This window comes from Mus caroli, unplaced genomic scaffold (assembly GCF_978045245.1).
Source record: "Mus caroli unplaced genomic scaffold, Mus_caroli_1 scaffold_13, whole genome shotgun sequence".
Taxonomy (NCBI): Eukaryota; Metazoa; Chordata; class Mammalia; order Rodentia; family Muridae; genus Mus; species Mus caroli.
In genome coordinates this window covers 32,289,803-32,361,891 of record NW_028227268.1, presented here as the reverse complement: position 1 = coordinate 32,361,891, position 72,089 = coordinate 32,289,803, and the positions used below count along the sequence as shown (strand labels likewise).

The following is a 72,089-nucleotide window of genomic DNA, read 5'->3' as shown; positions in this document are numbered from 1 at the left end:
AACCTTCAATGCAGTCTTTAACTCTCCTCAAATTTGCTAGTGGGCATATTTCACGTCTCCTGAAATCTGCTTGCTCTGGGAGAGCTGCAGAGAACTGGGCAGGATCCATTGTCTTCCTTCTCCCCGTTACAACCACCACCAAATTGTCCCATTGAGATTCCTGAGGGATTCCCACCAACTTCCAGGGAAAACATACACCCCTAAATATCCATAGTACAGGATATGTCTTCATCCTTATTTCTAGGGAACAAACAATAGGTGGGTCATTGAAAGAAGACCCTTTGGAGCTATCTTGGGGAAAGCTGTTGACTAAAGTTGCATGCAAGTCTTTTAGCTGTAATCCACACAGTTCTGCTCATGAAAAGCCACAGCACTGAAAACAGTACTGAAAGCTCTTGTTATCTATAATCATCTTGAGTGCAAGGAGTCTCCTTTCTACAAGGAAGGTCTCTGCGGTATATTCCCAGGGTTCATCCCTGTCTTAGTCAGGGTTTCTATTCCTGCACAACCATCATGACCAAGAAACAAGTTGGGAAGGAAAGGATTTATTCGGCTTACACTTCCATACTGCTGTTCATCACCAAAGGAAGTCAGGACTGGAACTCAAGCAGGTCAGAAAGCAAGAGCTGATGCAGGGGCCATGGAGGGATATTCTTTACTGGCTTGCCTCCCCTGGCTTGCTCAGCCTACTCTCTTATAGAACCCAAGACTACCAGCCCAGGGATGGTCCCACCCACAAGGGGCCTTTCCCCCTTGATCACTAATTGAGAAAATGCCTTACAGTTGGATCTCATGGAGGCATTTCCTCAACTGAAGCTCCTTTCTCTGTGATAACTCCAGCTGTGTCAAGTTGACACAAAAATAGCCAGTACAATTGACCCCTTGTCAACTTGACACACAAACACATCACTAGTAAGCCTCAACCCTTACATTCTTATTCATCCCCAAGATCTAAATAACTTTAAAAGTCCCACAGTCTTTACATATTCTTAAAATTTCAATCTCTTTAAACTATCCATCTCTTTTAAAATCCAAAGTCTTTTTACAATTAAAAGTCTCTTAACTGTGGGCTCCACTAAAAGTTTCTTCCTTCAAGAGGGAAAATATCAGGGCACAGTCACAATCAAAGCAAAAATCAATCTCCAACCTTCCAACATCTGGGATCCAACTCACGATCTTCTGGGCTCCTCCAAGGGCTTGGGTCACTTCTCCAGCCATGCCCTTTGTAGCACACACGTCGTCCTCTGGGCTCCAGATGCCTGTACTCCACTGCTGCTGCTGCTCTTGGTGGTCATCTCATGGTACTGGCATCTCCAAAACACTGCATGACCCCTTCAGTCCTGGGCCTTCAATTACAACTGAGGCTGCACCTTCACCAATGGCCTTCCATGGCCTCTCACAGTGCCGAACCTCAGCTGCTCTGCATGACCCCTTCATGCCTTCAAAACCAGTACCACCTGGGTGACCCTTACACATTACCAAGTCCCGCTGCAGAAGGAGTACAACCTTGCCTATCTCTGGAACACAGCCTCTCTGTGCTTTCAGAAAACACTTCCCAGAAGATGTCACCTCAACGATGCTGGTCTCTTCTTAATCACCGCTAATTTCCCAGCTCCAGCTAACCAGCATCAATAGTCCCAGTAATGCAAAGTTTTTGCTTTAGTAGTTCTGGTATCTTGTTAATCACAGCAGATTCTTCAGTCCCAGCTAACCAGAACTACAAAATCTTCACAATAAAAACAGCAATGGCCCTGAAGAGAGTTTTTAATTTTCCCTCTGAAATTTCACAAACCAGGCCTCCATCTTCTGCACTGTTCTCAGCATTATCTTCCAAGCTCCTACACAACATCTGACAGAACTCTTAACAACGAATGGATCTTCAAGCCCAAAGTTCCAAAGTCCTTCCACAGTCCTCCCCAAAACATGGTCAGGTTGTCACAGGAATACCCCACTCTGCTGGTACCAATTTGTCTTAGTCAGGGTTTCTATTCCTGCACAACCATCATGACCAAGAAACAAGTTGGGAAGGAAAGGATTTATTCGGCTTACACTTCCATACTGCTGTTCATCACCAAAGGAAGTCAGGACTGGAACTCAAGCAGGTCAGAAAGCAAGAGCTGATGCAGGGGCCATGGAGGGATATTCTTTACTGGCTTGCCTCCCCTGGCTTGCTCAGCCTACTCTCTTATAGAACCCAAGACTACCAGCCCAGGGATGGTCCCACCCACAAGGGGCCTTTCCCCCTTGATCACTAATTGAGAAAATGCCTTACAGTTGGATCTCATGGAGGCATTTCCTCAACTGAAGCTCCTTTCTCTGTGATAACTCCAGCTGTGTCAAGTTGACACAAAAATAGCCAGTACAATCCCATCACTGCATTAAACACTCTTGAACGTCCCTAACAGAATGTCCCAGAGGCCCAGTGCTCTCTGGAAGTCTTCATAAGCTATTCTAAGGCACAGGAGTCTAGAAGCATCATACCCATCCCATGCCTTCTCACATCAACACTGCAACAAACTTGGAGACTCTTTGATGGATATCCAAACAACACTGGGCTCCTCAAAGCTTTCAGCCTGGAAAGCATCAGTTTGCCATGCCTGTGACCCTCTGTCCAAAACCCATTAAGAGATAATCAGTCACTGGTCTCAGTCATTCTGACCCTGATGACGTAGATGTTATTGCTCTTCTCTGCAAAACACTTTTAACTTCCCAGAAAAGGTTTTCAAGTCCTTTATTTCCTTAGATCCACCTTGCAAGTCTATGCGCAGGCAGAACAACGCTGCTATCCCTACTTTCACAGAGAGAGGGGGGGAGAGGGAGGGAGAGAGAGAGAATTGAGATCACGGCCAGCTTCAGCTCTCACTGTTTGGAGCTAACTATTGGCAAGACTTGGATTAGAAACGAGGCCTTGCTACATTCTCTGCTAGCTCATTACCTCCCTTTCACTGTGTGAGCTTTTATCTCATGGTGCTAGTGTGCACAGTGCGTGTTTTCTTGCTACAAGTGCTCCTAGCAATATTTTTAAAGGGTTCCTGGGGCCAGGGAAGTTGCTGAGCAAATACAAGTGCTTGTCACCAAGCCTGATGACCTGAGTTCAATTTCCCAGACCCATATGGTGAAAGGAGAGAACAGCCACCCACAAGTTTCCCTATCATCTCCACACGTACACTGTGGCATGTGAGTACACACACACACACATACACATACACAGAGAAAGACACACACACACATACAGAGACACACACATGTGAATCAGGTATCAAACAAATGAATAAAATTTTAAAAATACTTTTTTGTTGTTACTGATATAAAAAAAAATCCAAAATCAATGTATACCCAAAACTTTGTAATCTTTAGTTTATAACATTTATTTTAAAAGTATTTTATCACTGGGGGAGTGAAGCTGTTAGAGTTTTAGTGTATCCCGCAATACCCTAAAAAGATAAATAAGTTATTTTTATTTTAGTAATGAACCCTACATTCTGCTACACTCTGACTTCCTTTCCTCAGTCACAACCTTCAGCAAGTCCACAGCCATTGAACCTAAACTTCCTAGAGGCAACCACTGGTCGGCCGAGGATTAAGTGTCTCCAGACCTAATGACAACCATCACAAGGACTGGCTTCACTAAGTCAAGTGCCATAAGTGGATAACGAGGTTCCCTAAGCCAGGTCAACGCTTCACTCTTTGGGGCTCTCCTGGGCACAGAGCTGTATCATATGTCCTGGCAATGGACGCCCATTGAATACGAAAGCTTGCCATCGTTCTAATCACAGCAGATTCATATGGAGTGTGAAGATCTAGGCATGAACTGGGAGAGGGAAAGAAAGCAGGCATTCTCATTCATACCCACTGTGTCTCCCTGCAGGGACATTTCAGGGGAAAAAAAAACAAAAACTCTACACATTTCCCAATGTCTCCAGCCCATATATAACCACAAGCATTGAGAGACCTCTTAACAATCCTTTGTTTACAGCAGCACCAAGTCAGAAGACCAGTTTTTCAGCATTCTCGTCAAAATTATAAGTACCATATTGTCAGTGCCCTGAGCCTTGAAATACAGACAAATGAGGTTCAATCTCTGTCTTTGAAGAATGGTTTTAAACATGGAACCTCGAGGAGAAAGATATCACAATAGGAAGAGAAACTGTCAATCAAGCTTTGCCCTCCAAGGTTGCTACCTGATAAATCATGGCAGGTTTTTTTTTTTTTCTCCTTTTCCCCCTCCCCCTTCTCACTGCCTCAGTTTGCTTGCTTAAGGAAGCTAGCTGTTAATGAACAGATGCTAAATGTAAAAGGGCAAGTATGAACTGGGGTTCTTGGGGGGGAAAGCTGCCTTTGGAGCTGGAGCACGTGTTGGGAAATAGCAAGGACAGCTGAGAGAACAGCACCCTGAGGACAAAGACTCCTGATGGTCCCTGGGAAATTGTCTGCATGCCAACTCGCTCCACAGCTTCCTCTAGTAAAATCCACTCTGCAAAACATGCCCTGTGTGACTGGAGCTTTTGTAAATATAGAGAAGAGACCTGTACTTCCTGTGGGGACTGGGATGGTTTGGGACTGAGGCTGGGTGGGACAGGAGATGATGACAACCCACAAACCAGGGATGCAGTAACCCCCTCCCCCCACCAGCCCAGCCCAGCCCAGTGGGACTTTAGTTTACAGAAACACCCTAGGCAGGGATGTGTGGTCTGGATTTACAAGCATTAAACTGGAAGTTCACAGAGGGCTCTCAAATTCATGAGGGACATGTGCCCTTGGCATCTGTGCTCCTCTTTTAAAAGTAAGAAGTTTATAGTGTGCTGATATGTGTTGGAGGACAGTATTATAGGGTTGAACAAAGAAACTAAAGCAATGAGAAGGGATCAGAATTCAAAGGGGCTTCACAAAAGCAAGCACGTTTAAGTAGTCCTAGAAAAAGCCTAGTAACAGCAGAGTAGGGAGGAGGGTGTCCCAGGTGGAATGGGAACAGCTTATTCCAGGGTTTCTCCACAGCAACATGTGGGACAGTAGACCATGCCTTGAAACTTGGTAAGGTAGAGCGGGTCTGAGACCCCGGCACCCATGTACCACATCCACCTGAGATGATAGGCACCTCCCTGCTTCCTGCCAGATTCCTGGCCTTGAAAGCGTGCCACACTTCCCACATAAAGAAACGTGGACCTGTAGCCCCAGGACAGAGTTCTCCATGCTAATGAGGTACCTAGAGGCCCTGAGGGTTTAGCCAATAAGTTTCCATTCCCAGACTTTCCTCCCTGCAAAAGGTATTTAATCTCTAGCCCACCATGAGGAGTTGGCAAGCATCCATCTTCCACAATGAACAACCATGAAACAGTTAGGAATCAAAGACTGTCTCTTTCATTGAGAACCACTCTGGGGAGCATGGAGAAGGCCGTTGCTTACAGAGCCATAGCCTAAATCTCCCATAGAAGGCCTCTAAGGACAATCACTGATGAGCTAAGCTGGAGCTCCCATTTCCCCTGGCCCCAGGCTTGACACTCTCCTCATCCTGTGTACCCCCCCACACACACACACACAGCTCCCAACCCCTTGCAACTCAGCAGGAATGTCCAGGAGTTTGGGAGCCCCTGGACCCCTGACACTTCGTTCCCTACTTCTCTGTGCAGTTTTCTAGCAGTGAATAGATTTCCAGGAGCCGGGGATTATCAGCTTTGGCTTTCCACATCTTAGACAGCGTCTTTCTACTCCATGATCTGTGTCTTGGCACGTCCCTGAAGCCCAGCACTCGAAGGCAAAGGCACTGGGGAAACACAGCCAAGCACTACCCGAGTTTCACCTCACAAGTGAAGGAGAGCCCCACACCCCAGCAGCAGGGCTGAATGCAGACCACCAGCATGATCAATAATTATCACATGACTTGTTCTGTGCATTCTGGGATGTAGATTAGCATCTCTGCCCTCTACTTGCTAAAGATCAGTAGCAACATCCTACTCCAACCCTATCAAAGATGATCCCAAACACTGCCAAATGCCCGCCTGAAAGACAATGCAAAGGACAGAGTTGAAGGATGTCATTCCTTGAAGCGGATGCTCATGCTCTAAAGATATCAGTAGTGAAAGACCACATTGGCAAGAAGGCTGTGCTGATAGCCAGCTATGCTCTGGTCATTCTATTGACATCCTGTGGTATGGCCTGGCAGTGAAGATGGGAACTCTATGCACAAATGCCATTGTCCAATCTAAGCTTTTAAAAAAATAAGTGGGAGCGTGTGGGCAGTGACTTAGAGATACACACCAAGCCCAGGTCAGAGCACTCCATAGAGGTCTTACGAGACAATAAATACATCCATTCTTCTCCCTTGTCACTCGGGTCTGCAGATAGTCTGTGACTCTTACCCTAAAGACTTCCTCTTACCCTGGGCCAACATGCCTGGCCTTGACCCTGAAGCAGTCAGTGACTGGCTTGTTCCTCCGAAGGCTAGGAACACCTGTGACCTTACCCCCTTATTTTAGTAACAATTCTTGAAGCAGCCAGAGGCATACACCCAGAAGCCCTTTCGACTGTTTGTTGTGTTGTTGCTAGTGGAGCCTGAGATCTAAAAGGGGTTTCCAGGGCGCGTTGATTAGTTATCTGCCGTCTGGGGAGCCAGGGACACAGTGTGCGTAGGGGTTGTTCAGTGTACGAGCCTGGTTGAAACTGGTAGTTATTTAAAGACGCGGACAGTAGTGTCAATGTCCCTTTGACATTTTTTTAAAAGATACTTTAAGGGGCCAGGAGTAAAGGCTAGCTGATTCTTCCACTTAGCCTTGCTAATTTGGGATTTGAGCTGCAATTACAAACAGCTGTTGTAACATCTCCAGATTTCCTAGGCAAAAAAAAAAAAAAAAAAAAAAAAGGTGATTTGTGAAATCTTCAAAGGCCTCCTCAAGATTATGGTAACTGAGTTTCCTTATTTGTCAAAATGGAAGTTTTAGGATGAGTTTGGAGATGAGACACTATGGGTTGTAGGCTCAAGCTCTACTACATTTGGGCAAAATAAATGTCCTGTAATTATGAAGCGTATGTGTGCCCAATAAATATGTGTTGGCTACCTACTGGGGTCCCAGCTATGAGAGCTTACTAAAAACGTAGTGCTAATAAAAATTTACAAAAATAAGTAAATATGGTATGCCCAGAAATCCACATAATTTACACCTTACAGAATTAGCTTCTCATGGGCACATCCTCTATGCAAGCATGGCTAGGCTAGGTATAAAATATAGCAAGAACACTTTCCTTGTTCTAGATGAATTAACAACCTGGTTTGATAAACCAAAACCAAAACACACACATACACACCACACACACCCAAACACGCAACACCACAACACACACACTCACACACACACCCTAAACAATAAACACCTACTATATAATAATTATACTTCATCTGTTTCATAGCATGATAAATAGATAAATCAGAATAGAAATTTTTATAATCTCCCTTGGAATCAAGAAAGGCTTCTGAGAACTTGATTGAGTCATTAAAATCCAACTTTATATACCACTATTCGCTAGTCCAGTGCCTTTTATGTGGTGGATATAAAAGCTAATTAAGTAATGTGTAAATTATGTGGATTTCTTGACACACCATATTTACTTATTTTTGTAAACTTTTATTAGCACTACGTTTTTAGTAAGCTCTCATAGCTGGGACCCCAGTAGGTATGACTGTTAAATCAAGACCCATTTTTTCCCCATCAAGCTCAGAGTACAGTTGAATCACTGAGATATGGGTATAATCTATGACCACTGCGGTAATCCTTAGAGCAGTTTGTCATTTTTGACATTATTGTTTTCCTTAGTTGTCTGTCTTTCAGCAAAAGGGCTGGAAAGCAAACAAACATGAAACTCCTTAAACTTCTGGAAATGTTGAGATAGGACTCAACTATCTAAGTACTTGTCCCCTTTGGCTGCGAGTCCATTGAGTTCCCACGATCCTTTTCAACAAACTTCTGCTCAAGGGATAAGAAGACATTTCACATCCTAGCTCGTACTGTGCAGGAAGCTCAGATGACTCGAGAGCATGTTGGCCAGAGATTTAGGAAGGAATAGGCATTTATTTCTTCTAACAGTAGGCTGAGTTGCTCTTTGTTTGCTTTTTGATTCATTTCTTCCCTCTATCTCACAGAGAGAGGATCACGGCTTGGTGGTGGAAGGCTGGCTGCTTAGCAGATGCCATTCAGCACACGCGCACTGAGCTCCACAGTGTGCTATTTGAGAACAGTGGTAAGAGCTGAATTTCATCCTCAGTGAGTTTCAGAGCTATTACATTTATCGATTAATGTATTCACTTACTTATTTTATGTGGGCTCATGCAATGGCATCACATGGGGAGGTCAGAGAAAAACTTGTGGAAGTCTGTTCTCTCCTTCTAGCATCTGGGTCCTAAGGAACGGACTCAGGGCTTCAGACTTGAAGACATCTGCCTTTGGCAAGAGTCATATTGCTAGGCCATTCGTAGAAACTAGGAAAACCACATACATGTCATTTCTGGCAGAATTTGATACACTTTATAATTATGAAAGTTCCTTTAAAATCCTAGATAGGGACGAGAAGAGAAAAGAAAAGAAGCCGAGTGGATCAGAATACACTTTCTCCGTTCTCTACTGTTGCAGGACCAACCACCCCAAGACTGCTGACTTAAAGCAATAGCCATTACCAACTGCATGGTTTCTGTAAGTCAGAAGTCCAGGCCTAGGGCCCAGGAGGATAGCATCACCAATAAAGAGCTTGCTTTGAAAACACAAGAATCAGAGTTTGGTCTTCAGAACTTGTGGGGGATAGGGGTGGGATCTCACATCTACTTCCTTCTCGCAGATTATAATACACATTTGTAATTGCATCTTTAGGGAGGCAGAGACAGGCAGATGCTTAGGATTCTCTGGCTACCCAGCTTCTTAGCTAGCTTGGTTAGTTCCCAACCAGTCCTGAGAGAGAAAATAGAAGCCCTTCTCAGTCATGACTAGCTTTTGCCAGGTAATGGTTGCAGGGCTGGGGAGTAATCTGTCTTTAGTGGTATCAATACTGATAAACTGCCCATGCTCCAGGAAATATACTGCATATACCTACACATGCCCATTCAAGTAGCCCTAATTAAACTCAGTGACACACACACAAGCATAGCATAGCATTGCATAGCATAGCATAGCATAGCATAGCACAGCACAGCATGACATAGCTAGGTTCCTGAGCTCTGACTTCTCTCAGCTCTTAAAGACTGTTCTTTGGTTCTAGAAGCCACTCTCATGACCTTGCTACTTGGCCTCTCTCGTCAAAGTCTGTGACTTGTCTTCAAAGTCACGTAATAATAATAATAGAAGCAACAAAGTGAATCCTGTATTAAATTCCCTATTTCCACAAGACTAGAGTTTTTGAAGGAGTCTTCTGCCAGATAAACTGTATGTGTTGAGGATGGCAGAGCTGGAGCCGTGGACCTACCCAAGCTCCTTAGAGTCCAGAAGACAGTGAGTAACCTAGTTAGTATACAGCCTTACTCCATGGTTCCTGCCTCCAGGTTCCGGCCCTGACTTCCCTTAATGATGGATTGTGACCTTGGAAACACATGCTGAAATCAACTCTTTCCTCCCACAAGATGGTTTTGGTCAGAGTGGTTTAGCCCAGCACCTGATGAGTTGCCAAGCTTTCTCCTACCCACTTCATGTCACACAGAACATTAAAAATGCTGTCACATATTTAATATCTAGGGCCATTGTTAGCATTCAGTCTAAACTCCACCTCACAATTACCTGGCAACAGCCAGGTAGGCCTGACCCACAATAAAAGGGGCTACTTTCCCCCTCTTCCCTCTCTTACTCTTCTCTCTCTCTCTCTCTCTCTCTCTCTCTCTCTCTCTCTCTCTCTCTCTCTCTCGTGTCTTGCTCCTCTTCTCTCCACGTGGTCATGGCCAGCCTTACTTCTCTACTCTCTTCCTCTCTCTGCCTTTTTCTACCTCTACTACACTCTTAACTCCCCTCCCTATGCCCTAAATAAACTATTCTATACTATACCGTTGTGTGGCTGGTCCCTAAGGAGGAAGGGATGCCTCAGCATGGGCCCACTGAGGCACCCTCTTCCCCAACATCTCACCACACGCCCACAGAACATTTCTTATACCTCTTTATCTTTTTATAAACATCAGTCGTTAAATGAGTCAGCTCACAAGTGAAGTCTATTGACTAGAGCTCTCCCTTCCTGAACCAGCTTTAGGCCCTCATTAGTACATCCACACACCACTAGCCTATTTCACATACAGATTTGGAGACTTTTCTTGACTTAATCAGCTACTGAGTATCATAAGGTGTTCAGCTAATAACTATTTTCTGAATGTTCATTTCACACCCAAAGCTGAGCCTCATCATTAGGAAAACAGGCGAAGAAAACACCATTATCACTGAAAAAGCGTCACACTTCAGATCCCTAGGGCTCTCTGGCTGGCCAGGCTAGCATACTTGGCTAATTCAAAGCCAAGTGAATCTCCATTGTTAGGATAGAGAAGCATGGCCCACCACACATCCCTAACTTAGCAAAATCTTATTTATAGTGTTTATTTGACATACTGGTGGAGGAAATTGGAAGGGCAGCAGGTACAGATGTGGAGAAACTAGGATCAACAATTTTACCATGAAGAAATTGCAACAAGAGATTACGCACCCAGGCTACACACCTGCCAGCCAGCCTGATTTCCTTAACTGCAATGCATGCGATTAAAATCCCACTGTAGGCTCTGCTTCCAATTGCCCCATATCACCCATGACTCTATTGTGTTAACTTATCCTCCCTAGTAATTACCATTGTGTTTAGTAATCAACAGTACTGATTTACGCAAGCTACTTTCAAGTCAATCACTCTAGCACTTGAAAACAATAGCTTTGAATAGAGTTATTTCCTGGGAGAATGTTAAATGTTTCCGAGTTCAGATAGCCAAGGAAAGGCGGTTCCCTGCATGCAAGGAAAGAGAATGAAATGCCTTCTGGCAGCTGGACCAAGATAAAGTGTTCAGACAAGTCCTGTAGTGGGTTGGGAGTGAATGGGAGTAACTTGTTGTTTCCTGCCTAAAAGTGTACTGTTGGATACATTCAGCTTCTTTATAAAGCATGCCTTTAATTGCTGATATAAATCCTGATAGAGCCCCTCAAGGGATCAGACATAACTTTTAGCCATTCTGTCTGCAAACAATAGCAGGGGCTGTGAAGGAAAGGTAGCTGGTGCGAATGACTTCGAGGGGAATTTGCTGGGGTCTGATTTATTGGCTAAGTTTCACGCTGCTCAGCTACCTACTCAGGAGTCTAGTTTCTAATCTCGGGTCTTTGATTTGCAAGGTCAGACTCTAAAGTCTCACGTAGCAGACTTCAGGCTGACCCTGAAGCCTGTGTGTCACACAGTGATAGACGGTGTGTGATTTCCTAGCATAATTTAACAGGAAGTGGAAACCTGCCCTTGCTTAGGGAAAACCATGTGTTGAGTGCTTTTCGTTCTCTAAATGGATATGTAAAGAAGAAAGCCTTTAAGTCAACACAAGTAGCTTCTGAAGACTTTCCCAAACCTGGTTGAGCCAAAAAGTGAGACACTTCTTGCCCTTGGCTCAAGAAGAAGGACTCTTACAAGGTGGTTCTTGGGAACGTAGCCCAGGAAAAGGCTCAAGTGAGAATCAAATGGGAGATCTAGACACTGATTTAAACCGTGACCTGAGCAACAAGGAGTTTGGGTTTGTGAAGAAAGTGACTGGGAGCCACAAGAGTCCTTCCAAGACCTTCCCACCTTTTCTTACCCTAGACTTTCCTCCTAGAATTCCAGCAAGGGTCCCCATCAGCTCCTCCACATGTGCCTGAGAGAATCTCCATATGTGTTTGATCGTGTCCACTCACAGACATTTTTTAAAAAGATTTATTTCATATACATTAATATTAATTTAATATACATACATATATACATAATATAATAATACATAATATCTATTTACTATACATATTTAATATATAAGTACACTGTCACTGTCTTGAGACCCACCAGAAGAGGACATCAGATCCTTACAGATGGTTGTGAGCCTCCATGTGATTGTTGGGAATTGAACTCACATTCTCTAGGAAGAGCAGTCAGTGTTCTTAACCATTTGAGCTATCTCTCCATCCACCACCATCCCCCCTTTACAGACATTTTAACATGACTATATCTTTCTTCAACAGGAGTAATTAAATAAGATACTGAAAATTTTTATCCTGTGAAGTCTAGTTTACCTTTAAGTCCACCTAACCTGGTGTAGTTGAAATATCTTCTATTGAAAATCCTTTTCCCTAATGGTTTAATCCTTGAAAAATAAATAAAACATCAGAAAAGCAAACCAATTGTTCAAGTTAGCTTTTTATCAACTTACCACAGAGTCATCTAGAAAGAGAATGTGTGCTGAGATCATGTCTTCAACAGATTGGCCTGTGGGTCATTTTCTTATCCAATGACTAGTGTGGAAGGGCCCAGCCTACTGTGGATTGTGTCACCCCTAGGTGACAGCCTTGGGCTGTAAAAGAAAGCAGGTTGAGTGTAATACCCAAAATTAATCTATAAGCCCCACCTGCCCCAGGAACCAGGTAACTTCCTAGAATGCTGGGAGTTGTTGTTCTCAGAAAAAAACAAAGCCTCATGGGAAAGTATAATGGCCTGTAGGTTTGTCCTTATAAATTCCTGCAACATGAGGCTCAAGGGTATTCTCAACTGGGAAATTCCAGGGAGTGGTCCTGACCAAAGTCCATCCCTTGGTCAGTACTTAATATTCCCAAATTTGGCCCAAAATGGTGGAGTCAGTTTTTCTAGCAATTCTCTGGATTAACACTAAGCGAGCCACTAAGAGCAAGCCAGCAAGTAGCATTTGTCCATTGCCTCTGCTTCAGTAGGAACTGAAGGACCTTCCTCACAAATGAGATTAGTGTTTTTCAGGAAAACAAAGCAAGAAAACAAAAACAACAACAACAAAAAAAAAGCAAGCAAACAAAAGAACTTGAGAAAGCTTACTCATCCCTGCCTCAAAAGAACACAGCTAAAAGGTACCATCATTGAGAAGGTCCTTGAGTTCTTGCCCTGACTTCTCTCAGTGATGGGCTGTGGTTTGCCATATCTATCCACACAAACCCTTTCCTCCCCAGGGTTGCTTTTAGTTGCAATGTTTATTACAGCAATGGAAAACAAGCTAGTCCCCCAGTGTTAAAGAAGAAGGGTATGAGGGAAAGTGACTTCAAGCTGCGTTTTGGAGACCATGCCTCTTGACTTCTCTTAGACTCATGAAGTTGCCTTTCATTCAAACAGGAGGCTTAGTAAGCTCATGCCACCTTTTGTCCATTCCAGAGAAACACCTGTTTATAAATAGAGCATAATCATATTTAACTAGATTTTCTTGAAGAAATATAGTAAACTCTGTTTAAAAAACAAACAAACAAACCAAGCAAACAAAACACCTCGGTAACTTCTCTCCTGTGGAATCTGTGATACAAAGTCTAATGAGAGAATTTCTAGTGACTGGGAGCCATGATTCAAATTGGGCCATGATTAAAATATATTACAAAATACTACCCTATGGAAGGGTAGGTAGAGGTACTTTGATAATTCCATAGGTAATCCTCAACCAGGACTCATTCTGACTGATAGACATATTCAAAGTCATCTAGCTGGGACTTTCAACTAATGCTGTAGGCCTTGTTACAGTCAACATTTGTGGCCCTCCAGCATTGATGTGCTGAAGTCCCAACTCCCAAGATGATCGGGCTTCTGGAAGTTAGTAGGTCACAAGGGATCCTTCCTCACAAATGAGATTAGTGTTTTTCAAGAAAACAAAATGAAAAAGCAAGCAAACAAAAGAACTTGAGAAAGCTTGCTCATCCCTGCCTCAAAAGGACACAGCTGAAAGGTACCATCATTGAGAAGGTCTAGTTCCTCAGTCTCCCGGCACCTTGATCTTGAACTCTCCACCTCTGCCACTATGCTCACTAACCGCTGTTGCTTACAATATTCAGTCTAAGGGATTTTGCTGTAAGGTCACACATTCAGACGAATGCAGACACCCAAGTCTGAAGCTTCTATTATCTTAAAAGGGAATGCTGTTTTCTCCTCTATCTCCCTGAGAAGGCAAGCAACAAATAATGATGTTTCTATTTTCCATTTGTTACTTATTTTAACCAAAGTAGAACTGGGTCCCTTTGACTTAAAAATTAAAAATAGACTGAAGAGATATTCTTCATTTAGCTCAAAGGGAAAAAAAAGGAAAAGAAAAACATGGATTTGGCATGACAGCTGCAGGGGCTTTGGAGCCACAAAATATTATTAAAGGGTTGAGAGTGGGGGGCTTTGGAGAACTATCACAGAGCGAGTCTACAGAACAAGGCATCTTCAGGTCCTGTGGACTTATACAGAAACCCTTATAGATTGCTAGCAACCACCTAGGTACTTTCCATTATAGTGATTCTGGTTGAGAACAGGCAGGCAACTTATATGACAGGAGACCCAACTGATCTTTGAATGGGCATTAAAATCAATAGAGCCCACTCCCAGTCTCTTAAGCACCACATCTCAGAAGAGAAGGGAATATAGGAAGACAGAGACAAAGACCAGCTGGAGGGGACATCCTTTCAAGCATGCACCTGTCTTTGGGCTTTTCAGAAGCATTCCCAACTCGAGTCCAAGCCTGTTCTAAATTTCCAGATAGTTCTTGAAGAACAGAAATCAGCCTACTGGGAGAAAGTAGAAGGGTGTTGTTGTTGTTGTTGTTGTTGTTGTTGTTGTTGTTGTGTTATCTCTTATCTTAAGGATACATAGGGACATGTCCAAATGGGCAATTATATCCCTGCTGCTTTGCATGGTGGGATCAGCAGATTCGCCCCCTTACTGTGTTGAATTGGCATTTGTCTGTGGTGGCAGTGTGCTTTTGTTCTTTGCAACCACTTCACTCCTAGACTCTCTGCTTTGCTTCCAGGATGCCCTGCTGCCTGTGCTGATACAGCATCGGTATCCTTGCTGCTGCCACTAGAAGGAACGAAGAGATGCTCCCAACCACCTCGACATAGTGCCAGGATGGAGGCAGCTTCCTCTGACGCCCAGGCTGTGGGAACTTCTTGATTGTTGAATGTGCTGATCTTGTTTTAAATGCCCACAGCAGAGGGAAGGCAGGCAGGCAGACAGGCACAGGAGCCCTGAATTCTTTCACCATTAAAATGGCCTCTAACAATTGTATCTCTTGTTACTAACAAGAAAACTTTCACCATGGTTCATTAAACCCTTTTCAACAGGCTTTTAGTTCTTTTGACTAATGAAACATGGTTGTCCTCTTTGTCCTTGGGGGGTTTAAATGCAGCCAGAGTAAGGATCACTGTCAGGTTTGGGTGCCTGTAGTCAGTTTACACATCAATCCTGACTCTCTCCTTCAGGAACCCCCCCCCAACCCCCGTACAAGTTGTGCTTGGCAACAAGATAGCTGAGGAGGAATCCAGTCTGTATCAGCACCATTCCACCAATTTCAGTCAAGGACATTTAGCCAAAAAGCAACTTCTTCAAACTCTAACTGCAAACAGCAGATCAACTCCATCCTGCCCTTGCCCTGACCTGGATGTAAGGAGCTTGGATTTGGCTTCCACGACTCATGGTTCAGAGTTTCTATTTTTTTTTCTTTTATTTATCCACTTGACATCCTGATCATCACCCCCACCCCCATCCCTCATCCTTCCTCTCTTCCAAGTCCCACCCTTGCAAATCCCTCCTCCCATTATACCCTCCTCCTCTTTTCAGAGAAGGGAAATGCCCCTTGGGCACCACCCCACCCTGGGACATCCAGTCACAGTAGGCCTCAAGTATATCCTCTCTCACTGAGGCCCAACCAGGCAGCCCAAGTAGGGGAAGGGGATACAAAGGCAGGCCACAGAGTCAGAGGCAGCATCCGATCCAATTGTCAGGGGACTGAAGGTTCAGAGTTCTTTATTCTTCTAGGATTCTATCTCCAGATCTAGGGGACAGAAGTTGTTCCCCATAGTTCATTATGTCCTCACTGGTGACAGACCTGGGAAGTGGGCCTTAGAGATGAATAGCCATCTATTGTTAACTATACTGCCAATGCTACCTAGACTCTATGACTACTTAGCTGCTTTCTTTTGTTGAGACCCTTTGCCATCACTCTGGCCAGTGGTCAACATGGTTTTATAAATACAGCGCTTAAAAATTATATAAAGCATTCTTAAAATAGTTTTGGGTCAGATCTGATCATACTTCACTGGTCATTCTCTGACTCTCTTTCTCATTCACCCTCCTCGTCCTCTTCCTCTTTCTCTGGCTTCTACCATCTGCTGGGTTTTTGTTTTGTTCTATTTTCCTTAATAGTAATAAATCTTCAGATATAGAAGTAGCACGGTGTTTTAGATATGCAAGGATATGATAAATAAAATTTGGTGGCTACATTAGTCATAATCATCTGTAAAGAAAATTAGCCTACATTTTGTTGTTTCGAATAAAAATTAACATTTATTATTATTTCCCTGACAGTGTTTGTACATCAGGGATTCATAAAGAGTATAGCTGGGCATTTCTGTTTGTTTCTCGGCAGATCGAAATATTGGTTAGGTTGATGAGCAAGTCATAAAGCTTATAAGTAAATGCAAAGCATGTAGACTAGATAGAGCAATTTAAACAGAACAAAATTGAGAAATTTCACATCTCAATTTCAAAACTCACTTGGAATCAGGAATTATTGAGAACAGTATAGCATCTGCTGGAAATAAATCCATAGGTTTGTCGCCAACTGCTCAAAAAGCCAGCAAGGCAATTGGACAAAAAGGCATTTTATTCAAATAGTGATCCCAGAAAAACTAAACTTAAACTCTGACCTCACATGACACGTTAAATTCATCAAAATAAACACAAATTTGAATGCAAGAGTCGAAATAATAATATGTTCATCTGAAAATACTCAAAGGCTAGAAAGATCATTTGGTTGCTAAAATGGTTGGCATACAAGCAAGAGGACTGGAGTTCATATTCCCAGACTCCATACACATGATGGGAAGACATTACAGGATTGGAAGGCAGCCAGGTGATCCAAAGAACAAGCTGGCTAACCATATCAGGGAGGTCTGAGTTCAACTGAGAAACTCTGCCTCAAACCATAAGATGGAGAGTGATTGAGGAAGATTCTTCAAAGCAGCCACAACCCTGCCCCTTCACACACACACACACACACACACACACACACACACACACACACACACACAAATACTTATACACATATGCACACCACATATGTGTATACACACGCATGACAGTGTAGAAAAATACTTAAGACTTAGGTTAGACAAATAATAGAAATAACTCTAAAAACATAGTATGTGAAAGAAAAAAATGAAGAGAAATTGGAACTTGTGAAAACCGCACTTCAAAAAGGCACCATTAAAAAATGAAAAGACTTGAAATAGACTGTGATGGAATGTTTGCAAAATACCTCACCAAATGACTTGCATCAAGAAATTCAACTTAAAATGCAACAATAATAGTAATGAGGCAACCCAGCTGTGAAGTGAATAAAAGACATGAGACATTTCACCAAAGAAGTGATAGAAAGCATTAATGAGCCCATGAAAAGATGCTCGATGCTTCCATTCCCTGTGGAAATTCAAATTAGAGCTGAATGGGTAAGACTTCTCACTCAGAGGGACTAGCAGTTATTGTGGAGAGAGTGGGAAGCTTGGAATGCTCACACGGCTGCTGGGAATGTGATGTGGAGCAGCCACAGTAGAAGTAGTTCTTCAGATTTTCAAAGAGTTTTCAAGGTATCCAACGCTCTATTCATAGCAGTGAAATGGTGGAAACAACCTGAGCCCATCAAGACCAAAGTCTGGCATATCTGTGAAGCTAAAGGCTGTACAGAAAAGAGTAAAGTAAAATACAGATCCACACGTCGGGGTAGGACTAGGAAGCATTATGTTAAAGAAAAGAAAAAAAACTTGTGACTTATTTGTATGAACTGTACTAAGAAGGAGGCAGATCTAAAGAAGCCAAAATAGATTCAGGGTTTCTTAGGGAGATATGATTGTATGTATGTATGTATGTAGGTAGGTATGTGAACTAAAAATTAAAAAAAAAAAAAAGAAGTCTCCAAACATTAGGGATAACAGTCACATTATTTAACAGGTTTACTAAAAGCCATTCAATTTTAAATCTGAAAGGATATAATTCTGTGGTATGCCTTTAAGAGGCGGAGCCTCGAGGTGAGCACTTAAGTCATGGGACTGTACCAAGAAGGGTATTATGAGACTCCAGTTTCCAAGTTGTCCTGCCTCCTGGCCTAAGATCTGATTGCTTTCTCTGGCCTGTGCTTCTGACATGATGTTCTGCCCTCACCAGAGGCCAACATCTGTAGGGTTGCCTCACCTTGGACTTAAACCTTCAGAACCATGCGCCAAAGTAAAACTCCCCTTTTCCTTTTCATAAGTGCTGTGTGTCACAATATTTTATTATAGAGACAGAAAACTGACTAATACATTCCCAGACACTCAACACACAACAGGGGGAATGATACAAGATCATTTAAATAGAAGTGTAAGAGAAGGAGGCTCCTGGGAAAGTCTGCTACACAGCAATGCAGTTCTAACTGCTCGTGTTAGTGCTTCCTTGATTAGACACCAGGCCTGGGAATAGGGCTCCATGGCTCAGGTCTCTGTCCTGTGAGCTTCTGGCTATGGCCTTCATTATCCTTGGACATTAGCTCACATTTGCAATTGACTAGTTTTCTCAGCTCATGTTCTGCTTGTAAAACGTTGCAAGTCCCAATGATTTTTTTTCCATTTGTCTTATCTATTTTTTTCTTTCAACCCAAATTATTTAAGATAATTTTTGAAAGGAATTATTTAAAGGCACTGGGGATCTTGTGGAGATTTTATTGGCGTTTGCTCCTGTAGGCCAAAGCCATATTCCCAAATGTGCCTCTCTAGCCCCAGATCTAACAACATTGTTGTGGGCAAACACCCCAGAAAACCCACTGTTAGATATAATTGCTCTCGGACAGTCAGTCATGAGATCTGACAAAAACTTCTAGTCCTTTTCTTGGCTTCATCTGGCTGATGTTTCCCCAATGGCCCTAGATTTGATCTCTGTCAGAGCTCATCCAATCTTGCCTTATCACTGTTTGTCATTTGAAAAACTATTACTCTAAAATCCAGAAAGTTCTGCCACGTTTACTCACCATTTTTCTTTAGTTTAGCGGGTCTCAGTTGTATATTGTTATCTTTTTTGTTTGTTTTATCAGATTACACTCTACAAACGTCAACATTTTCTCATAAATTTCTCTCATCTCTCCCTGGCCAACATCCTATGAAGACACACCTACCATGTCCATTAAGGACCATCCGGCTCCCAGTCACTGCCTGCTCCACCATCACCCTCACATTTCAGGTTTTTAGTTCAGTAGCACCCTATTCCCAAGCACTAAAATCTGCATTTAAAATCTTCAACTGCACGACATATTGCCCTAACATGCTATAGGTTCAAACAACTGTAATCATTACCTCACTGTTGTGTGGCTTGTGCATTTATGAGTTGATTTGGTGCCTTGGCCTGGAGATCCTACCTGAGGTTCAAGGCCAGATGTCAGCAGGCACCAAAGACATTCAAAGGCTACACTGAGTTGGAGAACCCACTCCCAAGATACTCATTGTGTGGAAGGCCTTTGAAAACATCCAGCTTTATGTCTCTTACTTGGCCAACAGGATGTGAATGACGGGATATCCTGGGCCTTGCAAGCCCAGGTCAGGAGAGTTGTCTTAACTTCTATCAAGGTCTCCTGTAACCCTGCTCTAAAACTCAGCCACCGCATACATAGAGGAAGCCTAGGCACCACTGTTGGGATTCCCACAGGGAAATAACAAAGAAGGCATCAGCCAATAGCCAGCACCAGCTTGTCAGTGAGTCATCTTGTAAGTGAATGCACCAAGCCCAGAGCAGGTGTCCGGGTGATACCATCTTCAGGATTGCAGATACAGGAGCTAAATACATTGTGTCCATCACTTTAACCTTTCACTTTGGAGATGGTTTATGTCAACAGATACCTGCAATAAGAACCAGCATCTGGGTGAAAAAACAATTTTTTTTAAAAAAAGAGATGGAGGTATTACAAAAAGAGGAAAAACATAAATGTATGAAAAGCTGCCAGCTATGAGCCTTCAGATTCAAACCAAAAATAAAAATAAAATACTGAGGCCTATCACATTCAAACAAAACAAAACAAAGCAAAATCTATCTAGTGAGCATTATCCTGAAATGGAGGAATACTACACAACAGAACTCATGGATGCTTACAAACGGGAACAAAGGGCTGGTTGGAGAGATCACAAAGAAATGTCAAAAAAACAAAAACTGTTGTTAGTAGTGCTGGATGCTAGAAGACAAGCTACATCCAAGGTCACTGGAAAGTATTTCCAACTCAGAATTCCATTCGCATTCAAACCATCGGTCAAGTACGGAGAGAGCATACATCCAGGTTTCCATGCAGGGTCTCAAACTTTTACCCAGCTCAAAACATCAGAGTTATCGTGAAAAAGAAGGGGATCCCAAGAAACTGGACCCAGTGTCTGGGCACTTGAAAGAGGAAGGAAGCTTCTAGGAAGAAAGAGCACGGAATTTCACCATGCCTGGGATCAGCATCCAAGAACTAGCAGTCCATCCATGGTGGAGAAGGAAGAACTTAGTGCCCGGGAGGTGGTGAGCACACTCTTGGGCATCATGGCTGTAATGAAAGGAGTCTTGCATTAGTGATGCATTTTGCATTTAGATGAATTGAAATTGAGTACAATGAAAATCACAGTAAAGTCAACCTCACATCTCTTCAGTTTTCAACTTTGGGGAGATTTAGACTCACCCAGGCCTATCTGGGAGAAGACCTCCTGAGATGTCTAGTAGAGGAAGGAATATTCACCCTGCACATGGGGAGACTATCCTTCTACAGACCAGGGTCACAGATTGAACTGAAGGAAAATCCAGTGGAGCACCCACATTCATCTCTCTCTGCCTCCTGACTAAGGATTCGGTGTGATCAGCGCCTCAGGCCCCTGCCACCTTAGCTACCATGGCTGGTTCTTCCTTCCCCAACACTAGAGACTACAGCCTCAGATCATTGGCCACAGTAAGTACCTCTCTCCTCATGATGCTTCTGTGATGGCAGTGAGAAAAATTCCCAATGAAACTAGAAATGTAACACTGTACAGGCTTAACTACATAATGCTTTTAATGGCGGTGATATTTTAAGTGTACAATATTTAGCCCCACCCTGAAATTGTGACATGTCGCATGTAAGAACGTGGGGGAAAAGCATACCTGCCAGGGCAGAAGGCAGTTTTATAGGATTTTGTTTTGTCTTCTGTCAGGCTTATTATCTGAAATTTTAAAAATCCAGGGTTCTGGGCAAATGGTTCAGAAGGTTCAATGGTTGCTGTGAAGCAGCAGGGCCTGAGTCCTGATGTTCACTAGTCACATAGAAGCTGGAAGCCAGAATGATGACGGACCACTGGAGCTCACTGGTCAGCGAGTCTAGATCAATCAGTGAGGGCCAGGTTCAATGAGAGACCCTGAGTCATTCAGAGAGAGAGAGAGAGAGAGAGAGAGAGAGAGAGAGAGAAAGGACATTGTGTTGACATCACTCCTACACACACACACACACACACACACACACACACACACTGTGAGTATGCATGTGCACACTCACAAATACATTCATATACATGCACCACAGAAAACCCCGGAAAGAAGCCTACTGAAGGACTTGTATATAAGGCGATATGCTTATGACATAGGCCTATATGATTTGCAAGCTTTTAGGCTCAGGGAGAGCAGGGTCGGAATAAGAGTTGGGTAGGGGGGATCCTCAGGGCTCCAACTTTAAGTGCTCCTCTCTCGGGTGGGTAAAAACTCCATTGCTTTGTGTCTCACTTAGCATACCTGAGTCCGGTACGTACCTGAAAGCACTGTGTATAATGAAGGTGTTGGTAGAAAGAGCAAATTGGAGCCTGTGAAATGTCTCAGAATGTAAAGGCATGTGCCACATGAGCCTAGCAACATGGGTGTGGTCTCCCTGCTCCGTGAAAAGGGGAAAGGACAGACTTCATTCCATAAAGCTGTTCTCTGACCTTTACATCCATGGTGTGCTTGCCCTTCCAAATAATATTAAATTAACAACAACAACAACAACAACAACAACAAAACCTTTAAATTTAAGGAAAGAAGAAGAGAGTATGGAGAGAGGAGATGAGGGTCAGCTCCCTGTATGGACACAACTTAAGTGGTTCTTGAAGAGTCTTTTAAGTCAGTCCTGAAGAAAAGAGTCTTTTTTACAAGGCAGAAAAGAGAAAAGTATTACAAGTTCAACCAATGAATCAAGCAGGCAGAGAATTGAACCTCCAATATGTGAGGCTGACGACAATGAACGTAAGTATTAAAGCAGGAACAAGCAGTCTTCAGTGGATCACGAATTCTAAAACACTGGGTAGATTCTTGGTACATATAGACTTCAAAAGAATTTGCTTTTGAAGCAGAAAAAGATCTTGCTTTTTTTTTTTTTTTTTACCTTTCTGTGTCACAGAATACAAAACAAAACAAACAAACAAACAAAACTACAAAGGTTTCTGTTGGTCAGCATCTGTTATTGATAAAAGATTGGCCAATAGGGGACCTGGAGGCACTTGGCATAAATGTCTTTTATACACACACAGGAGATGCTTCCATTCAGAATCTTTAACATGGGTGCTGGTTCTGCACAGCCGAGCTGTGCCCCTGTCAAGAGGACTACAAGTTGCTAGGTGACATTAAGTTTCTCAGCCCCAAAGCCAGGTTCCCATGACTCCCTGGGAATGAGATGAGAAAGTTTAGGCAAGAGAAGCTGAGAATTCGTGATGATCAGAGATATCCGTATGAAAACAAACAAACAGCTCGTCCCAGATCCTCTGGAGAAAGGGTTGGCAGTGTTTTGTTTGCCTATTGACTGGCTTAGCATAATATTTTCTCAATCTCCCTACCGTATCAATTTCTGACAGTACAATTGAACCGAGGCAGGAGAGCATTGTCTACAAGATCAGCCAAGGAAATTGGGAACTTGGTTGGAGGCTGTAAATATCCTCTTGGTCTTTTCGATGTGTTTATTCTGAAGTGCTCTCTTACGGAGTTGAGAGACTTCTGGGACACGCTGGCACCAGGTTTTCAGTGGGAAAGATCAGTGACTGAGATAAGGGTTGGGGGGTCCGCCTTGAGACGTGCCATGAAGAAAGAGATCTGATTTTGTCGTTAGATCCCTCAAAAGGGTGGTGAGTCGGGGCTCTAACAATGGAGTATTCAGAGGAGCGCCTGGAAGGCAGGAAAGGGATTTTTAAACATAAATGTCACAGAGGCTTAAGGGAGGAGAGCACCACTCCCTCTTCTAACAGGGGCTGCTGATTAACCATCCAGAAGAAGGCACTAGAAGTAGACTCCTACTTCTCACAGAACAGTCTGACTCAAAGGATAGCAAATTCTGCAGAAACGCTCCCAGGGAATGAATGTGGTCCTCGCGTACCTGACTCAGTGTGGGTGGTCCCGGTTGAACCCAGGGGGTGAGCTTGTTTATTGGTGTCCCAAAGATTTCCTTACTCTAGAGGCAAGATCATTAGCAAAAGCAGGGGGTGGGGTGCAAAGAGGAAAAAAAAAGAAAGAAATACCACACCACAGGACATCACAGCTAAAGAAAGGGAAAAGAATATAGAAACAAACAAGAGAAAGAAGAGAGAGAAGCTTGCAGACTGGATCCAAGAAGAGTTAGTTACACAGGGGAAGAGAAAGATTCACACAAGTGGGTGGTCCACCAAAGCAAGTAAGCTACTCTGAACTAACCACACAACACACACACACACACACACACACACACACACACACACACACACACACACACAAAGATGGGCTTCTCCCTTGTGTCTGCAATTCTTCAGTTTGAAATCTCTTGTTTGTATTTAGGATGGAGTGTTTTCCCTAAAGGATATCCTGTTTGAGATTAGTATTGGCTGGTTCCTCCAAACATCCTTAAAGAAACATCCAGGGAAACTAAATAAGCCCCCACCCCTCCAGTGACAGGCCCAGTGACTTGTCTGCAGGAGTTCACAAAGAGTCTTAGTTTGAAGGAGGATGCAGCCTCACATCACCTGGCTGATTCCCGCTCTGACCTAGCATTAACAGCCCCTCAGAGCTCATCGATTGACACAATCCAGGTGAGGCCAGCTCCACCCACAGCTACTGGTGGCCTGCCTTCAAGCAAGGCTGTGACCCAGTTCCCTTGCCTATAAAGTAAGGATGAATGTCCACTACACAGGATCATCTGGAGACTCAAACGAGCAAATGTCTATAAAAGGTGTCCTATAGCGTATGATACCCGTGGCATGTCTCTCGCATCTTGCTTGCATTTGCCTGAAGATAGCCTCACAAAATGAACAAAGGAACAGCTGAAACAATAAAAAGTTTGAAAATGGTTTCACAACTGTAATCCAACAAGACTCAACATATTCTTTGTGTGCTTAAAAAATACCCTAGAAGTAGTAAGATATTGGGTCAGATCTAAAGTATCAGATTCTCAAATCATGATCCTATTTCCTCTTTTTGTCAAATACTAAAAAATGGTGCAAGACAAACTGTGCTTATACGAGTGGGAGATAGAAATTAAGAACCAAAGAAACAGTGGGTGACCCTGGAAAGTGTCCATCACGACTCTGAAGGCACTACAATCCATGAAGCCTCTTAGAACTGGCTTTCCCACCCTGGCCATCAGCTTAGACATCTAACAGAGTTTACCTGGATAACTGAAGCAGCATTTGTAACTATGTCTCTGCCGAGACATAGTTTTTAACCTTCTCAGGACAACACTATACTGTGTGTTCATGGTCTACCTTTTTATTTGCTTTGCTTATATTTAGACACGTTCACGTTTCTTAATCAGTCTACCCTGTAATTTTACCTGAAATAAAAACACAAGACCCCTTCCTTCTCTCTTTCACTTGCTACCTCTTAGGTCAGGAGGTGACCCTTCCTTCCCTGTCCCTCTGCTCTGCACCACCCACCTCCAAAGTGGTAGAATGTTCCCATTCTAGGACCTAGAACAGCCTGTGGGTTTATTTTTTTTATATCGTATCACAAATTACACAACAATGTGATTATTTGTATTTTCCCTATAAACACCTTTACAAGGGAGATTATGTGAAATATGTGTTTGTATTTCTCAGACCTTGTATATTATTGCCATAAGCCAAGTTCAATGCAAAGTGATGTCTGCGTGCTCATTGGGGGATTTTAAAAGTGAAGTCCGATAGCTATCCTTTCAGGAGGCTTTAACATTCAAGCTTGGCAGAGGCAGGGGTATGGACAGGAGTGTGTGTACCTGCATCCTAGCTCTCCCTCTTTCCCTAAACCTGAGATGGGAGTTTAGAGGACAGTGATTGACTTAGGAAGGGGAGAAGCAGGGTGAAGGGATGGGTACTACGGAGTATTTTCCACAACTCCAGGAAAGGGACATAACATACACTGTTTTTATTCCCACAATAATCATGAAAGCTTAGTGGTTATAACCTTCCCTTCACAGGTGAATAAACTGGAAATTGAATATTTCTTAATTTTCCAAGATCACATACTTTCTAAGTGACAAAATTGAGATGTGAACTACAGTATTCTGCTTTTTGTTTGTTTTTTTATACAAATCAAGAAGATGCATCTTCCTGAGAACGTGTGTGTGTGTGTGTGTGTGTGTGTGAGTGTGTGTTGAAAGAGAGAAAATACTAGATCCTTACTAAAATACAAAAAACTAAGGGTACCATTTCTATAACTAATTAAGGAAAGACATAGAAAGGAGCATTTTTAGATTTAGTGCAAGCTACTTCTGACTGCACACCCAGGATTCCAGGATCCACACCCTCCTGTGGTGGGAGCAGCAACACCACACGAAGGAGTCTGAGAAGTTCTGGACCACCATCAGGAGAGCCACAGATGCATGGCCAGAGCAAAGAGGACCCTGATGATGACACCATTGTCTCCAGACTGTGGATTGGCTATGGAGTTGGCTTCCAGCTGGGATGTGTGTGGTCCAGGGTGGGGAAATGAAGCATGCGGAGCTCATGTGTGAGCTTAATGGCCCAAACTTGTTCAAAAAGACATTTTCAAATTTCACACCCAACAAGACATTTATCCATTCCCACGAGGACACCTGACTCCAGCTCAGGGATGTGTGGTAACTTGCCAAGGAGACTGATGTAAGCCAGCTCTGCCTGGGCCATTTATAAAGGGAACATTGAGGAGAAGTCTTTCCAATATCACTTTTCAAGCTGGACTACAATGCTCAGTTAGTAAATAAATATCTGCAGGATTTTTCACCTAAATGTATATTTCATTGGCCATTCAACACTTGAACAAAAAAATCACAAAGTTATCAAAATCACAAAATTATTAAGCAAACTGAAAGTTGAGTTCTAACTCACATGTAATAAGTATACATGGTATTTATTCTACATTAATATACATTTTCTCACAGTGACATGTTCTCATGAAATCTGTAGTATATCATACTGTAATAGACCATGCCTCTTTTTCTTTAATACATTAAATAGTGTCTTGTTGTAAATGGCTTCTTAGAATTAAAACACTGTGTTGTGGTTTTAACGCTCAGTTTTCATATAAGCACTAGGTAAATATATACGTTTAATGAATTTTAAAGATTATGAACTGCTGAAATTTTGTCTTATTTTGAGATCTGGAGTTATCTGTGCCTTAGATCTCACAGAATAAGCACCAAAAAGAGTAGGGTCATTCGTCAGGTTCTATGAACACCATGGCTTGACATGATATATGGATTGGTTCAACAGTGACTCAAATGGTATAGAGGTAACTATCTACCTTCTAGACTTAAAGCCCATTCTATAAGACAGAACTCATGATGAGTATCAGTAATGAGGCCAAAACCAAACCAAAACACATATGACTGGCTACATCATAGGACATAGAGGAGAACCTAATATTAAATAAACATAGGAATAAACTGCCCACTGTGTTATACCACAGATTTGTGCATCTCTCATCCCTAACCAGAGAATCGCCTTTTTGAAATAGATTGTAATTAATAACAAAGACCCACATCTGTCCAGTGTGGGCAGAGAATAACACTGTGGGTACGTCGTATCTCTAAATGGAACACCTTTCTTGCAAGGCCCCTGAGATCACTGGAAAAGGAGTAGAGAGATGGGAAGAGGTGGTGGACATTTTCAGTGACAACATTTTTGTTAGCCATGACTGCACAGCTGCACCCTAGAACTCACCGTGACTGCAGATGCATGTACAAGACATACACAAGATCACAGCAGCAAAAATCCCAATGTGGGTTGACAAGGGGCTCATGATAACTGGTGGCCACGAGGGAAGGGAGAATCAATTTTCTTCCAGGATGCCCATCCTGAGAAGAAACCCACGCTTTAGTAGATGGTTCTCTATACGTGCACATACAGGAAGCATGAAGTAGATTTGGTGGCTATAAAAAGCAGAGGGCATGAAGTTCTAATGGGTGATGGAAGGGAAGTGAGAGGAATGGAGGAGAGGGAATGGGAGGGAGGTGGATTTGACCAAAACACATCATATTCATGCATAAAATTCTCAAACAATAAACACATTATTAACAAGAAAAAAACTCATTCCAGGAGATTCTAGGTTGTGTCTGTTTGACAGTTCAAACTAACCAGCATAGCTCCTAACCTCATTTTGTAGACAGATAAAAGCAGGAGATGGAGATTTCATTAGTATGAGTCTTCCGGCGAGTCACTGTATAAAAAAAAAAAAAAAAAAAAAAAAAAAAAACCATCATAAGAAATGTTGTCAGGATGCATTGTTGAACATGGAGGAAATTTTGAAATTAATGCAAATCCTTAGGCTGATAGTCTGGAAGAAGAATGTTTATCAGGCAACTGCTTGTTTTCTAGCTTCTTTTCCATGTTCACTAGGTCAGAGTCACACGCAGCCTTGTGTGTTGATCCTCACCCAGAGCACACAGCCTTCTCAACAGGGGTGGGCAGCTGGGCTTCCGCATTCCTGGAGTCAACAAGGGACAAAGTCTTCTCATCCATGAGCACAGGAACTGGGTTCCAAGAAAAAGACCTCCACTAAGAGAAAGGATTTGTTCACATCTGCAAAGAGACCTCTGGGCCAAACTTCTGGCCGGTTTGTTGTAGTACACTTATATACAAAGAGAGATAAAATAAACCAAGTAAAATAAATTATCAAGAGGTTACCTTGGGGTAAGGAAAAAGAAGCTGCTGACAGATAATTGTGAAGAGTATTGTGATTCTAATTATCCTCACACTTCACACACAATACGCATGTACACAAAGGGTTATGTTTTCCCACTAACTGTATGCATCAGAACTTCATGAATAAGCACACACATCTGTGAATGCGTGCGCGCACACACACACATATCTCTTTTTTTCAGTGATTGTCAGGTATGAATCTTACTTGTTAGATTCTACTGTTTTAGAAGGATGAAGTAATTCTTATCTCAGAGCCAAATCACTGTTGGGACCAAAATGGGATAGGATTGTACAGGAAAGACTCCAGTCATATCCCAAGAAGCTGGCAACATTGTGTCCTCAAGTCTAAAATGATGAGCCTGCTATGATGGATCCTGTCTGGGAAACTGCTTCAGTTTAACACCCTCTGGGTTGGTATGTGCATTTTCTACTAGGAAAAAAAAAATGAAAAGCTTGTTATTTTTGAGAATCAAAAGGGGGAAGAGGTTGGCTTTTTCCACAAAGGGCCAACCAACAGCTGTGATTTTTAAATGGCAGTAACTGACAGTAACAGCTTGGTGGCATCTTATTTAATGGGAAGAGACTAGTCACTTCATGCCCTGGTTGCTATGTACAGAGATGCAAGGACTCCATAACAGAGGCTGTGAGAAGCCTTGCTTAGGGTAGCAGGGAACAGAGCCTGCCCCCAAGCCAAAGGGGAGGACATGCGCTTGTCTCATCCTATTAGCATTTACAAGGTGAGCAGAGTGGAGTTTGGGAAGGTGATCCCAGGAAGCAAGGAAGTCATGAATTGCTTAAATAGCGTTCCAAGAAACTTTATTTCACTTGGAACAACCTAATTAAAGAGTACAGGTCTCCCGTGACCATATTTATGCATTGTGAATAACTGGCATTTCAAAAATAGTATGATTTTTCCATTTTATACCGTAGGGAGTTCTTTGACCCACAGCCATTGGCCATTCCTCGGAGGAGGATGAGAAATGAGCCACATCCTTTAAGATGTGAAAGCTGAAGATGGAGCGGGTGGGTTTCATTATCCTGAGGGAAAAATAATCCCTAATAAATGTGTGTGTTTAAACGCTGACACCATTGCATATACTAGCAAGATTTTGCTGAAAGGACCCTGATATAGCCGTCTCTTGTGAGGCTATACTGGGGCCTAGCAAACACAGAAGTGGATGCTCACAGTCAGCTATTGGATGGATCACAGGGGCCCCAATGGAGGAGCTAGGGAAATTACCCAAGGAGCTAAAGGGCTCTGCAACACTATAGGAGGAACAACAATATGAACTAACCAGTACCCCCCGGAGCTTGTGTCTCTAGCTGCATATGTATCAGAAGATGGCCTAGTCGGCCATCACTGGAAAGAGAGTCTTGCAAACTTTACATGCCTCATTACAGGGGAACGCCAGGGCCAAGAAGTGGGAGTGGGTGGGTAGGGGAGTGGCTGGGGGAGAGTATGGGGGAACTTTTGGGATAGCATTGGAAATGTAAATGAAGAAAATACCTAATAAATAAAAAAAAATGTGTGTGTTTAAAAATCAAACAAACAAACAAACAAACCAGAACACATATTTTCTTTACTTCTCACCATTTACCCACGCCTAGAAGAGACAATCAAGGACATGTGTGCCTGAAGCCTCACTGGAGAGGTGGCTGAGTAGGACATTGCCCAGTCCACGTTAGAAGCCAAAGCTGCTGACTGATGTGAGAGCCAAATACAAGAGGCAGGAGGCTGAAATGTCAAGTAGCTCAAAGGCAAGATCTCAAGCCCTGGGAGCTCTGTGTGCAAGAGGGGAGGCAACAGACAACTGTTCTGTCACATGTGGATAAGCTTTGCTCGAGTGCAGCAGCATTAATACACATTGTTCACAGCCACTGTGGAGCGAGTCAAACTTTTCCTTTGATGTCAAACCAGAATTTTGTCTCTTAGATCCTCCTGCCGTGAGGAAGCACAGCTCTTCTATCAGGCTTCCCAGAACAACCATTATTAAGTGTCCCTAAGGTATGTTGGCCTATTGTGCGGCTCCATTCATTGAGCAGAACTTTTAAGAAGAGAGTTAAACCAAGAAAATAGGAGATTAGAACAAAACTGAGAAACCAAATAGACCAAGATAGACTTGCATGGTGCATCAGATGCAATGGTAGGGGAATACAGATACATTAAAGGCACATAGGCCATTGTACAGAGCAAATAACATCTTGGGCCGTACCCAAATTTAAAGTTGCAGTAATATCACATGTCTACACATGAGTAGCAAAAGATAAGGGAAGTTTCACAAATATGTGGATATTAAACAATACGTTCTTGAGCAATGAATGAGCTAAAGAAATTGGAAAACATTTGGAAATGCATGAAGACAACGCCAAACACCAAAGCCTAAGGAGTACAGCAAAAGCTCCCACGAAGGACATTTTAACAGGAAACACATCCTCCGAAAAGATGTGTGGTCTCAGATGAGCGATCCAACTTGCTACCTGAGAAATTATAAAAACAAACTGAACTCAAGACATCCTGAGATAAGTAATGTATAGGCCAATCACATTACATAGAAGAAATGGTTACATTTCTGGAAACAGATGATCCATTACTATTGAGAAGAAAAATTTTTAAAAATGCTTGAATGTACCTATAGCCTCCTCCCAATGGAGACAGGCTCAGAACCATGGGTTTCACTAGAGAATTCTAATGAAGTTTAAAAGAACACCAATTCTCTGAAGAAAAGGGACATTTAAATTCTTTAAATAATGTCAGTATTACCCTGGTATCAAAAATCAAAGATATTTCTATTTGTTTATCACATAGACTATTCTGTTTCATTATGGTATTTTCAAAGAAAATGTGCTTTTGTTTATTCTCTTCCTTCCCATCTTCCTCAACCCCTGCCCTGCCCCCATGTGACTCCTCCAGCAGCTTCCACTCCACTTACACGCCATGTGGATCTTCTCCCTTTTCCTCATCAACATCTCTTTCCCCCTCTCTTGGTCTCTTCTCTAGTTTCATAGCCTCCATCCCCCAACACCCATTTATACACATACATACATATGTTAAAAAACTAGGATTCACACCTTCACTCTCCAAAGCTCAGGGAATAACATGAAGAGGCAGCAGAAAGATTGTAAAAAGCAGAGGCATACATAGCAAGACCAAAGTAACTGTAGTTGCCAGCTCAAGATCTGCCCAAGATCAAACCAACCAACATTGCAGCTTGGAGTGGGGAGAAGGTTCATGCACCCCCTTACCCTTAACTAAGAAGCTATGGATGGCCCATGGCTGCACGGGGAGAGAGAGTCAGTTTCCCTTAAGATTATAGCCTCTGGATGCACCTAGTCCTTCAGTGATTTAATGTTCTGGAGGGGGAGGTGATACCTAGACGTGGACTCCCCCTTCTAGAAGAAAAAGGAGAGAGATGACTCAGAGAGGATCTGTGTGAGGGGGTACCAGGAGGAGAGGGGGTGATAGTTTAGGGATGTAAAGTGTGTAAAATAAATTTAATAACAATAAACAAAAAAAGTTTGTCCTCTGATAGCTGTCTATGCTTCAATGGATGGTCATACCCATACTTATATGAACTGTATAAATTAGGCGCCTTTGGTTATATTTTTTTTTATATTTTTATTACATATTTTCCTCAATTACATTTCCAATACTATCCCAAAAGTCCCCCATAGCGCCCCCCACTTCCCTACCCAGCCATTCCCATTCTTTTGGCCCTGGCATTCCCCTATATTGGGGCATATAAAGTTTGCAAGTCCAATGGGCCTCTCTTTCCATTGATGGCCGACTAGGCCATCTTTCGATACATATGCAGCTAGAGACAAGAGCTCCAGGGTTCTGGTTAGTACATCATGTTGTTCCAACAATAGGGTTGCAGATCCCTTTAGCTCCTTGGGTACTTTCTCTAGCTTCTCCATTGGGAGCCCTGTGATACATCCAATAGCTGACTGTGAACATCCACTCCTATGTTTGCTAGGCCCCGGCATCGTCTCACAAGAGACAGCTATTTGGGTCCTTTCAGCAAAATCTTGCTAGTGTATGCAATGGTGTCAGCGTTTAGAAGCTGATTATGGGACGGATCCCTGGATACAGCAGTCTCTAAATGGTCCATCCTTTCATCACAGCTACGAACTTTGTCTCTGTAACTCCTTCCCTGGGTGTTTTGTCCCCAATTCTAAGAAGGTGCACAGTGTCCACACTTTGGACACTGGTTATATTTTTTAAGAGGACACAGGTTAGTAGGGATGCTAGTGAGTGATGGTGATCTCAGGGGAGTTCAGGGAAGGGATGGGTATGAATATATCAAAATATGTTGTGTGCATGTATGAAATTCTAAAAATATTATATTATTAAAAAGATATGATCCACATATCAGAGAAAATGTGATTCCTGTCTTTGGGAATCTGGATCATCTTGCTTGTTATATTTTCTGTATATATCCATTTTCTGCAAATTTTCATAATTTCCTTTGTCTTTACAGCTGGGTAGACATCCAGACTTTCATTATCTGTTCATGTGTTAGTAGGTATCTGAACAGGTTCTGTCTCCCTGACCATGAAGAGAACAACAATAAACGTAGGTGTTAAAGCATCTCTGTGGCAGGATAAGGAATCCTCCCAGTTCTATAATGCCCAGGAGCTACATTGCTGGATCATATGGAGATCCTATTGTTAAATGTTTGAGAAACCTGCACACTGGTTTCCATGATGGCTCGACTACTTTACATGCTTGTCAACTGTAACTAATGGCTCCTTGTCTCCCACATCCTCCCCAGCAATTTTTTGTCATTTATTTTCTTGAATAGCCATTCTGAGTGTGAAGGAAGGAAGATGAACTCTTACCTCACGACATATCCAATTATGAATTCAAAAGGCCCAAGTGTGAGTCATGACACTATACATCTCTTAGAAGAAAGCAGAGAGGATGTGGCAATAACTTCCTAGACATCAAAACAAAACTAAACCAAGAAAACAGGACTATGTTAACATAGTCCTACAACAATCTCATAAAGTTTCTAGTCGGCAAAGGAAACAATCCCCAGAATCAAAGGCAACACGGAAGACAAGAAAATACTGGCAAAGCATACATTCAATCATGGATCGATGCCCCCAAATATAAAGTACTTGCAACTCAACAACACATCCATTTCTGTAAAAGCAGATGTGGCCTGGGGAGATGACTCGGGTACATTTGTCAGAGAAGAATGGAGACCCGACCTTGATCGCTAGTACACATGTTTGGAAAAAGCTGCATGCTGCAGACACGCTTATAAACCCAGTGGTAAGGAAGCAGAGACAGGTAGACTCATGGGGATCCCTGACCAGTGGGGCTGATCAGCAAGCTCAAAGTCTCAGTAAGAGACTGGCTCAAAAAAGAAAATATAAAAAAGAAAAAAGAAAAAGGAAGGAAGGAAGGCTTGGAAGACTCCAAAGACATAGCACCCAAGGTTGACCTCTGGTCTCCACATGCATGCACACATATATGCATCTGGTCTCTACATGCATTCACACATATATACATATATATTCACAACCATGCACATACTCCCTCACATCCACACATTTTCAGAGAACTTGAAAGGTCAGAGACCTCTAGTCTTTATAGCTTTGAATACTGGAACAATGCTTTGCACATAGCAAATACATTGCACCTACTAGAGGCAAAACTCCATGAGACCATAATCTCTAGAGCCTCACCAATAAATTGTTTCTTTTAACTGCCATCCCCAGAGTGCTTTTTGTGTGTGAGGGTTAAACCTGTCCTCCAGACCTCAGTGTGTTGACTTTAGTATTTCTGGTATCTGTTTTGCTGGCTTGGCAATGGCTTAATTCCACATTGGAGAAGGAACTCAACATGTTCTCCTTGTCGGCTTTGGCCTTTGTCTCTTGTGTTTGTTTCGTTCCTTCTCTTCTTCCTTTTGTCCCTCCATCTTCTTTGTCTAGGAATTAGTCTTATCCTTCCCATCACTCTCTGCACTAAAATATTGGCTATATCAACTAACACAAATTTAAGAGATCACACTGTACAGCAGAGTTTATTTCATGGTTTGAAAAAAATGTCCATGGGCCACAGCTCTGTACTGAACATTTAAATGACACTTGACACTTGAAAAACTACCAAGAATTTGACATTCAAAGAATGTAGTCCCAGCACCCCCATCCACCAGAACTCTGGAAAAACACACACGTTTTTGTTTCTCATTCAAAATATTAATTTCCTACAGTGTTCCCAGCTTCATAAATCCACAGCTTCCTTGGGAAAATCCCCAGAACACTAGGAAATCTCTTTATCCTATCTCAGTAACATTGCTCTTCTGGAGGTGTCCTGGGGAAAAAAATGGGATCCGCTGAATTAAAGACTGTTTACAATGCCAACTGTGTACTTTACGAGTTATTCTGCACAATTCAATGCTATATAATCTAGTTATATTGCAAAGTTGTGCTGTTTTGCTTAATTATGAGTCTTGAGCCACATAGTGGTCCTTACTCCATGTCACCCTTCCCTCAACTAAAATAGCCATCTGCTCACCTACAGACAGGAAGCCATTAGACAGATTTTCCAGTGGGAAGCTGGGACACATCACCACTTCAGCATCCTTTCCTGGGAATGATCAGAGGAGACTTTTCTTTTTCTTTCCCCCTCCCTCCTCCTCAGTTTGCGGTCCCAACTCTATGACCTCAAGTGACTGCAAGTGGATTCCTTGAGGCTAGCCAGACTTCTCTGCCTCATAGAAGTTCTGGTCACCAGGTGCAGCCAGGACTAGTCACCTCCAGCTGCTTGAAGTGGTGACATCATGGCAGCTCTTTCACTGCCTTCTTTGAGCTCTGTACAACTGGGCTTGGCTTCCTTGGGGAGCCAAAGAAGGACTGGGATTTACAATGAATGGGAGGACCCAGATCAGATCACAGGGTACAAGCACTCCCTTGCCTGTCTTCATTTATTTATTTTTTCTTTCTCACTTTGAAATTCTGCTGCAACACTGGTGTGTGTTCTCTCAAGACCACATACGACTACGATTTTCAGGATCTTCTAAAAAGAAAGTGCTCTCTTAGGCATGTATCCTTCCTTCCAGAGAAAAGGCATGCCAATGGATCTAGCTAGGATCCTTCTATCCCTGCATAAACCTGGCCTAACAGCAGGAGGTTTAAGTTTGTGCAAAGAAGGGTTGTTCACTCTAAGCACAGAGGGAAGAGGTCACGTGATTTCCATGAGACAAGCACAGAGGTCAATTTAGAGCTGAACTCACAGTCCTCTGCTTTTCTTCTTGATAACAGAGGACACTGGCTGGATGTTCTGGGGAATTTGGGGTTCTCTACAAAGGGCCATGGGGTCTTAGAACAGTCTGAACTGCAGGCTGCAGACTCATGTTGTCTAGAAACTTGGAATATTAGAAGTAGGGGGTGTCAACACCCTGTGTCACTCGGGAAGAGGATGCAGCAAGAGGAAAATGAGCTAATATCAGCACAGCAAGTAACAGGGTGAGCTAAGGACCTGGCTCACCAACAATAGCAAGACTCATCCCTACTGGGTGGATCTGCTCACTGCTTTCCAAGCTATTCTTCATCAGCTGAAAGAGGCCTTGCTGTCTTCTTGGTACTGGCTCTTCCAGGGCCACCAAGATGTCAACACCTTTTATGACACTGTCCCATTTCCTACACTGTTATAATTAACTCATTTTATAAGCCCTTACTGAATACATGGTCAATATCAGGCTCAGAACTTCGGGCTGGAGGTTCAGAGGTAGTACCTGTTCTTACAGGACACACAGTCAAGTTAAGTAAATCCATCCATGGATGGGGTCTATACCTGAGCACAGGAGAGAAGAGAGAGCAACTCAGTCCACAGGGAAGCAGAAGAAGAACTGTAGAGAGTCAGAAAAGGCTTAGAGGCAAGGGAGCTTTAGAAGCGAACCAGGATGGTGTCTTTGCAGCTGAGGGAAAAAGAACAGGATGCCTGAATAGAGCAGGCAAAGCCTCAGACTGTGAGTCACCCATTAAGTACCACTATGACTACAAATAATGTATAATCAATGAAGCCAGGGGAGGAGAGAGAACAGACAGGAGCAAGGAGGGAGAGCAGGCAGGACAGGAGGAGGAGGTGGAGCAGAGAGGATGACCAAGGTCCCCCTTCACTGCTGTAGCCAAAGAGAGGTAGCTAGCTAGATGCTAGAAGCAACTTGAGGCATGAAATAACTGTACGTCAAGAGAGAAACCCATTATTACAAGTCTCTAGAGGAGACACTAGGCTTGCTAAAGAGACCTCAGCCCACAGCCTGGTTCTAAGACTAGGGAATGTGGGCTTTTGTTTGGGGCTGCAGGGCTGGCTTCAGAAAGCACACAATGACCAGTGTTGAAACTCCCTTTTTGGAAGGAAGAACAGTCACACATCTGGGGAAGGTTAGGGTCAAACATATAAATGAGGGGAGCGGAGTACATTACCCGAGACGCTCTGTCTGTGACGTCAGTCGCTGCTGGCTTTGGACAGAGGTCGTTCTCTCGTGCATTAGGCAGGAGCCGTTAACACTGCCCAGCACTCTAGTGTTTATGTGGAAAATGTGAGCCAGGAAGTTTCTCCTCATTGTGATTTGGAGGTTGTCAAGGAGCTGCTCTTTAGTGGTTGGTTTCTGTCTCTCCCACCTTACCAACCCTGTTGTTTCTGCTGATCTTTGTCCTTGTCTACTCCCTCCCTTTAATATGCCGGGAGACACGGTTTAGAAAACACAGGGCTCATCTGGTGTGTGTCTGTGTTTGTGTGTGTGTGTGTGTGTGTGTGTGTGTGTGTGTGAGAGAGAGAGAGAGAGAGAGAGAGAGAGAGAGAGAGAGGGAGGGAGGGAGAGAGACAGAGACAGAGACAGAGAGACAGAGAGAGACGAAGAGAGACAGAGAGAGTCAGAGAGAGACAGAGAGGCAGAGAGAATAACTAACATGTAATATTCTCTCTCTGTCTCTCTCTGTCTCCCTCTGTGTCTCTCTCTCCCTCTCCCCCCTCACCCTCTCCCTCTCCCTCTCTCTCTTTCTCTCTCCGTTATAGACCCAGTTGGTGCCCCACCCATCTCTCCATGGCTGCAGGCACAGCTGGGAACTGAGCTCTCAGAGCAGAGATTCCTCCTGTGACATCAATGAGGGTTTTAACCATTGATGCCTTTCCCTTTCAGACTTCAGGGAGCAAGCTGCTCTCTGCTCAGGCACCTTCATGGCCTGTCCTCAAAGCCCAGTCACTAGGAGACAAGGCACTGAGCCAGGGCCTTCCTTTATCCCCTCAGCTGTCATTCAGATAAGAGTGGTGGATGCCAAATCTGAGTGTAGGAAACTCCTCCCAGCCTTAAACAACCTTTGCCCACCTCTGCCCATTCCATCACACACCAGGCCATTACCACTACCTGGGTAATGAACTTGCACAACTAGAAATTTTTTTTTAACTTTCAACTTTTTTTATAACTTTTTTAAACTTAATTCTGAGCCAGATATGTCACCGGCATTAGCAAAGACATCATATGTGCTATTGTCATGGGCTATTATTCACTAACCATGATTCATTTTAAGAATATAGAAAGAACTACAAAAACATATGCCAAACTAAGAAAACAACCAACCAATAAATGGGCTAACGAATAGAACAGACTTCATGGACGGGACAGGCGTTCTCAAAACAAGAGGCACAAATGGCCAATAAATATTTTTAAAAGTATTCAACATCCTTTGCCGTCAGAGAAATGTAAATAAAAGTTGCTTTAAGATGTCATCTCAGCCTGTTCAAAAATAGGTAACAATTAAGAAAGCAACTGACAAATGCTGGAATTGGGGAAATTCCACTTTAGTCACTACTGGGGGAGGGTAAACTAGTGTCCTCACTGTGGAAATCAGTATAAAAATTCCTCAAAACATACAAACTACAGTTACCATATGACCCAGCTACTCCTGGGTCCGTACCTACCAGCTTTGAACACTCATCACTGATGCTCTATTCATGGTAGCAAGAACATGGAACAAGTCTAGATGTCTGTCAATGGATGAGTGGGTTGAAAAAATATGGCATATACATATTTTGTGCAGCCACAAGGGGAAATACAACAGTGAGATTGTCATGGGAAGAGATAGATCTGGAAATCATATTGAGTTAGGTAACCCAGATCCAAAATTACAAATTTCTCACAGGTGGGTTGTACGTGTGTGTGTGTGTGTGTGTGTGTGTGTGTGTGTGTGTGTGTGTGTGTGTGTGTGTGGTGTGTGTGTTTGTAAACCATAAGACAAGAAAGGAGTGTATAAGAGGAGGTCTTAAAGACAGGAAGTATTAAGGAAATAGGACAAATTAAAAGAGGGTGATAGAGAACACGTGACATAAAAGTGAAGAGAGGAGTCCTGAGAGGAGGATCACTGGGAGATAGGATGGGGGAGAGAAACTGGAAGACGAGCATCAGTAAGCCCAACATATATTTATGAAAATACCCACGTGAAGCCTATTCCTTTGAATGTTAACTTCTAAGCAAACAAATTAAAATCAAAGAAGACCAATGCAAAAATCATCATCACGGGGCATCTGACACTATTTTTGTGTTTGTTTTGAGTGGCTACTGTCTATACCACTCAGATCCTGTCCCTCCATGATGGCGACTGCTATGATGTTTGAGAGACCAAGACAAGACAAGGGACATATGGAAAATACAAACACATTTCAATCCCAACTCCATCCGATGTTAGCTGAATAGCCAATAGGCAAGAAGAGGGAAATGAAGGAGAAAAAGAATATAATTTAAAAACTTTTACAGATATTTATTCTCAATATGTGTGAGTGTTAATGTTGATGTGTGAATGTTAATGCACTTATCTAATTAGCCTCCATATTTGCCCTTCCCATCAATATCTACTTCCTGGTGGGACCACTCTTCTGACTTTTATCACAAGAGAGCTGTTTCGTTGGTCTTGTTTACTTGTGAGTCTAGCCTTTAATGGATGAGCCATCTCTCCATCCCAAACAGGCCCCTGAACACAAAGTACCAGCAGTAACTAAAAGTTACACAGTAAATTGTGGAACCACAAAGCTAAGTCAAGTCTGTCTAAATTCAATGCTTTTCCTCTTTCAACTCACCCTGTGAGGTGAGGCAACTCATGAAGGGTTAGTTGGCTGTGTTATCCACACTGCAAGGACACATGGCAGCTCAGGAATCCATAGTGCCCAAGCCTGACTCTACAACACGGAGGTTAAATTAAGGAGGGAATATGTGGCCACAGCTACAGCATAAGTATGCATCTGCAAACCAAACAGACAAAGCTTCTTCATTCCAGAGATCTAGGTGGTTAAAAATGAAAATATTTTCAAGGAAAGACAGTGGGACTTGGGTTTGATCAATAAACTGCTTGCCCCACAAGCAGGTACCTAGAAACTGCACAAAAGCTTCTAGAATTTTGTGTCCTACAACTCCCTCTCTGAAAGGCTGTCTTTAAATCTCATCCCTGAACAGTAAGGTAGAATAGTTAAACCTGGATTTGATTTCTTGTTCCCCCCTCGTTAACGCTGATTAACTTTGGGCAATTTAAACGGAGACACTGTATTTTTGTCTTTTAAAAATAGAGGTCACAACACCCACTTGTAAAGGATGCAGAGTGGAGCAAGTTAAACTTAGTTACTTAATATATTTTTGAGGACCTAAGTGCTGGCCATTGCGCTGGGTTCAGGGGTCCTACTTGTGAGCCAGTCAGGTTGCTCACTTTGAAGGTGATGAACACATTGCTTGGTGTAGAAAAAACTTTCCTGTGTGCTTTTCGCCATAGCAACACCACCACTGCGGCCACCATCTTCCTCTTCATCATCCACCTGTTTTGGGGCTGCAATGGTATTTGTCCAGAATCACAGTGCAGCCAATTGGGGTGCTCCACGTTCAGTGGGAGACCTTGAGAAGCCCTCCATGCTTCTGGTCACTCTGATTGATACTTCCCTAGGATCTTAGCTCTTGACTGTACCCATTCCTCTAACTCCGGTCCTGTGTTAACCTCAATCAAACCCACAGCTAGACTCCGCTCAGGCAGATTTGTTGTATGTGGTGCAAACTGCAGTAATTGGCGGTCACACGATAGCTAGGCCAATGCCCACCACATGTCTCAAATATTACCCCATTCCCAGTTTCCCTTCTGCAAACCTCTTATGACCTCCCCCTCCCCTGCCTCTATGAGGGTTCTCCCCACTTCACCCACCCACTCCTGCCTCAGTGCCCTAGCATTCCCCTAGGCTTGGTCATTGAGCCTCCACAGGACCAAGGGGCTCCTCTCCCATTGATGCCAGATAAGGCCAAGACTTTCATTAAATCCTTTCCTAATGGTTAGGACTTATTCCTAGAAGCTGGAAATGCCATTCTCCTTGTGAAGCCACCGTAGAATTCTGTTGCATAAATACTGAACCTCACTGGCTCCCACTCAGTTTCTCTTAGCGTTGCCCATGCTCCTACCACAGTGTTGAACCCCAAGTCTGCCTATTAGCTAAATATAGCCGTATAGAGTATTCTAAAGAAGAAACCATAGAACTCGTGGAGAGGCTATACAGGGAGTAATGTCCTTCCCTGCTCAGATCCTGCTCGATCACGACAGACTGCTAACGCTGCTTACCTGGTTTGCTGTTTGATTGGGTTGTTGCTTTAAACAGTTCTTACTTAGAGGCTTTGGTCCCCATGCTCAGCTAAGGTTAGTACTTTCCAATGACCTGAATAAAATTAAAATTATTATTTTTAATTTCCTAGTGAAATGACAGTATTAAAGCTACATTTTTTTATAAGAAAATTAAAAACTCTGGGTAGCCTCAAACTCAGAAAGATCCTACCTCTCTCTGCCCCATGAGCACTGGGATTAAAGGCATGAGCCATCATACCCATGAAATTAAAAACATTTGACGGCTTGAAAATCTCTACATCATTTTGAACTTTACTTAAATGTCCAGTAATGTTTTTCTTAGAAACAAAACCAAATGCAACATCTAATTTTTTAAATGTATAAATTACAAAATAATATACTTCCAAGTAGAAATAAAATGGAGTAGCTAAATGTTCAAACATCCAGCTATAAGCTCAAGGAAATATGTTTTAGAAGCTAGCCCAATAGTAGACCACTTGCCTGTGTTCTGCTATTCACTTGACTAAGATCCAAGGTTCAACCTCTAGTACAACACAGCCACAAACAAAGATAAAGAGGCTAGACATGCTAAAAAGTGTAATTTTTAAACTTTAATTAGACTGATGACAGAGCACATAGGTAATTTAAAGAGAAATATTAATAAAATGATATAGATATAACCAATTACATACTTTCATTGTTTAGAGCAAATAGTATTTTTTTCAGGCTTCCATAGACTCTTTATATTACATAAACAAAAATATGCAAAAGGGAAAATAAAAATTATGAAACAAATGGTTAAAGACCAACAAATGTAAAGAGAAAACTATGCAGCGGGTTTCTCATTAAAAAGTAGCTTTCACATATTAATAATTAATTTTAAATTTTAAGTCATTAAAATTTTCCCTATTAAAAGAGAAAATTACTTGTAGCATAAATCATAAGCACAAAGGAAGTCATCTACTTAAAGTCCATAGAAAAACTGCTGCTCTTGGTACTTACTGGAGATGCAAATTAAATTTGTGGGAGGAAAACTCATTAGTGCGCAGCCAGAACTTTCAAAAGCAATGGGCGGTGCAATAAAAATGATCATCAGTTGTTTAAAGTGGCTTTTGTACTGAGCTCAGGGTGGCAGGAAATGGAACTAATACTTTCTGTTTTTCTTCTCTTCCCCAGCTTCCTGGCTGACATCTTATCTATGCCTGGTCTTCTACATTGTTGGGCAAACGAAACCAGATTGTGAACATCCTTAAATGCCGTGGAAATACGGAAAGTGGTGTAGATTGCACTTCTTAATAGTCAACGAGAGCGCAGTCTCAGCTCACGAAGTAGAACCAACCCATTACGCAGATATGTGTGGTTGGTAGGTTACAAGACAATCAAACTGATCTCTCTGGGTTTGTCAGTCGATGTCAATAAACAGTCATTCTACACTTGGTTGCTGTGCCATGCAGAGGCCACATGCTCCAGCTGAAGAGTGAGTGTAAAGAAAGCAGACTTGCTCAGGAGACTGCTGAGATGTCTCAGCCAGAGATCAAGACTGAGCGTTGCTCTTGCAGAGGACTCCAGTTCAGTTTCCAGCGCCCACATCAAGCACCGAACAACCGCCTGTCACTCTGGCTCCAGGAGATCCACTGCCCCCTTCTGGCTATTGAAGGCAATTGCACTCATGTGCACATCCCCACCACATATATAGTTAAAAACATAAAAATAAATATTTTTATTTTAAAAATAGACACTATCACACATCTTGTCCATAGGCATGGATGAGATTAACTAGTTCATTCGAGGGACCCAGGAACCTGAGACTATTTTGTCTAATGTTGGTGTGAGCAATTATTTTATATCCCGTCTTTACAGATTTGCAAAACCCACAGATGAGGCTTAGGTAGGATCCAAGTTCTAACTTGACTGTAAGGGTCTCATGTTCTTATCCCGACTATACTCTCAGATGTGGACATCTGTTTTGGAAACCGAGGCACTGCCTGAAAATAAAGAATACATCACAATTTATAGTTAATTTCATAAGTCCGTCTTCTCTGACTTTCTCATCAGCAAGAATAATGTGATACAGAACTCTCCCAGATCCCTCCCCCTAGAGAAAAAATAAAAACAGTTTTGAAGAGACAACTAATGCAGCAGCTGTCTTACCTAAAACACAAATAGCAGAACAGCTGTAGATGTAGCTCCATGTAAAACATTGACGTCAACTGTGCCACAATGGTGACAAAAGCCAGGCAACAGATGATAAGTCAGCCTAGAAACGTAGGCAGGAAACGTGGAAAGGTCATAAGAACATCAGTAATTGGTGGCATTCTCACAAATCAACAGAACCAGATACCGGAATATTAGCACAAAGTACACACTGGGGTCTGAACGTCTGAGCTGCATGTCCTCATTTCTTTGCCAAGACTTCGTGGGAAAATGGCTGAGGTTTATTCTTGTATGATCTAGGGCAGTGGTTCTCAACCTTCCTAATGCTGTGACCCTTTAATACATACAGTTCATCATGATATGGTAATCCCCACCCCAACCATAAAATAGTTTCGTTGCTACTTCATAACTGTAATTTTGTTACCGTTATGAACCGTAATGTAAATAGCTTATATGTGACTCCCATGATGGTCATGACCCACAGGTTGAGAACCACTGATCTAGATGGACACTTTAAAACTAAGCTGTCCCTCCATTCTTCCTAAATTCATCCTCAGCCCATCGCGGCTGATGAGTTTACAGTCCCTCTGTCTATAACATGCCTCCCATGACTTTCCCCGTCTGGCTCCTCCCACCATTTAGGTCTTAGCTTAAACAGCAAGAATTCTGAGGATACAAACAAGTGACCTGGGGAAGGATCATCGTTCAGGCTGAGGGCGGTGACCGAGCACAAAGGATTTCAACAATGTTGAGTATAAGTTTGGAGTACAGAAAGCAGGCAAGCTCTAGGTGAGAGGGTCAGCCAGAGAGCAGAGGTGGTGTCCACACGTGGCTCTTTAAGGAGTTTCATCTTCATCCAAAGCATAACACGTAGGCAGAAGGATTTTTAAGCAGGACGATGAGAAAAGCGTATGTTACTGATCATGAGCTCAAACAAAAGAAGTTTTGTAGTAAAGAATGGGGCTTGGTCATGGGTCAACCCTGGCACAGTAGAAGCAGTCTGTTTGTTGTCTGACATCCTTCTGCCCAGCACTGCTCCCCAGGACACAAGGCACCACTGCCTCCAACCTCAACCCAGAAGATGAGCCATAGCCCGCGCTCTGAACTTTCTCTCACTGTTCTCAAAGCATCAAACTGCTTTCCAACTCAGGCTTGCCCCACCCTATATGCTGTTTCCTCTTCGTGCAAAGCTTTTCCAGTTCCCAGCCTGTTCGCCCCCTTAACGCCTCTCCCTCCTGGCTCAGCTAAAACACCTTTTCTCCAGAGAAGCCTACCTTGACCTCCCCCTTGCCCCCCCCTCTGGATGACATTGGTCACCTGATGCTATAATTCCCTGGACTACAACTCCAAGAAAGTATTATTCATTCAAAGCATTAACCACAGTACACACCGAGCTGAAAATGGAGGCTAGCAGTTAACACCCCAGATTTTCTACTTGGCACCTCAGTAAACATAGGAAATAAAAATAATACTTAGGTAAACTGAGCCATGGTTTTATCATTTGGAAAATAAGAACAATGAAAGTTCCTGTTTATCTATTTAGAGAGTAACATAGTATCTTGCACAAAGTTCAGTACTCAGTAAGTACTTAACCACCATCATTCCTATGACAGTACTTTGTAATTGTATATTAACAAGGTTGACTGATTAATGCCTTTCATTCTTAACAGACTAACCTCTGAAATGAGGCAGGATCAGTAAGGGTCAGGTTTAGCAAGGCAGCATGCCTCACTTACAGTAAAAGTTCAATTAACGTTAAACAGATTTATATTGTTCTTGGATGCAGGATTCATTGCCTAGGAAAATTCTTGCTGGATGTTCATGGCAACATGGAGTCTAGTCTGAAGACATGACTCAGGCTAAAACGTTGGATCGTGTTTATCCTAATCTGCTATGGCTGGTATACCACCATAGACTTGAGGGCTATAAGCAACATAATTCTATTTGTCATAGGTCACAGAGTTAGAAGGTCCAAAGGAAAGCATCAGATTCTGTGTTTGTGGAGAAGCCACTTCATTGCAGTGACAACCTTGTCCCTGTCCCTTCTCCATGTAGTGCAGGAGCAAAGTCTTCACTGAACGTCTTTTTTTTTTTTTAATTGTCTTTACATCAGATCACAATGCCCCTCCCTCCTCTCTTCCCAACCCCACCCCTTCAAATCCCTTCCCCCATTGCACCCTCCCCTTCTCCCCATAGAGGGCTAAACACCAAAATTTATAAAGAACTCAAGAAGTTAGAAAACCATAATCCAAATAACCCAATTAAAAGTGGGGGTACAGAGCTAAACAGAGAATCCTCAACAGAGGACTCCAGAATAGCTGAGAAGCACTTAAAAAAAAGTGCAACATCCTTCATCACCAGGGAAATACAAATTAAGATGATCCTGAAAGTTTATCATACACCCATAAAAAAATTCTAAGATCAAAAGCTGAAATGATAGCACATGCTGTCAAGGATGCAGATCCAGGGCGAACCCTCCTCCATTGCTGGTGGAAGTGCAAACTTGTACAACTATTTTGGAAATCAATTTGGTGGTTTCTCAGAAATCTGGGAATAGGTGTACATCAAGACCCAGCTATACCACTCCTGGGCATATACCCAAAAGATGCCCTACTATACCACAGGGATATTTGATCAACTATGTTCATAGCAGTTTTATTTGTAATAGCCAGAAACAACCTAGACGTCCCTCAATGGAAGGTCTTTTGTTAAGGTCAGCAAGCCTTCCAAAGGCACCGTCACAAAATGCCATCAATCCTGGAGGCAAGGGTCTCAGTACACGAGCCTCTGCAAGCACATATTCAGACTGTAGCCGTAATTCCCTGGCCTCCTATCTGGTTATCATGAGCAGCCTCTGATGTCCCCACCTGTTCTTCTTTGGAATCCATCTCGGTTCTGACCTCCAGCCTGAGAACAAGCCATGACATTCCTACAAGAAAGTACTCTTCTTCCAACACAGGAGGGTCACAGATTGGGTTCTATAACACAAATTTTTAAAAAGAGCAGAGGATGATTTTATAGTGTTGTGGGGAAGAGGACAGAAATGGAAGGAGCCATAGTTTAGGAAGAACGTCAGAGTTCCAAGCATGGAGCAATGGTCAGATGCAGCCAAGCTGGGTAAAGTCAGCCTATACCCTCCTGCTGCTGCTGCTGCTGCTGCTGCTGCTGCTGCTGCTGCTGCTGCTGCTGCTGCTGCTACTGCTGAAGTTCTTACCTGACAAAGAGGAGCTTTCTTCAGCTCAGAATCCAGAAGTACCTGATCCACCGAGAACTCAAGGTTGTCTGGGCAGTGCCTCTGTGCACATTGGTGCTCACCCAGGGAACTGCCAAGGTGCTGAGGCTCCATTCACAGAACAGCACCCATGGCAGGGGAGAGGGAAGCAGGGGAGAGGCAAACATAGGTGGGATGCTCCTTCAGAAACTCCGGGGTGGAGCTAAGGGCTGCTGAGATCCAGGCAGGGCATAGGAAAATATAGATTCTGATTATATTATTTGTGAGTTCCTTGGTGTTTCATGTATATACTCCCTGTCCCCAGTGTGTGTGTCCATGTTTATGTATATTAAATACAGGTGCATGTGTGTTACAGTGTATGTGTGGCCTCAGAGGATAACATCTGGTATCATTCTTCACCTTTCTCTTGTTGGAGACACGGTGGACACTTTGTAAACCAGACTACTTGGCCATGAGTTTTCGCCTCTGTGTCCCATCTTGCTGCAGGAGCACTTAGATTGCAGTCGAGTGCTACTATATGCAGTTTCACATGGGTCCTGAGGATCTGAACACAGATTGGATAGCAAGCACATTACTCACTGAGCTATATCCCAGCCCCAACACAAACCACGTCACTGAATTCTTACAGTAACCATGGTTGTATTTCTATTCCCATTTTAAAGATGACACTGGCTTTCTAGAGCAGCTGGTCAGCTTGTCTGGTGCACAGAGATGAAGTGCATGCCTCCAAGGCCGGGGTTCTCATTTCATCTGACTATATCGCAAATATCATAAACCTCCAGAAAAAAAAACAAAAAAAAGAATGGAACTAAGAAGGCTGCAAGTAGGTACCTAAACAATAGCAGGATGCAAAACCTGTACTTATTCATGTAGGATGATGTAAGAATCACAGTGCAAATACAACAGAACATTCAGCAAGGGTCTGAACAGGTACCCAGTTCCCAAAACACTGAGGAGAGCTACCCGGTTCATATGATAGCGTATTAAGGCACTATCAGGCTCTGAATCACCAACAAAATTAAATTCAGTCCCGTCACTTATCTTTAAGGTATCCATAATAGGTATCATTAAATGTAAGAAGTATTTCACCTACTAGTACTTAGTACTTGGTACTTAGATTTGGCACCAGAATAGATATATTAATTCAGCTGCATTGAGTATTGATACCATGTAGTATGTTTAGGCAGTCTTTAAGCTTTTGGAGAAAGACAGAACAAAACCCCACATAACTCCTGCTATTGAAGCTTAAGTTTTAGCAGATACAAATCTCCTATAAGATTTCTATTAGGAAAGCAAAATGGATGGGGGCAGGGAGGATGAGTTGGCTGAGTGGTAAAGTCACCTGCTGCCAAGCTGGGCCACCTGAGTTTGATCTGCAGGGCCCACACAGTAGAAGAAGAGAAGAACCAAGTCCTAAAAGTTGTTGTTTGAGTTCTACATGCATGCTCACACACAAAAATAAACAAATATATAAATAAAAATAAGGGGGGTCTTTGGAGGGGTGACTTAGTCACTACAGTGACTACTGCACCAGCATGAGGACATGAGTTCTTATCCACTGTGTCTATATGACAACCTTGTCACAGCGGCGCAGGCCCTCGCTGGGGAGATGGAGACAGAAAGATCTCTGGGTCGCACTGGCCAGAGAGTCTAGTGAACTGGCTTACTCTGGATTCAGTAAGAGATCTTGTCTCAAAAAAACTGAATAGAGAGTGACCGAGGAAGACACCTGAAGTCAACATCTGGACTTCACCCACGTGTGCACACAAAAAAGAAAGTGAAGGGGGATCAAGTAGAGGAGGATGGGGACAAGAGTGAGGGAGAGAAGATGACTATGTCCAAATGGTCAGTATATGTGTGTGTACGAAAATGACCAAATAAAAGCCATTACTTTTTACAATTAATATATGACAATAAAACATTTTCCCAGGGCCAGGAAGATGGCTCAGTGGATAAGAGCACTTGCTATTCAAGGACAATGACATGAATGAATTTTAGCACCCACAAAAGCTAGACATGGTCACATATGTCTGTAGTGTCAGTATTGGAGGGCAGAGACAGGCAGATGCCAGGAATTCACTGGCTGGGTCAGCCCAGTTGAAAGAGCAAGCTTCAGTTTGAATGCCTCAAAAATATAAAGTGAATGGCAGTAAATGTTATGCCCTCCTCTAGCCTCTACATACACATGTACACATGTAAATCTACTGCTCAGATATAACAGAGAGAGACAGAGAGAGAGACAGAGAGAGACACAGAGAGAGAGAGAGACAGAGAGACAGAGAGAGAGAGAGAGAGAGACAGAGAGAGAGAGAATGGGAGAGACAGAGGCAGAGAGACAGAGAGCAAAATTGTTTTTCTCATATGAATTAGGTATGTAGGTTACTTTGTACCACATACCTTCAGAATTAGTTTGAGCATCTTGCTAAATCTAAGCCAAGCCATTTTGAAATCAGGACATGTCCCTTTCTCCACCTGTCATGTCTTCAACACTTTCAGCAGACACCACGGCACTCAGATCACATAAGACCCTTCTATACACACAGTCTAAACTCAAACCAATATTGCAGTGCCAGGATCCAGAGCGACTAAAGGAAGGGAGAGATCATGTTCCATCCAGTTGGATCCAGCATTTTGGAAGCTAACAGTTATTTGGATCTAGGGAGTAAAGCCGGAGGACTCTATGCCTAGACCCTGTCTCCAGTTGATGTGGGGCAAGACTGCACAGCAGCCATCCCCTCTGTTTCTGTTCAACAGGCGCTTTTGAAACATCAGTTGTTCATCTTCTCAGAAGCGCCTCTGCCTTGCGATTGCCCCTCCTGCTGTAAGGATAAATAACATTTAGCCCATTCCTTCAGATCCAAGGACCTCTCTACTGGAAGCAAGGTCTCGCTTTCTTCTTAGAGACCTGCCTCCTCCCCTTTCCAGCTGGCACAGAGTCACAGGACTCCTGCCAGGCTTCAGAAAGGACAGTCATTTGGTGATGCAAGAATTCAGACTGTGTTTTTGGTGAGAGCTGCCAAAGCTCTGGAGAGCCTGCTTAGGAGGGGGTGGGTTTGAAAGGAAGGGGAGGGGACTCTGTCTGGTTAGATATTAAATACTATTAGTGAACCTTTTGAGCCAGGCTATCAAACTGAACCTGTCTTATGGTGGGCTATGAGACATGGGAGAGATTCCACTTATGTCATACCTCAAAATGAGACAAGCCCTCCACACAGTAAGAAAACAAGTACGAGCCTGAGGACAGTTCCTCCAATAATTCAGGGTCTAGAGGACAGAGATGGCAGAAGGAAGCCATGGACTGAATAGGGGCTACTCGCCCCTAGATCTGCAATTCTGTGATAAGTGAATGTGTCTGGCAGTGGACCTATGACTGCTGGCTCTTTCCACACTCTTGACCTCTTGGTAGGGACTTTATGAAGCAAGCTTTCCCACCCAGAGCCTGAGGAAAGACTTGGTCTGATACAGTGATCTGGGAATAGCCAGGATCCACTTGTTGTCTGGCTTCCCACATTCAGGGTAATGTGAGCTCTCTGTTTTTCATTACTCCCTGCTTATCACATCAGGCTGCTCTCCTGGGAAAGCAGTTTCATTTCCAAGAAACCTGCTTGGCTTCTCCTCCCTTGAGCTCTTCCCGACCAACTGACCCTTCCCACCTCCCTCTGTGAAGCGTTCCTTCCTTTCTACTTCCCCAACCCAAACCAGAACCAAATCAGCTGCTTTCCCTTTAAAGTCAAAAACATCAGCTGCTAAGAGACTCTTCCTGAATACCATGCCTGTAAAGGACAGACAATCAAGATCTGGGCAGAGATGTCTTGCTGTTGCTTTTCCAGCTTGGAGCCTTCTCACCAGTGTGAGAAAGGATTTCAAAAGGCAAAAGGATTTCATACCTCAGTCTCTTCTGTAGGCACAGGCAGCGACTTGGTAGAGATCTTAGTTTGATTTTTACTGCTGTGATAAAACACTGACTGAGAGTACTTGAAGAGGAAAGGGAGTCAGGAACTCAAGGCAGGTGCCTAAAGGCAGGAAATGAATCCGAGGCATGCTGCTTTCTGGCCTGATCCTCATAGGTTAGTACAGCTTCCTTTCTTATGTCACCCAGGACCACCTCTCTAGTGGTGGCACTGCCCACAAGCACCTGGGCCCTCTCACATCTGTCATTAATCAAGACAATGCTCTATAGACTTGCCTACGGGCCAATCTGATGGAGGCATTCTCTCATTCAAGGTTCTTCGTCCCAGATAACTCTGGGAAGATAACTCCATTGCCAGGTTGACCAAAACCGAAACAGAGCTAACATTGATAATGTAAGTGCCCAGTGTGCTTGCGCGGGGGACTTTTCATAAGATTCTTGAGGGCTACAATCTGAACGCTGGCTAAAGCAAGATATGCTGTCCAGCCCAGCTTCTAATCTCCAGGACAATTTGTCTCCAAGATCTTGGGTGTAATGGGAAGGTTGAACATACTTCGCTGTTCCACGTGACTCATGAGAACCTAGGAATAGTCTTAGCTAACTGAAGACGCAGTGGACAGTCACTTCTCATTTGGGTGTAAGTAGGGGGTATAACTCTTCAAATGAAGTACCTACCACATAGGTTTTCTGATTTTTAATTTCTCATGTTTTCTCTAATATGTTTCCCCCCTACCTTTTCGCATTTTTTCTGTTCATATTTTTTAAATTATGTATATGTGGGCACATGCTTGTGAAGGCAGGTGTTCGCAGAGTCTGTAAGAGGGTGCACAACTTCTTTGAGCTAGAATTGCAAGTGCTTCTGTGTCTCCAGACAGAGGTGTTGGAAACTGTAATTGGGTCCTCTACAAGCATAGCAATTGCTCTTAATTGGTGAGTCCCCATTTCTTTTCTTAAAGTCTCACCCATAATGACTATGGTAGAAGGTCCCACTATGTCTCACATAACTACTGTCAGGAACAATGTCACCCAAAGGCCACCAAGTTCTCACTGGCTTGATGCTTTAGAAATGATTACCTTGAATCCTTTACACTTATGCCCTGCCCCTGCCCCATGGAAGTCCAAACTCAACAAATGCACTATGACTTCTTCAGGAAACTAGTCATTTTAGTGAAGTCTGGGTATCAAAGTATGACTCTATTGTGCAAAGCGTATTAGCATAAATGGTTGTTGACTGTTGGTCTTTCTAATTCTTGTGTTATCATACTAACATGATACTGTCTACACCCAGGAAAGCAACTGTCACCAGCTCCCTACATCTAGATGGAGATGTTTCTTTTAGAGCAACACACTGAATTTCAAAACTGACCTCAGGCAGAGATAGTTTGTGGGCTCTATGAGGCCCTGTCCACAGACCTCTTACTGTCTCCTCTTCTGTATCTACCTATTTTCTTCATTCCCTCCTTTGTGATAGTCACAGTTGTCAATTTCATAAGATCTAGAACCATGCTGGAGACAAGCCTCTGGGCTAGAGGGATTATTTTGATTGGATTAATTGAAGTGAGAAGAACCATCCACTGTTGGTGGCACCATTCTTTACACAGGGATCCTAGACTATAGTGAAAGAAAGTGAGCTAAGTGCAAGCATCCATCCTGTGGATGCGATGTGCACAGGTGCTTCACGCTCCTCCCTCCTTGACTTTCCCAACATAGTGGAGACTGTAACCTCAAACTGTAAGCCAAAATGAATCCTCCCTTCCTTCAGCTGCTTTTGTTAGGACATTTTTCTCATAGCAACAGGCAAAGAAACTGAGATATCCTTGTAGAATGGATCTCTGTAATTAGAAGAGAGTAATGATACATGTCTAAAATTTTGTATTATTATTTTGTGCATATAGATGCTTTGCCTACATGTATGTCTGTGCACCATGTTTGTGCCCAATGCTTTTTGATGCCAGAAGAGGGTGCCTGATGCTTGGAACTGGAGTTACAAATGCTTGTGAGATATTATGTAAGTAAAGGGAATCAAACTTGAAGAACAGCCGGTGTTCTTAACTGTTGAGTCCTTCAACCCCAAGTCATCCATTCTTATCAGTCTCATATCTCTTAAAGAATTGTTGTGAGTTTTAAAAATATGTATTTTTTTTTAGTTGTAGAAATCTATGGACTGCAATTTCACTTTATCGCTTGATGATAACATATTTAAGAATTTATAGAAATTATACCACTTGTGTCATTTTAAAGATTTTGCCAATTGAAACAAGAGATAATGCTCATTTTGCTTCAGGTCTCTCCTTCTTTCATTCTCTCTTGTCCTCCCCATGCCTGCTCGCTCTCACTCGCTCTCACCATTCTTGCTTGCTTTAGCTCTCACTCACTCTCACTCTTGGTCTCCTGATTTTTTCTTTTCAGAAACAAAATGCATCCCCCATAGCTAAAGTGCAGGCCCATCCCTGTCTTTCCTCCCTACCCTCCCTCAGACTGTGGGCACTGCTCTGGTGCATGTTTTTGTACTTCTGCTGCATATGAACACTTCCTTTACAACACACAGCATTGTCTGGTGTGTTTAAAAGTATTCCCTGGGTTGGTGTATTTGAATTTATGAGAGTGAGCTTGTGAGCAACAACGACCTTGGCTCTCTCTGTTTCTTCTTCCTTCCCATCCAGTGCTAGTGCCCCATGTTCCAGCATTTAGGAGGGGCCGAACAAATGTCTTTCAAAGGTCACATAAAACAAAGTCATCACAACCTCAGTAAGCGAGGCATGCCAACTGATGAAGTAATGCAACAACATGTGTTATCTCACATACGACATTTTTTTTTTGGCCTGTGAAAATTTAATAAGTCTTCCACACAAGTTCTCAACCTAGAACTGCCCAGCAGAAGGTGAGTTTATAAGTGCTTCTTCCTTAAGGAACTGTCTACCTGGAGGGTTCGCTGGACTCCCTAACTCACCAAGGACCCCAATGTCAATGAGATCCCCAGCGTCCTCAGCACAGACCCTCCCTTTCTCCAGACGGATGACTTCATGGGTGAGAACAGCGCCTTCTCTTCTTTCATCTTGAGTTCATCTCTTCCGATGCCAAGAGGAGTGCCTGACATCATTATCTCTGGAGCAGCCAAAAGACTAGCAATCATGGGTGGATGCCATATCCCTAAGACTTATACTTCCCGAGCACAGAGGAGCAGAACTGGAACAGTCCAATGGAACTGGACCTCCAGCGTATTTCAATTTCAACCCCACCCAGACTGATGGTGCCAGAAGATGCTCCAGCTGCCTTCCCTACTCCAGCCATCAATGGAGGAACATATGATAGCTATCATCTAAATGCTAACACCCAACAGTGATGGCGGTACTGTGAAAACTTACTCTGGTTCAATAGATACCAACAAGGACCACTCTTGACAAACCCAGATTTGCAGTTAGCCTACATCAGTAATCCTATATGAGAGTCAAGCATTAGCATCCCAGTTAGGAGAACCTCGGAAATGATGCCCTCCATGCCTCGCTTACATAAAGCTACGGTGGGTGACCTCATGCTCTTGCAGCAGCATGTGAAGTCTAACCATTTACTTTACAGAAGAAAGTAATTTACTTCTTTTTTTTTTTCTGTGAGAATGAAATTAGGGGTCATTTCAGTTTACAGGAAATAACAACATATATCTGATACACACATAAGAAAGAAGAAATAAAAGATCACCAGTCAAATCAAAACTTAGCTTCTGAGGCTGGAGAGATGGCTCAGGAGGCAAAGCACTTGCCACACTAGTGGGACAATGACCACACATTATAAGCTCTGAATACTTTCCTACTACGCTACAAGTTATTCAAGGATAAGGATTACATCAGGTTAAAGTCTCCTGGCTCAGATGCTGGCCCAGGCAGTTAAAGTGCCTGATGTGCAAGAGCGCATCCCTGAGTGCAGAGCCCCAGGTCCCATGTAAAGTTAGGGTGTAAGGTGCGCACTTATGACCCTAGCACTGTGAGGAGAGAAATAGGAGTCGTCTTGGAACTCATTGGCAGGCAGTGTAGCCAATCATTAAGCTTCAGCTTCTGTGAGAAACCCTGTCTTAAAAAATAAAATGGGGAACAATCTAGAAAAAAAACTCTGATGTCAACCTCTGGCACACACACAGACATACACACATGCACACATGCATACACACACACATACATACACACATTCATGCACACACACACACACACACACACACAAACACATGCTTTTTCCTTCCCCAGCATTTTATCATATTATTTATGAGAGTGTTTGAGAAATATTTCCTGACCATTGTTAAGCTTAGAACTTAACTATCTTAAGCAACTGTCAAGTGGTTAACAGCTTGAACCTGGTAGACCAGGGCCTTATTCATGATTTATCTTACAAAGTAGGAATCTGCAGAATGGACATAAATGCTGCCCAGTGGTAACCAGTGGGCTATCTGGGGTGAAGCTCATGGTAAATCTCCTGAAGGTGGTGGCCACCCACAGGATTTCTTAGTCAGTGTTATGAGCAAGTCTGCTTATCTTCAATGATATCATTTCTGATGGTGTACGCAGTCCCATGTTTTGAACATATTCTTCAGATCGGTTCCAACAACTCCAGATACGGGCACAATGGCTCTCCTACTGGAGGGTAGTCTACCATCCTGCAGTCTTACCACCACCACAATTGGAAGCCTTACACAATTTCATGTATTTTCCATAATCAGTAAGAAGAACCATTAATTTTGCTTGTCCTGTCAGACCTTGAGCTCACAAACCCACTGAGATCTTTTTATCTAGCACAGCCCCTGCAAAAAGGGACTCTGCCATTGACAAATAACCTTCTTACTGCAACCAAACCACGACTCACTCTTCTTTTCTTGACACTTGCCTTATTTCTTCTCACCTGATTGCTGGTTCCTATAAATCCATGCTCATTGCCATCTCTAGAGCCCTCCTCCTCCCCAATGGGACAGTGGAGTGGAGTGGAGTGGAGTGGAGTGGAGTGGAGTGGAGTGGAGTGGAGTGGAGTGGAGTGTAGGGTAGGGTAGTGTAGTATAGGAGGTAGGCCCCATAGTCTAACAGCAGCAGATTCCATCTCCAACTCTGGCTCCGACTGGCTGCACACGGCCGGTCACATATATCTTAGACAATATGTCTGCCCTTTCTCAGCTTTGATTTCTTCATCATCCATAAAAGGTGAGTAAATAAATAGATAAGTGTCACTTTCTGTGATGTGGAAGGTGGAACTGATGTAGAAGGGAGGAGTCCTTTCTACATCACATACAGAGAGAGAGAGAGAGAGAGAGAGAGAGAGAGAGAGAGAGAGAGAGAGAGAGAGAGAGAGAGAGAGAGAAATGTGGGAGAAAATACTACCAAAAGAAAACTAACCAAATGCATAACAAAACTTACAACCAACAAGAAAATCCCCAGTCCCCAAAGCACTGTGGGAACAGTGGCCTAACCCATCCCTTCCACAAAATACAAAGTCTAACTTTTGCATCAATTGTCTGAGGGTATAGTGGAGAAAGTTACAGAGTTTCCAGAAGGACTGGAACTTTGCAGAGGGTTTGGGAGCAGGAAACAGAATTTCATGATGCAGCAGGACAGTGTGGTGAAGCAATGCTCCCTACTGACACCTGGCCACAAGTGCCAGCAGCCTGTGAGATTAAACCTGAAAGTTGCCACCACCACTAGTCTGATGAGAAAAGTACCCATCAGCCATGTGCCAACGCTAGAAATTTGGATCACAAGAATTTGCTAGCCCTAAATGAGCACATCCTAGCTGGTGGAGCACGTCAAGGAAACCGTGACAAAATGCCTCCAGAGTTAGCATAGCCCATTGCCCACCCGTCTGGAAAGAAGCACAGAACCCTTCCGTGGTTTGTGTTTTCCATTTTGTTACCCGGTGTGATTTCCCCAGGTCTCTTTATCAGCTCCTTCATCAGCTATCTCCTCAGTGGTGAGCAGTCTGCTTTTGGCCCATCCATCACACATGGACATATGTACACAGTTTAGTAACTACGTATTCATCATTAGGGTTTGTAGGTGCTTTAAAATATAACGTTAGAAAATAACTCTGAAATAAAAACTGTTACAAATAAAATAATGTCACATACCAAAATTAATGATATCCCAAAGCTATATTTTTTGTACAGATACATTTTGTGCCATGCTGTGCCGTGCCGTGCCGTGCCATGCCAAGGTATGCCACATCTCTTGGGCTCAGCTTGCTCTATGGGTAGGTTTACTGGAGGAAATGATTCTGAATCTTACAAGAAGCCACAGAAGGGGAAATTAAAGTGTGCAAATAAGTAGGGGGGGGAATAAAATAATACAAGAACTACTTTCAGATAAATAATTTCTTTAGTATTCAAAGAGAGAAGGACATAAACAAAATATTACTCAAACATTTCAAAGAATTTTCAGATTAAAAAAAAAACCTGAGGATTAGAGATACATGCTATACAAAGATAAGGTCCTGGGTTCAGGTTCTCAGTACTTATGCAAACACCAGACATGGCTGCATGTGCCTGGAACCCCAGGCTGAAACAGGCACAGCTCAGGAGCTCCTTGGCCACTCTGCCTGGCTGCAACAGCAAGGTTTAGGTTAAGTAAGAGACTCTGTCTCAAGGGAATAAGACAAAGGGTGATGCAGAAAGACAACCAATATGTTTCCCTGGCCTCTGGCAAACACACACACACACACAGCTCACACTGTTGGACTGTAATGGCCCAGTGTTACAGAGGAAGGGTGGAGAGAGTCTCAGCCCAGATACCTCAACCATGAGGACACCAAGAGTTGTCTCCCTCCCCCTCCCAACCAGAGGGGGACTAGATCTCTATTGCTTTATAATAATGAAATATGATCTCGTCTTTGGGAATTCAAAGTCGTCAAGTCTCCTGGAGGAAAAAGATAAAATATTCAGAAATCACCATGACATAGAGTGTAGCGAGATCTCCCTGTGAATGGAAAGTGTGCCAGAAACGAGCAGGACACTGTGGGCTAACAGCGGGGAGGAGTATGCGCACTTGGAGTCCTGTGCTCGCCTTATCCCCATCCAAAAGAAACCATAAAGGAAGAACACCCACAAGCTGCGGCCTGAGCATCTTATGCCAACAACTTCTCAAGAGCACAGTTCAGCCAAAGGAAACTTTAAATCCCAGTGGAAAGAGAATAAAAATGAAAATGGAGAAAGGGTTGAAAATGGAGAAGATGGAGACGGCGTTGGTAAAACCAAAGTGTCGCTATAGAAAGAACAATTGCATTGGCTAAGTTGGTGGTGTCAATAGTTATCCGTTGAAACTGAAAGATAAATACACGCAGTTCGGAATCAGAATAAAGCTAAACATACTTCATGCTTTCGAACAAGGCCATTGAGATCAGTTTGCTGGGCACTTTTTAGGGATGTTAAAGGTGTTAAGGTGTTAAGGCGACTATTTAAAGCACCCCTCCTCCATGCCTTCCTCTAAGCACTCCAGCTCCATCAGCTCCTTTCTCTTGTATGTATCAATCTCTAATACATACATTACACTCCAAATCTCATCTCAGCATGTCCTTCTAAAAGACCTGGCCTATGGCACTGAGTGGTCTTCTCTCCACCTGGACCCTCCTCCTTCTCCCAGTCCCCTCCTTTAGGATGTATTCTCTACTTGTAATTGACTGCCGCACCTTCGATTCCTAAACAATTCTATGCCGAGTAGGCCGAGTCCATGCTACACGCTTGACCTTGATCTGAACACTACCTGACACTTCTTCATTCCTGAGCCCTCAGATCTCACTCTGCACCATCCTCAGACACACAATGCCACAGATACTCTCTGACCTCAGCACTCTCAGCCCATCTCAGCTTCCATGCTAGGAGAACCTCTTCCTCCTCCCATCAGCAAACCCATGGACCCAAATGTGTGCGTCATTCATTTCCACTTACCTGTAACCCGGGCGGTAGTCGTTCTTACTCAGAAAGCCAGGTTTCGCTACCAGCACACGGAGCCCCATCCCCTGCAACTTTGACCGTTTGGTCTTTTTCAGTCTACTCCAGATCATAAGTCACTCTTTGTACTTGATTGTTTTCTTCAGCTCCTACAAACATACCCTAGTATCTGTCTTCAAAAACAACAACTCCCTTGAACTCCCATAGCCCTCCATGTACTGTGCCCCTTTTCTGTGCTTCGTCATGTGTTTAGGGCTCATCCGTAAAGGGCAAGCCCAAATATTTATTCTCCCTTTATCCCTTACTGAATGATCCGCATTTCACTCCCACGACAGAATTTTTGTCTTTCCCCTTTTATGTCAGTGCATGTGAGTCTATGCATGGTGCATGGATATGTGGGGTAGACATACCTGGCTTGGAGAGAAGTATGCATGCAGAGACCCAAAGAGGGAACTGAGTATCCTTCAACTCAGCCTCCTAAATTCTGGAGTTACAGACGTGTACCCCCATCCCTGTCCTCTGTGCTTCTTTCTTAGCATCAGATGTACAAATAGCTACATATATGATGTGTACCTTATGTACCAAATACTACATATTGGGTACATCTCAGAGTCTTAAAATTATGAGACGCTAAAGCCAGAGCCATGGTACACAGTCCTCATCTTCTGCCTGTGGATCCAGATGTAGAACTCTCAGTTCCTTCCCCGGCACCATGTCTGCCTGGATGCTGCCATGCTTCCTGCCATTAAGAAAACGGACTAACCTTCTGAAGCTGCAAGCTCGTCCCAATTAAATGTTGGCTTTTATAAGAGTATAAAAATTTTAATTTCAAAATTGAACTCTTGATGTATCCCCAAAACCACTCGCAAGTTTTTCCTCCTGTAAGACATCTTTAAGTATTTTGTCATTATCTTTTCTCTGTTATAGCTCTCTACATGTGTGTGTGCTGTCCACCTCCCTCATAAGCATAAAAATCCCAGTTCTTTTACTCACACAGCCTATTTATATTTTATTAGCTTTGTATGAATATTGCCAGGCACATAGTGAGTTTTTGATATTATGTTAATATGAGTGTTTATATGCATTTACTTATGCTTTTTAGAATATAATGCCTCAGTAAGGCAGGGTTGATCCTGGATATCTCCCTGTCTGTTCTAACAGCTGAAGGAAGGTTGCAATGAACATTAAAGGCTGCTTTCAAGAGAAGAGGGCAGATACTTGGATATGAAACTTAATGAGAGCTGGCAGGACACAGCAGAGAGTGGATGTGGGAGGAAGAACGGGACACAAACTCAAGAACAGAGCTCAGCTCAAACCATCACTCAGTTCAAGGAACAAGGAAATGTAAAACGGGCCCCACTCTGAAAGGCTAATTGGTTAAGCTATAAATTAGGAAAAAACGTGGAAAGAAAGACAGAAGAAAGGATGGAGAAGGGACAGGAGGAAAAGTCCAGAATGTCCATTGCTTGTTTTGTTTTGATGTTAGAGATTGCATTCTGCCATGGATACAGGCCAGCACGGATGTTTTTAGCCTATGCAGTTAGAAGCAAGGTACCACTGAGGAGGAGAGAGAGCAACTGGAAACGCTTGGGAAACTTTATTGCTGGAGCTAAAGTGATTTGTGCTGCTCTTTGAGAAACATCTCCTTGAATAGTTGGCTGCCAGACCCAGCTCCCTGATGACAAAGCCAGTCTGCATATAAATTATTCATGCCCCCTTTCATCCAGGGCTGGTCTCACTACTTTCTTCTCTTCCCTGAAGCTGTTTTTAAAGGTCCTTCCTTATTCAATGTCTCCCAGGCATTGCTCAGGACTTTAATCCATGGCCGGATTCAGAACTCACTCACTCCTAGCTTGTTGTGCCAAGCAGAAGCAGCCCAGGAGGGGGTTGAGGGGGAACAAGTCTTTAGAATCCCTGCCTCCTAGAGGGATCCCAGGTATTTCACATGAATTAAAATGGCCCGACCTTCTGGGAAGCCAACGAGAAGTGTGCTGTCTCTCCATTCTTCACAGGAGAAAAGTAAGGCTGAGAGAGGCTTTCTAGTTCCATTCACTCATATGGCTAATAACAGACTGTCTCCAGGGCTGAGGAGACGGCTCAGACTCAGCAACCTGCTTGCAAGATAAGGACTTGCGTTACAAACCCATGTCTAAAAAAACGAGGCTTGATGTTACTCACTTGTAATCCCAGAGGAAGAAGAGACACACGGATCCCTGGGGCTTAGTAGCCATCCAGCTTAGCCTATTTTGTGAATCCCAGTCTAGTAAAAGACACTATATTTCAAAGATAGATGGCACCTGAGAAATGTCCTCTGACCTCACACATGTACATGAATGATACCCCCATACATACATGTACACAGACACACACACAAGTCTTGGGCTTATTTGATCCAAAAGCTCACATTCTCTTCTCACCATATATTTCTCCAGAGCATTATTGAGGTTTCAGAAAGACTAAACTACTTCCCAGCATCCAGAGTTTTTTTTTTTTGAAAATACAGGCCCAATCATATGGCTTGGTGGCTAAAATCACCTCCTAAATAGTTCATCTCTACAGAGAGGTTATGCAGTTGTGTTGATCCTCTCCTGCAAGAGTAAACCCTCAGTGTTAAATCCACACACACACAAACACACACACACACACACACACACTAGTGTGTACCCAAAGGATTATACCCACTTCCACTCACCTTCTCATTAGATGACCTTTAGTCTGCAAGTCCGCAGCCTCCCAACTACAGAGTACATGCCCTTCATCAGAAAAGAGTGTTGAATGTTGAATTCTCAAACCCATCCTCAGAAGCTCCATGTTGGAGGCTCTAAGGTGAGGGATCATAAATCTCCATGTGCTGGTGTGGTGAATGCTTCTCGTCCCAGCATCTTGGGAGTCTAAGGCAGGAGGATGAGGAATTAGAAGAAAGCCTGGTCTACATGCCAAGAGCCTTTCTAAAAAACTGAATAAGTCTATGCTTCAGGAAAATCGCCAAAACTATCTCAACTAAGGTGGTTCTAGGACTGATATTCTAAGAGGTATTTCCTCTCAAGCATTAGGGCATGTGTCTGTAACCCCAGCACTCTGGAGATAGAGGAAAGAGAATCAGAAGTTCAAGGTCATACAAGGCCACAGAAGGTGTTGAGGGCCAACCTGTGGTATATTAGATCTTGTCTAAGAGCTGTTCTAGACTGTGAGATCTTGCTACAACTTGCTTTTTTTTTTTTTTTACAGCACTCCCATTTCTTTGAAGCTTGTTCATAAACATATTAATAAAGTCCAGGTATAATCTCCTGCCTACAATCCTTCCAAAAGAAAGGAAATGATTTGATAAAAGTTCAAGTGATATAGAGACATAAAGCTAAGGAGGGTGCTGGGGAAGATGACAGTATATTAAAGATGTCGATCAGCAAAGGGTTAGATTTCGAAAGGGAGGATGAAGAAGTAATGGTTGACTTAACAGGTGATATAAGGGAAGTAACAGAGAGAGCCAGTAAGAGGTGAGACTCTTATTCCACAGGACCAAAGCAGGCTTGGATTATGTGATGCCAGGTTCCCAGAAGGTCAATAGAAACATCAGAACTGCAGGGGACGAATGCCCAAATTCTTTCCACCACTGAAAGGGGTTGTTCACCATCCCTCTTTCCATTAAACAAATATAAGAAATTTGCCAAATGGAGACATTTATTCAGTTCTCACCTCTCTTCCTGATGGTTCTTCAACATCAGCAGCCAGACTTATAACTCACGTCAAGAGAGTGGCCAGTGGGCTAATGGAGAAAGTGAGCAGTGAAGGATTTGGGGGAACACCCAAGTCAGCCCAGTCCATGGAAGTCTCTCTAAGGTAGAATCAACAACCTGTTCCCACCATATTAGTCATCAATTCAATAAGGTACCCGAAGAAATTAATTTAATAGAGGAAAGTTTTATTTTAGCTCACAGATTCGGGGATTTCTGCTCATTGTCTCTTGCCCCACGGCTTCAGGTATGGCATGAAGTCAAGTATTATGATCAAATGAAGCAGCTTACATGACAGAGGCTAGGAAACAGATGGAAAGAACAGAGAACAGGGCATACTCTTCAAGGGTGTGCCATCCCCTAAATCCCACCACCTCCAATCAAGTGAATGTGATTGGTTAATTTACCACTCAGATCAGAGCTCTGATGAACTGATCTCCTTCTAGTTCTGCTTCAGCTGGTAGCCAAGCCTCAATCCATGAGCCTTCTGGAGATGGCTTACCTCCCAACCATCACACCCTCACATCTCTTCTCTTTTTAAGTGTAGTTGATCTGAAAATGGAACTCAGGATCTTCAGCATACCTGGCAACTATCCAACCACTACTGAAAAATACTCCCCACCCCAAACCTGTAAATAAATAAATAAATAAATAAATGCCTCTACTTCGCACAATACTCTTTTATTCTCTCTCTCTTTGTTGTTCACAGTCAACCAAGAAGAAATATGACTGAGAGGACTTTACTGGTGTAAGAATTATAATATCTGAAAGGCAGAGGCAGAAAAAGAGTGTGTGTGTGTGTGTGTGTGTGAGAGAGAGAGAGAGAGAGAGAGAAGGAGAGAGAGAAGGAGAAAGGGAAGAAGGAATTTAGTGCACATGGATTTAAGTATTTTTTTTTTTGATCACCAATAGATGAATCCATTCTGGATTTGAATTTTGCAATGATTTATGTTAATGTAGTGCTGTAAAAAAACTCTTATTCAAGGCTCTTCACCACTTTCTCCTCTATAAGTTTCAGTGGTTTTATGTAGAGGTCCTTGATCCACTTGGACTTGAGCCTTGTACAAGGAGATAAAAATGGGTCAATTTGTATTTTTCTACATTCTGACTTCCAGTTGAACCAGCACCATTTGTTAAAAATGCTTCTTTTTTCCACTGAATGGTTTTAGCCCCTTTGTCAAATATCAAGTGACCATATGTGTGTGAGTTCATTTCTGGGTCTCAAAAGCTCCAGATACTCAAAATACAATTCACAGACTGCATGAAGCTCAAGAAGAAGGAAGACAAAAATGTGGGTGCTTCGGCCCTTCGTAGCAGGAAAACAAAATACTCACAGGAGCAAATATGGAGATAAAGTGTAGGGAAGAGACTGAAGGAACGGCCACCCAGAGAGTAGGCCACCTGGGGATTCATCGCATGTACAGTTACTAAACCCAGACACTATTGTGGATGCCAAAAAGTGCATGCTTACAGGAGCCTGATATGCTGTCTCCCGAGAGGCTCTTCCTGAGCCTTACAGAATTGGATGCTCTCAGTCAACCACGGGTCTGACCATGGGGTCCCCAAACAGGTGTTAGAGAAAGAACTGAAGGAGTTGAAGGGATTTGCAACCCCATAGGAAGAACAACAATATAAACCAACCAGACCCCCCAGAGCTCCCAGGAACTAAGCCATCAACCAAGGAGTACATATGGCTCCAGCTGCATATGTAGCAGAGGATGGCCTTGTCAGGCATCAATGGGGGTAGAGGTCCTTGATCCTATGAAGGCTTGAATAGATGCCCCAGTTTAGGGGAATTAAGGACAGGGAGGAGGGAATGGGTGAGTGGGTAGAGGAATACCCTCATAGAAGCAGGGGAAGGGAGGATGGGATAGGGGGTTTCTGGGAGTGTGGGAAACCGGGAAAGGGGATAACATTTGAAATGTAAATAAAGAAAATATCCAATAAAAAAATAAGTAAAGATCAAAAAAAAATCTCTTGTGCCAAACACTCAATGAACTGCTTCATCTGCAGAGTTTTCAGGGCACTTTTCCTTCAGTTCTTTTTAGATAAGATTCTTCATGATGTGAGGGTATGATGGTTGGGAGGTGAAGTGTCCATCTCTGGAAGGCTCATGGATTGAGGCTTGGCTACCAGCTGAAGCAGAACTAGAAGGAGATCAGTTCATCAGAGCTCTGATCTGAGTGGTAAATTAATCCATCAGCACATCCATTTGATTGGAGGTGGTGGGATTTAGGGGATGGCACACCCTTGAAGAGTATGCCTTGTTCTCTGTTCTTCCCATCTCTGTTTCCTAGCCTCTGTCGTGTAAGCAGCTTCGTCCGATCATAATACTTGACTTCATGCCATACCTGAAGCAATGGGGTGAAAAGATACAAGGAGCAGAAATCCCTGAATCTGTGAGCCAAAATAAAACTTTCCTGTATTAAATTAACTTCCTTGGGTGATGACTAATATGGTAGGAACAGATTCTCTTATTTCACTATAGGATATAGTATTATTTTGCTATAAGATATAGTATTACTTTACTATGGGATATAGTATTATTTTACAATAAGATACAATATTAGTTTAGTATAGGACATAGTATTATTTTACTATAGAATATAGTATTACTTTACTATAGGATATAGTAATTTTTTTAACTATAAGATACAGTATTACTTTACCATGGGATATAGTATTATTTTACTGTAGGATATATCATTTTACTATAGGATATAATATTGCTTTACTATGTGATATAGTATTTTTTAACTATAAGATACAGTATTACTTTACCATGGGATATAGTATTATTTTATTATAGAGTATAGTATTATTTTACTATAGGATATAGTATTACTTTACAATAGGACATGCTATTACTGTACTATAGGATACAGCAGCTATTCACAGGTTCATTTCCACTACCAGTACTTGCTATAGACTGCTGTCCTACATGGTTTACTCTAGCTTAGGGGCTGTGGTCAGTCTTCCAAGTAAGCTTCATGAGTCACTGAACTGTAGGTGTGCACCAGACATGTTCTAGGAGCAAGTGTTTGTTCTAAGTCAGGTTCCAAATATTAAATATATATATATAAGAGTCTGGATGTTTTAAATATAAAATTCCATGTCTTCAATTTTTAATATTCTTACTATATAAAATTATAGGTAATTTTGTGTTTTAAAAATTATGAATTTTTGTCAGATCATTAAAATGGGGAGGGAGGGGCAGAGGTAAGCAGAGAGGGACAGAAGGAAGGACATCCAAGTCTGTGGACCAGTTTTAATTCCTAACCTAAAAACCCAGTTCTTGGAGTCTGCCTGCATGGAGCAGGGTGTTGGGGAAAGGCTAAAGGCATCTGGGTAATGTGTTTTTATGATCCAATGGCCAATATTATAATTATGGAAATCTGTCCTTGTATGTGTCTCAACAATTTGAAGGGAAGTACAGATTTGCTTCAAATTACTAAGTATATACTTCCCCTTCCCCTTTTACAACTAAGAAAATGTGAACATGTTCATCAGCAAAACAATAGTGAAATTTGCCTGTCTTTCCTTCCTTCCTTCCTTCCTTCCTTCCTTCCTTCCTTGTTTCCTCCCCTTCCCCTTCCTCCCCTTCCTCCCCTCCCCTCCCTTTCCCCTCCCTTCCCCTCCCTTCCCCTCCCTTCCCTTCCCTTCCCTTCCCTTCCCTTCCCTTCCCTTCCCTCCCTTCCCCTCCCCTCCCCTCCCCTCCCCTATCCCTCCCCCTCCCCCTCCCCCTCCCCCTCCCTTCCCTTCCCTTTCCTTCCCTTCCCTTCCCTTCCCTTCCCTTCCCTTCCCTTCCCTTCCCTTCCCTTCCCTTCCTTTCCCTTCCCTTCCCTTCCCTTCCCTTCCCTTCCCTTCCCTTCCTTTCCCTTATCTTCTCTACTCTTCCTTCCCCTTCCTTCCTGCCTGCCTGCCTCCCTCCCTCCCTCCCTTTCTCACTCCCTCCCTCCCTTTCTCACTCCCTTCCTCCCTTCCTTCTTTTGGGGTAGGGATTTCTTTATTCTAGAGCCTCATGCATGCTAGTACTCTACTAGAGAACTACATCCCCAGCTTCCTCATTTTTCCTTGTCATTTAATTACAGGTAACACTTAGCTGTTGCTGAAGATAAACTGAAGTAACAAAAAATAATCCAAAGATTTTATACTCAGCGATTTAAAAAAAAAATTGTCCTGAACAAGCACTGTCTAGATATTAGAAGAACACAATTTTAAAGTTACTGACAACATAACCACCTAGTGATGTTATAGGATTTTGTTTTTATGAATCCTGATACTTTTTGTGTGTATATGTGTGTTTATTTATGTAGGACAGAGGTAGATTTGAGTGTTACTCCTAGAACACTATCTGCCACTACTACTTCTTCTTCTTCTTCTTCTTCTTCTTCTTCTTCTTCTTCTTCTTCTTCTTCTTCTTCTTCTTCTTCTTCTTCTTCTTCTTCTTCTTTTTCCTTCTCCTTCTCCTCCTCCTCCTCCTCCTCTTCCTCCTCCTCCTCCTCCCCTTTCTCTTCCTCCTCTCATTGTCCTAGGATTCATCAAGCAGGCTAGAGTATCTGGCCAGCAACATCAGGGCCTCAAGGATTCCCATCCTGTGCCTATGTCCCCAATGCAGAGATTCAGAGGCACAACTTCACATGAGAGTTCTGGGGCTCACAATCAGGTCCACATACCTACAAGGCTGACTAAAGTATACCCCCAGCCATTGTGAAGCTTAATATTAATGATAGGGAAGACTGGACTAGAGTGAAGTGCTGTGAACAGTGTAGCATGACCATGTTTAATTTTAACCCCAGACCTGCTACTCAGGTGACAACTGGACAACAGACTGACCACTGGTTTCCCTCCTCCTGCTTCATTGTTTATCCATCCATGAGATGACCAGGCAGATGGCCTCAGGTTTCTTTCAACTCTCAGACTAGAAAAGCTCCATTAGGAACATAGCAGGAATTTCTCCTCTCTGTTCATGTGCCTATGAGTCAGATTTATATAATTACAATCCATCTTCCGCAGGCCCTCCAGTTTCCAAGGATCTAACCATCAGGTACTGCAAGACATGTGGTGCCTTAATTTAGGCTAACTGTTAAATATCATCAGCACGACTAAGACCTTGGATGCATCTTAATTGTGGCCACAAATTAAGGGTGTGGCATTAAATATAATCCAAAACATTTTCACTTAGCTTTCAGATCCGATACAGCGGATTCAAATTAGTATTTCGGGTTTACTCAAGTTGACTTCAGAGTCTGGGGCCCTAATTAAATGGTTTATTCTTAAAATATGTCTCCCTCGATAGAACTGCCAAGGGCTTTGGGTTCAGCGTGACCCTTGAAATTCTGAGGGCTGTTTTGTATAGAAACCTAGATACAGTGGACAGAAGGAGCCTTGTGGTCTTTGACTGAGTCCCCTCTTGTCTGACTACACCATTCCATTCTGGTCCCCCATGTCACAAGGACTGGGAACCTTGAATCTATGTTAGTTACACAACACCACTGGCTTGTCAACCACTGTCAACTAACAGGTCAATTATGGGAACCCAGAAAGTGACTGAGGCAATCCAAGACTGTCCTTGGGATTTGACAAGTGTGGCCAAGGATGGCTTTCAATATGGGTTCACTCCCATGGAAACTACATAACATCAGGAATTAGGCAAGCACGTAGTCTTTGGGGCAGAGGAGTGACAGTTACCTGCAGAGGGGGAATAAACAAAAAGAAACTATAGAGAAAGCCAATTCTCTGGTCTCCTTGTGGCTTTCTTATTCTTGCCTGGTTAGGTCCAGCTTCTGTTCTGTCAATCGTTTCTAGGATGTTACAATAATATCCTGGCCAGGCAGTGGTGATACACATCCCAGGACTCAGGAGGCAGAGGCAGGTAGATCTCTGTGAGTTCAAGGCCAGCCTGGTCTACAGAGCTCATTCCAGGACAGCCAAGGCTACACAAATAACATTCAGTGTCACTATCATAACTTTGTCCTTCTGAGATTAATTTGAGCTGATCTCTACTGTCATTAAAAACAGACAAACGAGAACAAGAACAATCTGTCTGTTATGCTGACCTCGCTGAACCATACTAGAAACTATAACTGAGAGATCTCTTCCGTTGCTTTTCCTCCTTTGCCTGTAGTAACATGTAGATCGACCCACTGTGGGGATGGTTTGTCATCAGCGAGGTTGAAATAACTGAGACATTTCATTTTGCTTTCTTTGCCAGTCTCTAGTCTACAAACTGGTATCATGGTAACCACATTCTGCACACTCAGGAGGCTCAGCAGAGGGTCCCCACGGCAGAGCTTGTTATCACAATGTCTAAAGGTGTTCCTGAATGAGGCACAGGTTGTTATACAATAATTACTTGCCTTCTGGAAACAATAGCAACATGTTCTCAGGGACAGAAAATCAAATAACCACTCTCATACATGGGCTGCCATGTTCTGGCTGCCTCCAGATCGCTTCAGGGCATATAACATTTTCTGAAAGCTGAAATACCTTTGGGGGATATAGGGGAACAGCTGTCACTCTAAATGGGCACCGACTGACAAGTGGTGGATTTGACTAGTGCCTCCCCTTTTGTGAACTTCAACCTTTATTCTCCCCACATCATTGAAAGTAGAGAAAAGCCTCTCTGAGCCTCAACAAATACAGCTCCGTGCAATAAGGCCTTTCACATCTGGACAGGTTAAGTCTTTTATGCCTCTGTTTCTTTAAGTATGAAATTAGGATGCTAATTTACCTCTGTCTGAGGGTTATTCTGAGGTCATTATTACTCAGAAGGTTATAAGAGGAGGGAGGCTGTGGTTCACACAAGTTCTCAACCACTGGAAGCTGCTGCTATACTTTCCAGCATGCTTGATGACGCGCAATCGCAAAGCTAGTTATGAGTCCATGGCTTCTTCCTGTGTCTGATCCCCACCATATATTCCAAAGCTGAATATATGTAATGGGAAGTTATTCCATTCAACCCTGCCAAAGTTAAATCATTAACTGAGATGACTTAAAGCAGTATAGAGTGAAAAGGAATTGTGCTGATTAAAACTTACAGGAAACATCTGACTTACTGATGGTAGCCAATGCTCCAGCCACAAGAGTAGCTCACTATGTAACTATTATACATCTGAATCCCTTAGCAATAGGGGAGACTTCTGGAAATATATGGACAGGAGAAATGAATAAAAAAAAAGACATAGGCATATTCCAACTGTCTCGGTTCTAATCTCTCTGACAGGTCAGACAAGCTGCGCATCGCTATTTTGTACCCTAGAGAACTCTGATCTGGAAAGGCAGCTGTTTAAATGGGAGTCCAGAAGAAAAAAACTTCTAGAAAATAGTAGCAGATTCCATCTCCTCCGAACACCTGCAGGGAGCATCTGGTTTGAAACGTTGTGCATTGAAAAGTCACACCCACAAAGTTGACCCTTACTGTGAACACCTACATCATCCCAGAGCCTAGAATGAAGGACTGTGTCAAATGTTCAAAGAAGTGAACTTCTCTAAACGGATAGGCAAAAATGTAACCCGAATCAGCAAGCAAGCCAGGCAAAGATTATGTAGACAGGACACAGGTAAGGAAAACATGGGAGTTGCAAGAAGGAAGCTTTGCCCTCCATACAACCAGAAAACTATTTTATCCCTGGGGTGTAGAATGGCTGGTGAATGTTAACTCAAGAGAACCTACTACTCAAGTTTAAGTTGCCATCTCTATGGCATTATTGCACCCCCCCTCCTCATTGCTGCAAAACTGCTGTAAAAGAAGGGATAGCAGAAATCAAAAGTAATATTTAGAAAATATTCTGCAGCATTGACAAAGTCATGAAAACACTACAAGGTTTCATAGCTGTGTTTTTTTCCCATGAAAGTATCTTACATGGGTTTTAAAATAAAGGTGAGGACTGGTCCGTCCACACTATTTACCCTGGAGTCCACATGAATGCTTCACTCCTAACCAAGGGAGAAACACCTCTTCCTCATGATGACAAATAGCCACACAAATGCTATCTCCTCAGCTTTACCTGTCTAACCATTGTCTACTGTGTTTAGCTCTTGCTTGGGTCTTAGTCCAGAGTTCTGTGTTCTCTTCACAGATAATTATGGTTACATTCCATTTCTTAAACAGTTATGTCTACAACTGCCCATATTTATGAAAAACTGATGGTTTGTGGGAATAAAAAGCAGTCTATTCAAAGCAGAGTTAGCTTTCAAAGGGACATATAGATGGCTTTCTGTTTCTTGGCATTTGGTTCTCTTAATGTGTTATCCAATATGTAGTGTATATAGTGTATGTAGTCACATTCTTTTCTTATCAAAGCGGGATGTTAAATAATAAGAAACCATCACTTCCACAGACCATAGAGAAGAGTGATGAGTCTATAGAAACAATGAAGACAAACGGAGACAGATGCATACACAAACTAAATACAGAGGCATGAAAGGGTAGTGGCTGACGATACCTAAAAGCATCCCCCAAAATGTAGCGACTGAAGCAGGTTAGGAAGATCTTGTGGGCAACTGGAAAGGGCGTGTGCAGAAGAAAGGTGTGTGAACTACAAGCATCAAGACACACAAACAGCTGGAGTCTAAGCATGGAGCACAAGGCAGCGTTATCTTGGGAAATCAGCAGGGGATGTGGGAAGAGCAGGCATTGATGCGACTGTGGAGGTCTCCCCATGGCAGACGTCTTACTAGTCTGTGAGTGATGGAGATCCAACAAGGGTTGATAAACACATGAGTGACCCAAAAAAGTCTGATGCATCAGAAAGATGGTTGGAAGGAGAAATCTGTGAGTTACAGCAGATATAAACTATAGTTTAGCTCCATTGGTCATCACCGTCGATACTGAATGGAATGTATCTTCTTTCTTATGTGCCGCTGACTGCCTGAATCTAATGTTGAATTTGCCCTGCAGGAGAGTATCCCGGATAGCTCAATATACCACTCAATACAATATTCAGGAGCAACAGTTTCACATCGAGGAGCTGGAATAATTGATCACTTTCATCTCAGACACCCCTGGGTCTCCACTGCCAAGGGTAATCTCTGTTCCCAGCCTTATATGAAATGTATCCATTGCCTTTTTGTCAAAGCCTAGTGAAATTTGGAGATCCTGATTGGAGGGCGAATCGCAAAGCATTGTTGGTTTCTGAGCAAACTTTTTGTTTCTCCTTCCTCCCCGAGGCTTCCGGGCAGAGCTCCGGTTTCAGGTAGAAGGTAGACTGTAACTTCAACACCTCATCCCCCCCAAAAGGAACCCCTAAGGTCTTCCTGGCAATGCTCTCAGTTGGCTCAACGAGGTAGTTAATGGGGTCCAGACAAAGCAGTAAGTGAAGAAGATGCATTTGTCTAGAGGAGCTGTGTCCACACAGGTTAACTTATTTCGCGGGAAAAGCATGTGAGTGGATATGCGTGTTCCTGTATGAAGAGTTCAGAGCTTGTCTTCGGGTATCTCGCTCAATATCCTCCATCTTAATTTTCCTAGGCAGCATCTCTCACTGAACTAAAAGCTCATTGATCCATACAACCTGACTGGTCAGCAAGCTCCTGGCTAGGGATCCTGCTGTCTCTGTCTTCCCAGCTCTGGATTAACAGGCACAAATTGCTGCGCACGGCTCTTGAGTTACGTGGATGCTGGGAATCTGATGTGGGTCCTCGTGCTTATGTGACAAGAACTTTACCAAGTTTTTGAGCCATCTCCCCAACTCAATTCAAAATGTTTTTTAAAACCCAGTAAATGAGTTATGAATTGTTGAGCAAATTGGGGGGTGGGAGATGGCTTTTCAAAAGGAACAGTAATCTGCTCACTCTCGCCCTCCAATGGGCGTTTCTTGGTACTGCAGTCAGGAGAAGCCTGAAGAGGATGGTAATGCCTCACATCCTTTTTTATCTTCAGACTAAATAGTGCCCGTGAGCAACCTCTCCTGAAGGTTTTCTCAACACAGGAGAGGAAATAGAGACGATAGGAGAGTTGGAGTGACTCAGCCAAGATATTTGTGCCAGAAGAGGAATTCCCACCTACATGTCCTATTCTTTGTCCAAAACTCAGATACAGTCCTTTGCATGCAAAGTACATGGCCTTCCCGACTCCTTCCCTGCCCCAGCACCCCAGCAGAGAAACAAAAACCAACAGAGCTATAGATTTCAGACTCTCTGGAATAATCTCAACCACTTGTGATAACACCTCCTTAATGGTCAAACGATGGGACTGATTTGTGAACACGCCAGTGTGACAAACCCTTGTCGCAGTTCTGCTGGGCCT

General features: G+C 43.0%; 1 pseudogene; it reads right to left on the bottom strand.

The window, feature by feature from the left end:
* Positions 1 to 14,932: 14,932 nt before the first annotated feature.
* Positions 14,933 to 58,174, bottom strand: LOC110304544 (glutathione S-transferase alpha-4 pseudogene; annotated as a pseudogene).
* Between the last annotated feature and the right edge of the window lie 13,915 nt (positions 58,175 to 72,089).